The sequence below is a fragment of the Cajanus cajan genome, chromosome 3, assembly GCF_000230855.2.
Source record: "Cajanus cajan strain Asha chromosome 3, NIPB_CcT2T_4, whole genome shotgun sequence".
Lineage (NCBI taxonomy): Eukaryota > Viridiplantae > Streptophyta > Magnoliopsida > Fabales > Fabaceae > Cajanus > Cajanus cajan.
The window spans coordinates 18,737,945-18,790,772 of record NC_138519.1 but is presented as its reverse complement, the minus strand read 5'-3'; the positions used below and the strand labels follow the sequence as shown (position 1 = coordinate 18,790,772).

General features: G+C 31.5%; 1 protein-coding gene across 1 annotated transcript; it reads left to right on the top strand.

Annotated features, from left to right (window-relative positions):
- The first annotated feature begins 14,606 nt into the window (after positions 1-14,606).
- On the top strand, positions 14,607-17,395 carry LOC109788859 (squamosa promoter-binding-like protein 8). The gene is given in 5 exon segments (XM_020347696.2): positions 14,607-15,018; positions 15,149-15,448; positions 15,450-15,875; positions 16,528-16,667; positions 17,044-17,395. Coding segments are annotated over 4 exon segments (999 nt in total). The 5' UTR covers positions 14,607-15,018; positions 15,149-15,155; the 3' UTR covers positions 17,184-17,395.
- Positions 17,396-52,828: the final 35,433 nt, after the last annotated feature.

The following is a 52,828-nucleotide window of genomic DNA, read 5'->3' as shown; positions in this document are numbered from 1 at the left end:
ATATGGCTGTTTTACTGAACAGGGGTCAAGCTGTTAGTATTGGTTGTAGCTGTTGCGGTTTTTAAATTTTTTTAAAACGTAGATGATGGATTTAGGGCTTGGTGTCTTTATGAGAGTTGTAGGAAATTTTCTTATCTTTCATATGAGATAAGGATGAGAATGATAGGAGTAGCATAACTTCATATATATTGTTTTATGTGAAGGCTGCCATTTCACAATAAGTGATTTAGTTGAGTTGAAAGTTGTTTTGAGTGCTTAGGTTGTTTTATGTTGTTTGTTTGTGTAAGTTGGCATGATATATGAGTTTTGAACATGTAGTGTGAGTTTTATTATGTGGTGAAAATGTTGTGTGTTGATAATTGTTGATAAAATAATGAATAATGATATGGTGGGTGATGATTTTGTGATGATGATGAGATGTAAATGAGATGCTTGAGTAGCTATGATGTGTTATGAATGTTGTAAGTAGTTAGATATGATTGCATAACATGGGTTGTTGTGTGTTGTGTTGAAAGATGATGTTGTGTAGTATGATGAGGATACTTAGTAGTGAGATGCGAGATGTATGTTGTAGTTGAGTTGTGAAGTTGTGTAGTTGTGTATAGGTGCTAAATGAGTTGAAGAGTTATACGTTGAGTGAGTGTTTGTGCTAAATAGAAATGTGTTGCATATGTGGTATGTTGTTAAAGTTGTTTTATGTTATGTTTGGACTATTTATTTGTTGTGAAATATGATGAGATGATATAGTTGAGAGTTTTGAAGTGCATGATGAAAGTGTTGTGAGTTGTGAGAAGCATGATGTGAAGTAGATGTGTTGAGATTTATACAAAAGTTATTAGTAGACTGTGTTGCTAAGTCACTAGATGAGAATTGTATGTTGTTATAAAGTTGTATGTTGTAATATGTGTTGAAAAGATATTACTTTACGATGATTGAGTTATAAATTATGAGTTAAGCTTTTAAGCTGTTGAGTTGACTGTGTTGTTTAAAGTTGAAATGAGTTGATAGTTGAGCTGATGAGATGATAACTGTGTTGTTTAAAGTTGAAATGAGTTGATAGTTAAGCTGATGAAATGATAATTGTGTTGTTGTGTTGTGATGATGAGTTGTTGATCACTAGGACTAGAGGAGATATTTTTGAAGTTACTCATCCCATTGTGTGGATTGAGATAGTTGTGGTGCTCTAAGAGCCCAATTTGTTGAAAAACCCTCCTTGGGAAGTTGTCCCTTGGAGTGGATGATGTGTTGTTCTCCTCTAAGAATTAGTTGATCCCGTGTATGGGCAAGGTCGAGGCACACGTGTATGAAGCGACCACGGTGTAGGGGCCAGGTTGAGCTATACCGATTACAAGCGGCCAATTTGAGTAAAGTACGAAGTTAGGAACTTAGTTCCTAATTGAGTATCGGAAGGTTGTAGTATTTGGAGGATAGTCAGTAGGCTAATCCCATATGTGACTTAGTTGAGCTAGCTAATGCCATGGTAGGCCTAAACCTAGCTGTCCTATCTTGACATAGTACTATACTTCCTTGTTTAAGTGGCAAAGTTTGAGAAATCGTTATCGTGTTGTGGATTTTTATCCAAATTTGTTGTTTACCTAGCAAGCCCCAAAAAGGTTCTGTGTTGTCGGTTCGGTAGAACCTAGCCACTTAAGTTGCTCACCCTATGTTGTAGGAGATCTCTGAGTTGAAATGTGTGACGACGCATATATGTTGATGAGTTGATATTGTGATGATATAAGTTGTATGTGTTAATGTGTTGTGAGGGTGCTGTTGAGATGTATGTTGTCTTTGTGTTGTGTGTTGCATGATGAATAAGCTGTTATATTGTTGGTAGTGACGTTGTGTTGTAGGTTGCTTTTATATTCATATGTTATTTTAGTATTATGCGTTGTATGTTGAACAAGTATGATGATGATGATATCGTTGTTAGATTACCTATGTTGTAAGTTGCTTTAAATATGTGTTATTGAGAGACATGTAATACATGTGTTGTTCGTTGTTGTGTTGAATATGGTGATATTATGATGAGTTGTATAGTGGTTTGTGTTACATGTTTTAAACATATGTGTTGATAATGTGTTGATCAACGTTTAATGTGTTGGAATTAAGTTAAAATGATGTTGAGATGTGTGTTATATGTGTAGTTTGTTACTTGTGTTGGATGTGAAGATGATTATATAGTTATTGTGTTGTATATTTAATTATTATGAGTTGTTTATTTTCTCTAGCTTACCCTTGCATGTTTCCATGTGATTTGGACTGTGATGATCATACGATGTATGAGAGCAGAGCAAGAATAGGCTGAGAGATAACTGTTAAAGGCCACAAGAGGTCATGGAGTAGATATTTCTTTTGTGAGCTACCTTATAGTAGCATATTTGGTTATGTATAATTTTTTTTATTGTTGCTTGCTTAGCAACTTGTATTGTAAATATTTTTATTATATTATTTTAACATATATTTTAATAGTGGGTTGTGTTGTTTCGTAGTGTAACGGCCAGAGCGGATCGTTACAAATTAAGTAATAAAATTCATAAAATCATAAACATGAACAAAAGTTATAAAATTTCTAAAATATGAGAATTTTCTATACAATATAATAAGAAATGATGAAACACACACATACATACACATACACGCACGAGCACACATACACACACCCACACACACACACACATATATATATATATATATATATATATATATATATATATATATATATTTGTTTTGAAAGCTATCGAAACGTGATATTTTTGTTTTAGAAAATTTAATTTTCACATGTCAAAACGAGACACTGAGCAATAAAAAAATGTAACAAGAAGGGACACAAAAATAAAATAAAAAAAATTGTTAATAGCTTTATTTGTTTATGAAAAATGTTTTATCCTCCAAATGTTTACGTTGAATAATAAAAATTTGACAACTCAAATAATTTTAATGTGAAATATTGATTTAATTCAACATTTGTGAAGTTTATAAGTTAGAGAGTTATTAAACCGTTCCCTTTTGAAAGTCGAAGCATTTCTTTTTTGAAAGCTGCTATGGTACCTATAAAAATTGAAAGGTTTTAGTACATCAAATTATATGAATAAATAAATTTTAAAAAATAAATTTAAAATAACTTAAATTTTAGATTGAAAATTTGTATAAGATGAATCAATCAAAAAGACTAATTCAAAAAAAAAATAATCAAAAGGTTAATTTTTATAACAAATTTTATTTATATGTGACAAAATTAAAAAATTAAAAACAAAAATTATAATAATATTATAAAAACATTATAAAAAAAACAAATAATACAACTGAAAAATTAATTTATACTATAAATTCAAAAAAATTATCACCAAAGAAAAATTAAAACATATTAATAAAATATTAATATTAAGCTTTTTAATTATAATAGAGATTTTATACAGATAAATTATTAAAAATATTAAATTAAAATTAAAATAAAACAAGTAATTACAATAAAAAAAATAAAAATAAAATGGTTGTTTTAGTACCCCACAATTATAGTGAGTACCGTAGAATTTCTCTTAATTGAAAAACTAATTTATATTATAAATTCAAAAAAATTATCACCAAAGAAAAACTAAAATATATTAATAAAATATTAATATTAAACTTTTTAATTATAATAAATGCTATATTAAGATATAAATTTAAAAAAATATAAATAATATAAAGATATAAAAGATTTTATATAGATAAATTATTAAAAATATTAAATTAAAATAAAAAAAAAATAATTACAATAAAAAAATAAAAATAAAATAACTATTCCGATATCCCACAATTATAATAAATACAGTAGAATTTCTCTTCTTTTTATTAAAAATATTCATCCTCCGAACATTTACATCGAATAAATATTCAAATCAATGAAAAGATGACTTTTCTAATGATTTTATACAAAATATTAATTTAATCCAACATTTGTGAACATTTATAAGTTGGAGGATTATTGGACCGTTTGAAAAGCATTTCGATCTCTTTGTGGAAAATGCTTTATCCTCCTAATGCTTATCCCGAATAATCAATATTCCAATGAATGAAAATTTGACATTTAATATAATATTAATTTAATTGAACATTTGTGAGTTAATAATGTTGGTGCTACTAGTTGCAGTACATTGTCACATCTCTGAACAGGTTTGGCATTTAGCGTTGGGGTAACCAACTTGTCCCGCACTTTCATCAGCCACAAACTTTTCATCCTGCAGGCCAAGTTAAGGTTGCATATCCCTTCTTCTGTAGGCCACCAACCTTTAGCTTCATCATCAATATCTTATATTATAGCCCACATTCTATATATAATAATATTATATTTAAAGTTGTGTAACACAAATATATATATATATATATATTTTTTAATTTTTTTATCTATAAAAATTATAACCTTCATAATAATAATTTAAATCTAGCACTTCATACATATTATTTCAAATTTTCTTATTACTAGACTGATCTTATTATTAAGTTTTGTATTATATAAAATTATAATGGAAAATATTATTTTATCTTTAAAATAGATTAGTTCAGCAACTCTTTAATTATTGTTCTGATCTTACTATTAAGTTTTGTATTATATAAAATTATATTCGAAAATATTATTTTATCTTTAAAATAGATTAATTCAGCAACTCTTTTATTAGACTGATATATAATTATAATTGAAAGTATTAAAAAAAATTAGTTGAGTAATATAGGGTTGTATTGTATCTCTTAATTATACATGCTTAATTTTTACATTAATTTATCAATTTTTACACTTTATTGCTTTATTAGTGAGAACATATACTTTAATGTTTAAGAATATAACATCATCTGATTTTGATCATCTAAATTATTTTTTGTCACTACTTAGATTGTGTTTCTTTTATACCAGCATCTTATTTTTCGATTCATGTTCAAAAATACTTCTCTCATAATGAATTGATGTTTGAACATAGCTCGACGACTTTTCAAATAGCCTTGATATTAATGTAATATGTATTTAGTTGTCATATCATGTAATACCACATAATAGAAATTATTTTTTAAAAGAAATTATAAATGTAAAAATTGATGAAAATTTTTGAAAGACAAAAGCTAAATAAAGCTATATTTATAAAGATTAAAGCTATATTTATGTCTTTCTTCATCGAATATTTAAGTCTTTTTATAATACCTTCGTTTACTTGGTTAAATTTTAAATAAAGTAATAAAATATCTCACGTGTTTAAATTATAAGTTGAGAATTGTTACCCCGATAACGAGATTCTTAATTAGGGGATAGCTGATTTGTATATAATCTTAAAATGATCAAATTAATTAATATTAAATTATTTTAATTTAAACAATAATTTCAAATTTAAAGAGAGGGAATAATTATTCTAATTTAATTAATAATTTTAAATTAGATATGTAATTATGTTAGATATTTAAAATAGTGAATTTTATTATATATAATAGTCCTATAACAATATTACCACTCCTACGATGCATTAAAAAAAAGTAAAAAGCTTGAGTTCTTTACGTGTATTGATGAAAGTTCCATTTTTGACTGCTAGTAGGAAAAGTTATCGTAGACCATATATATTGATGGTTTTCAAATCTGTAATTAATTACATTGTTGTAAAAATTATGATTGAAGATGGCTAGGGGTGGATAGGCTACACTTGTAACTTTTAACATACTTATATAGGGACAGATCAATTAGATGTTCAGTTTTTCATCCTTATGAAGTGGATTCGGATTCAGAAAAAAGAAAAGAACCACTCCATTTAGAAGCCTACTTCCAACTCTAAATGACCTAATTATATAGACCATCTAATTAAGTTTGATAATTTCATGAATTTTATTCATTAACTTTTAAAGTTGTATATTTTTCTACTCATCTTTTATTTATTTTTTACTCTTTTTTTTTTATAAATATTTTGTTATCTTATTAACTATTCATTTGTCTCCATCAGTTGACTGCTGATGTGAAACGTCGATAACATTTAACATATTATATTAATAATCTATTAACAAAGACAGAGGATAATTAATAAGATAAAAAAGAAATTAAAAGTTGAAGGAAAAAATTTATTATTTTAAAAATGAAATAAGAAAATTAAGGAATGAAAGAGTTTGGCAAAGAAATAAAATTGATGAGGTGAGGCATACTTTTCCCTAACATGAATATGATTACTGATTACCAGCCTTTTGTCAAGCTGTTACTTTCTTACCATAATACTGTCAATTAGGATGTCCAATGGCAGGACTGCACCAGTACTTGCACACATTTTCTTAGACATCATTTTCCCCTCTTCTCAAACTGATCAAACATTATTGTATGATCAATGTGATTCGGCCCACGGAAGGTTCCTTTTATAACTAGTTTCCACATAAGCCTATCAGTACCATTTAACTTTGCTTCAACCATTTTCACCAACACCCTCTCCCATTATTTTGGTGCATTATTTAACACAATTAACTCTCACACCTATTAGTTAACTACTAGCTAGCAGCCTAATGTTCCTACCTGAGTAAAAATCCAATGGTATATGTACCCATGATGAAAAACAATTTTATATTATTACCTAGTTACAAATCATTATACATAAATAATTTTCTTAAAAATCATATTAAATAATAATTTTATTAATTGACAATATAAAAACTTCTATACTAAAAATACATGATCATCAAACCCTAATCCAAATATATATATGCAAGTACTTGCACTGGCGTATAGATTTGTTCACCATACAAAACATGAAGATGAACAACCGGTATGTTATGAGATTGCTAGTACTAGGAAAGGAAGATACATCTTCATGGGAGATTATATAATTAACATTGACGTGAGATACATTGCAAGGGAAGTTGTGAAATATGGGATAGCTAGGGAACCCTACTTACCTGACCTCTTCCTTTTCTTTTGATTTGGCATTTAGTTTCTGCAATTAGGTCGTGACTTGTGGTTTGAAGTCGTAGTACTTAAATTTATTGCTGAGGCTTGCCCTATGCCATTTGCATGTTGTTATAATGTGTGATCCAAAGGACAAAAGAATACTTAATCTATAATTTACAAACTACGGAATACGGAAGAAAAAATAGATATAGATAGCTACGGGTTTATTACCAAGTGAGCAAGCTGTAGGGATATCTGCCATACTTATAATAACTTCATCCATAAAGACCTAACTTGTTTTACCATATTGTTGTACGACACTCAAGTGAAATACGTAATGGATTGTTTTTCTTTTTCTCTCTTTAAATTGGTGTCATTAGATACTTGGGTAATTAAAAACTCATTACAAAAAAATTGTCTTATAATGACATACACATTAGATAATAACATAATATTTGTCATTAAAAATTATTTTTACCTAAATTTATATCTTTCATAATTGTTAAAAATATAGGTATAAACTATAATGATATATACAATATATGTTTTTCAATTCTATGTAAAATTAACAAAAAAAATTATATATAAGTATATATCAAATAGATTTATATCTATATATATTGACCTATAATAATATTTTTTATATGTCACTATATGTAACATTTTTTTTATAATAATAAGAAAATCAACCTCATTTTTATCCATTTAGAGATAAAACAATATTTACACATGCAATTCCAAGTTTGATCAAATCTCAATTTTTTGTGTCAACGACTTTCTGTATTATTTTTTTTTTTTTTTGGAATGAAATGTTAGGGGGGAGAGAAATAGATAGATCATGAAATAAATAAAAGAAGAAAGAAAAATAATAGATTTAATAAATGATGAAATAATAAATGAAAAGAGAGTTGAAAAGAAAAAAAGAAGATAAAAATAGGTGAACTGGAAGAGAAAGTGTGTATGATAACAATAACTATAAAAATAAAAGCTTTCTTTTTTATTCAAGTTAAATTTCAACAAATAATGTCTATCTTTTTCCCTTGCCTTATTTCAAAAGTTAAGAGAAAGTTACCACTGTCAATAAAGAAATAACATGTACATACCAAAGGGGAAAAAGTGTCAATAATAAACATTAATCATGTCTATTAATATGAATTTCGTCTAAAACGATTTAACTATTCAATTAAATATATATTTTTTAAATTATATGTACCATCTACATGAAATACATTTTTTAAATTAATCATGTCTATTAATATGAATTTCGTCTAAAACAATTTAACTATTCAATTAAATATAATTTTTTAAATTATATATACCTTCTACATGAGATAATCTATTGAAGAGTCTCAAAAGTTAAGTATCACATTAAATTTTATTTTCTATTCAATGAAAAATTCTTAACATTATTTTAGACCACAAATTTCTCTTTATATATCTAGATATATAACATAATATAATTCAAACTCAAAGCTACTCTCATATGTATATATACACTACAAATTGTATTATTATGATATCTCAAAAATTATATCAATAAGTGGTTAATATAATATACCTTTTTATTTTTTTTAATTATCAATAAATAATTTATTGAATAGCCTTAAGATACTTATTCAATTTTGCCATAAAAACTAGTTATTACTTTCAATTAATATATACGCCATACGAGTTTATATAAAAGTATATAAATGCATTAACACAAGTGTATTAATCAAGTGAATGGTAAAAAGAATTTGCAGCAACTAATTATCTGGGTCTCATTCTCATGACATGTAAAGAGCTAGGCCACGTGATGATTTCTGAAATTGCAGCTGATGGGTTCGCATGGTGTTTTTTGGGCCATAGAAGGTCCCAACATTTGACTCTTTTTGGAGTCTTGAATTGACACTCTTCCCTTCTTAATGTGGAAGCATGATCACCACAAAATGCAAAACCACGTCCACACCATTTAATGACACTAATATATTAATGTTTGACACATTCAACAACAACAACGTTTAATTGATTTCTCTCTCACTCACACTCACCACATATATATGTTATACATGGTTTCATTTCTCACGCCTGGTTCAGGCTTCGAAAATGAGTAGTGCATGTAGTACTCATGAAATGAAGAGGTGGCTATGCATCTAGGTTTCTGAGCGAGTGAGAGAGAATAATATATATTTTGGTGCATGTTTTGTATAGTACTATTGAATTCCAATGTTGACATGATATGATACCATGCATTTTGTTTGTTGCTGGAGTTAAGGTAGCTTGATCTGCATGACCTTGTATGGAGCTTTGTCAACTGAATAGTACTGAATTTGTGTTTTGTACAAAATGAATTGTGCACAAACATATATATACATAGATACATAATTACATAATTACCAAGGTAGTAAACTGTAAGTCAACCACTACACACATTGTGTTCCCATGCCTTTTTCTCATTGGAGTGTGTGCATAGAAAAAGAAGGGCTTTAGAGAATATTTCAGATTCAAGTTTGATTATCAGTATTTATGGATTTTTGAAGCTGAGTTATATATTATTTATATTTGGTTGTAGAAAATTAAGATTATTTTCCAAGATGGTTGATTTTTTTTAAAAAAATATTTTAGCATGTCCGTTACATACGATTTATTTTTTATACAATTATAATTTTTAAAACTAATATATTTATAGTAAATTTGGATTTATGATAAAAATAATGAAAAATGTAAAATTATTGTGAAATCAACTAAAAAAACTATTTATTATTTAAAATTTATGATAAGTTTAATTTTCTGTTATCAAAGATGTACTTAATAAAATCATTAGGATCGACATAATAATAAGAGTTGAATAACAAATACGCACTTTTAAGTTTAAAATCGATATACTATCAGGTAATTTTAATTAATAAAAGAATACATGTATTAAGTAAAAATTAAAATAGGTGTGAGAATTTTTTTCACTAATTAAATAAGTATAATGTGTGAAATGTTGTTTCAAATTATAGAAAAGAAAATACTGAGAATGTCTAGCCGAAAAATTGAGATCCCACTCTGCAAATTTTGTATACTAATTTGAAATGTGAGAATAGGTAAGGTAGATGTTCTTTTATTTATTTATTTTCTTAAATTATTAAGAAAGAAGCTCATCGAAGTTTAAATTGTGAGGCACATTATTTGAATTTGAAAAGGCGTGGGAAAAAATTAAATTTCTTCTTTTCTGTTTATATATTTATTACGTTAAAAGGGCAATTAATTAAAAGTATGGTTTGGCTGATTTTGTAAACAAGTCGGTTGTGTTAATGGTGATTTTGAAATACACGAGTCAGTTCTTGCAGTAATATTATTGTAAAATAAAGAATAGGCTTTTATGTTTCACAGTATGTATATATATAATCTATAAAGCTGTTCATATTTAAGAAGTCAAGTAAGATCAGATTTATGCAGTGACAGCTTTTCCTTTTTTGTTTTCACTGATCCTCTTAAAATTCTTTGCCAGTGTACCCAAATCGATTAAAACTTTCTTTACTTAAACTTTTATAAAAATACTTTCAGGCATGAATTAAATTTAACTTATATATGAATTAATGTGTAGAAGCCTTCTCCTCTTAATATTTCTGAAATTTTATTTTATTTTAAAAAAATGTTTATAGAAAAGTATATTCAAACACATCATAATTAAGGCCACTTGAATTGAATTAAATAGTGCTAAATTCAGAACCCCAACAAGGACAAAAACTAAACACACAGTTTAGGACTTGTAAACTTTGCTTAATTAGAACATGATGAGTAACACTGTTTTCTTAATTAAGTAGTATAGAAATGATATGGGTGAAGCTAATTAAAGTTTGTTAATTAAGAAGGAGAATCACATGGGGGGTATTTGCTTTAATGTAAAACATGATGGGATTTACACTGAAATAATGAAACAGAAGCAGTTGCACTTGTTCTAAAGAGTCCCTTTCAAGTGTTAAAAAGAAGGAGGGTGCGTTTGGAAAAGCAAGAAAGCGAAAATTGAATTAAGCATAGCATAAAATGGAGCTGGGTGTGTATGAATTAATCATGACGATATATCGATCATCTATGGCCACCACTCATCAAACGGACCAAACTCAAATCAGATCGTGGGTCCGAAAATTTAATGTCACCCTCTTCAGATTATAATTATTAACTCTTCCTGCCAAAAACACACACACATATATATATATATATATATATATATATATATATATATAAAATAATTCTCAGTTATTAAAGAATAGATTCATATTTAAAAAAAAAAGAAATTTGAATTCATTTTTTTTAACATGAGAATTTTATTGATGAATAATATGTATTTTTATAAGAATTTATAGAGTCTTTAGACATGTTATGATATGGATGAAATTATTCTGGGATTGAATTCATTTAAATTTTTTGTTATATATATATATATATATATATATATATATATATATATATATATATATTAAAATAATAAAAGCCTCTCTCTCTCTCTAGCTTCTCTTTTTGTTGAGTTCAGATTCGAGTTAATTGGCTTTTTGTTTTATTAGTTTGTCTACTTCTCACATTGCTAATTAATTACTGCTGCCCATGCTGCTTCTTCTTCTAACTTATTTCAGGGGGATTAATTGGACCTGTGGGAAAATATCTTCACCTTCAATCTCTCCGTACATGCATCTTCATCCCATTGATAAGAAAAAGGATGGTTGCATGTCAATTTCTTACAATAGTTTTAAATTTATAGGTTAAATTGTATTTTTTTTTTTTATTTTTAATAATATAAATTTATAATTTTTGTTTTTTAAAATTTTTAATTTTAATTTCTTAATTTTATATATTTTATAATTTTTATTTTTTGTTAAATATTCACTATAACAAAATTTGTTATTAACGACAATTATTTAATAGTAATAGTTTAATTATCGCTATTTAATTATATAATAAAAATATTAATAGCTAATATATAATAGTCACTTAAAATGTATTTATATTACACTAAAGTTTACTATTAACGACAATTATTTATTAAAAAAAGCTAGCCTCACATTGATTAGAGATAAGATAATTAAATAGTATATAAGTGAGTAATAACTATCACCTGATAAATTGATTTTATAGGGTTGAGTTAGACTCTTAATTCACTATAATAAATTAGTATCAAATCACCCACTATTACCAAGTTTAATAGAGCTATAAAACAATTAGAGAACAACTTTCACACCTTATAAATCTCACATCTCTTAAGAGATAAGACAATTAAAAAAATAAATTAAAATATATATAAATAGAAGACAACCCTCATCTTATAAATCTCACATCGACTAGAGATAAAAAAAAATATATAAGTTATGAATTTAGGAAAGAAAATTATGGGAATAAATTATTTAAAGTTTTACTAGCAAAAGATAAAAGTCACTAAATGGATAGAAAGGAAACAATTGAAAAAATAATTTTTAATAGCCTTTAAAATGGTTACTAGAATTGTCACTAAAAAAAATAAGTTTTCCCGACAATTTAGTAGGTCTTTACCAGCATTTTATATAAATGCCGCTAATAGTATTAGCGACACTGGATACACCATCCATTATTTAAATTTTGGTAAAAAAAATAATGGCTATTTATATGGCCGCTAAAGAATAAATTAATTGCCACAAAAACCTAATTTTGATGTAGTGATTTATTTATTAATCGTTAAAATTATAAGTTAATAATTATTTAATATTAAATAAATAATATGATAATTAATATTTAATAATATTAAAACTAAATTTTATATTTTATATTTATTTATTTTTTTATATAATATTAGGTCACAATGAACATTATAATTTTAATGATAAATAAACATTTTAAAAAGAGATTAAAATTATAAATTTTATAAAATTAAAGAATTAAAATTGTAAATTTTAAAATAAAAGACTAAAATTTTATATTTAATATTATAAAAGTATTAAAAATATATTTTAATCAAATTATATTACCAAATTTCATTGATATAAGTAGCTGTGTATTTTAACTAATAAATAGAATTCGATCTTTGTGTTGAATATGAATTTTTGATAAGAAACATTATTTTATTTTTATAGGAGCTCATCAAAATAATGATTTCATTTTATTAAAAAAAATACATTTTAAAATATCTTCTTTTTCTTAAATAAGACTCTGTTACAATTTATCCTTCTTAGGTAAATTAAACAACCTTAAATTTCCGTATTGTATAAATTTTTTATTAAATTCATAACCCTTTTTATGCTTCTTTTTATTATATTATTATATTACCATCGTTTAAAGGTAAACAAGTCATTGAATTAGTAACGTATTTATTCAAAATTCAGTGATTTAACAGTAGTTAAATTAATATTAATAAAATAATAAAAATTAAATAGTATATAAAGTAATATTAAAACACATAATATCATAACTTTATTATAAATATAACATTAAAAACTAAAAATGAAACATAATTTTATACGTTTTTAATATTTAACGTTTATAAAAAAATTCAAATAAAGTATGTCGTAATTCCAATTGTTATGTCTAAATTTTAATAACACACATTAATATTTATTAATAATAACAACTTTACATTTAGAGAATAATTTTATTTTATTTTATTTTTTAAGGAAAAAAACAAAAATGATGTTTTGAATTAAAAAATTCATTAATTCACTTTAAATCGAGTGCTTGCTAGTTTTTGACTAATATAATTCCTTGAGTAATTTTTCTCCTGACTGGTTTTATGATTTATTTGAACCTATTAGATCATCAAGTCATATTTTTTTTCCAATCCAACTAATCGATTCTATTCGATTTTTTAAAACAGGCATTACAAATTGTATATAGTATATTATTAGTTTCTCAATTCTCATTAAGAATTTAAGAAATAAAACTCATGACATAAAAATGATTAACTTTATATGCAATATATTTATTATTAAATTTTAATTCCATTACAATAAAATTGTCGTATAGTAACACACACCTTATAGTAATACAATATGTATGATTAAAAATTATTCATTTATATAATAAATATAATATATGTTGATATATTATTAAAAAATATGAATATAAACTATAATGACACACAAAATATGTTGTTAAATCTCATTCAAAATCAACATTAAAATTATATATAACTATATGTCAAATAGATATAGTGACACTTTTTGTATGCAACTATATATAACATTTCTTGTAAGGTTAAAATCAAAACTTCATCTTCATTATTTATCTACTAATTAAAAATTATCAATAAAATTAGATAACTTATAACTTAAATGAAAAATAATATAAAATATTATAATTACGTATTAATGGCGTAAAATTTTAAACATTTAACTAATTACAAATTATAGTATATGAGACTTAATATATTTTATAAAATTCAATAAGTTCACCTATATAACAATTGGATGATTTATTACATAGATTCTTTTTTGTTGTTGAGAAAAGTCTCATTCTCACCGAGTCTATCTCTACAGTACTAAAAGTGATATATATTTTTAATTATAATTCTATTTAAATTGAAAATCTAAATTTGATTGTTAATTAAATAACCCATGTATCTAACTACATGTGTTAACATCCTTATGTTAAAAATATGTGTAATATAATAGGAAAGTTTTGTTTATATTTTTTTACAAATGTGAAATAATGAATTTTGATGGATGAAATGGTAATTTCCTTCAAGTTGTAACATATGAGAGTACATATCACCCACCAATTACCCACTGTCTGCAGAAGCCGCCTCATAAACTGAGTTTCCCTCAAACTCTCACACACACTCTCACTCACTCACAGTCACACAACACACACTCTTACTCACCAATTGAGAGGGAATTAAGTAACTTTTATTGGTAGAGAGAGAGAGAGGGAGAAGGGGACAAAAGGGTTCAGCTTTTTGAGGGTGAAAGTGAGATCTTTTAAGCGCACATCCGTTTAGCAAGAGGTAAACACTTAAACCACAGACCCAGATAGGGAAAACCAACACACCCCAACATCACAAAAAAGAAAGAAAAAAAAAACTTAATGTGCACGCCATTGGGGTGAGATGAGATAGGAGAAAGAAGAAAAGAAAACAACTTCTCCAAATTAGGGCTTTTATTCTTTCCCATCAATTCCACTCCTTTGTTTCACTCTCAAAACTCCCACCACAGGTAACACCCCCCTTCATAAACCCTTCGTGATAATCCTTAAAAAACACAAAACCCATGTTTTTTTTTTTTCTCTTTTGCTTTTGTTGGTGTTCTTACACTCACCAATTATTGCTTTTTGTTTTGTTTTCAGTAGAGACATGTTGGACTACGAATGGGGGAACCCCTCTCCGATAATGCTCACCGGAAACGAGGACAACGCCGCCGCGGCCTCCGACCAAGCCCCCCGCCAAATCTTCGACCACTACGCCTCCCACACGCTCATCCCCGACCACTTCCTCCACGCGCCAACGCACTCCTCCGCCACCACCGCCGCCGCCGCCACCGTGGATTTCACCCACCACCACCACCACTTCAACCCCCAGCCCCATCACAACCACATGAACAACCACCACCACGCCTTCTTCGACCCACGCGCCTTCCACAGCGCGTCCCCCGCCTCCTACCCCCCCACCCCCCTCCATGCTCTCCCTTGACCCGCTCCCCCACGTCAACTGCGGGCCTGGGCCGGGTCACGGACCTGGCCCAGGCCCCGGCCTCCTCCTCGTCCCAAAGTCCGAGGATATCAACCGTCCTATGGACTTTGTCGGCTCACGAATTGGACTCAATCTCGGAGGGCGCACTTATTTCTCGTCCTCCGAGGATGACTTCGTGAACCGACTTTACCGTCGGTCTCGCCCCGCAGAGCAGGGTTCGACGGCCTCGTCGAACTCGCCGCGTTGCCAGGCCGAGGGATGCAATGCTGATCTGTCCCAGGCCAAGCACTACCACCGCCGCCACAAGGTGTGCGAGTTTCACTCCAAAGCTGCCACGGTCATCGCCGCCGGGTTGACTCAGCGATTCTGCCAGCAATGCAGCAGGTTGCGGTCGTTCTCAGTTCCCACCGTCGGAAATTCGTCAATCATTGAGTTCCACTTCCCCAGGGGCATTTCCGTCTTTCCCCACACCTACCTTTGCTTCTTGCAGTAGCGCAATTTTATTTCCCCTTTGAACGCATAAAATGCTACGCTGACTAACCGGTTAAATTTAGTTTAAATTTAATGTTCATTAAATTGACCGGATTTCGAAATGACCGAAACGTCCTTCGTTTTGATGTCTATTTTTGGCTGAATTATGAACACAACCTTAACTTGTTTTCTCCACGAAAAATGTTGCGAATTTTCACGCACCATGTTTATAATTGAATTTTTTTTAATTAATAATATTAAATCCACTTGTTTGTTCTTTCATGAAGTGAAATGGTTGGGGGAAAAGACGAAAGTGCCCTTGGGGGGAGTGTTGATAATGATTGAGTTTGCCGTACGTGGGGAAATCCCGAGGGCATTTGCGTCCCTAACATGTTTCTTGTTTGCTCTTACTCTACTTTCAGTTTTGCAACCTACGTACTGCATCGTTTTGCTCCTTTTAGTTAGTACCACTAAAAACAGCTGCATAGTGCATTGCATCAAGAAACTATATATTATTTTTTATGGGTACTTGTTTACTTAATTATTCTTTGATTTTGACGTGCAGGTTCCATCTTCTTTCTGAGTTTGATAACGGAAAACGTAGCTGCAGGAAGAGGTTGGCAGATCATAATCGCCGCAGAAGAAAAACTCAGCAGCCAACTCAAGAAATCCAGAAATCTCAGCCATCTTTGGATAATGTTGCAAGTACGTACGACCCTCTTATTTCTTAAATTCTTTCATCTTCGTCTAACTCTCACTGTGTTAAATTATCACTAATTGGTAATGATTAAGTACTAATTAACCACTAATTATGAGCCAAATTATCTTGTTGTGCAAAAGCAAAAATAATTTTTACTATTCCTTTTCATCTTAATATGGTGCAAATAATGTTAAACTATTCTAATCTAGCTCAATTTTAATGCCTCAATTTTTGAGTGGTCAAGGAGTTATTACTTATCACAAACATGCACGATTATATATCATTCTTTTTTGAAAATTATTTTATGGAGAATGAGGGTTTTTTCTTTCATTATTTTTTTTTTGTTTTTGTTACAATTTTGCATTTTTATTTTGTGAGTAGGATCTCCACCGGACTCCGGAGCTCAGTCTTCCTCGTCGGTGACAGTGGCGGTGTCGCCGCCGGATTATTTCCGGCAGAGGCCATACCAAAGTGCAAACCCTTCAACGACTTCAAGCTCACTGTTTTTCTCAAGCGGGTAGTGCATGTTGATTTGCATGGCTAATTAATATTTGCAAGGAAGAATTAACGGAGGAGCGTCATCATCAACAAATAATATATAGTGAACTACTACTTCCACTTGTAACTTAATTTCTCCTGATTTAATTTCCAACCTTTTTAATCTTCTGTTATTAATTTGTACGAATTGTGATTTAAATCATCTATGTTAATTATCACCACCCTTAATTTTCTATATCTGTTGTATATTTAATTTTCAGTAGTGTTAATCAATTATTGACCCTTTGGGGTGCTGCTATATACTCATGATCATGATCACTAGCTAGCTATAGCAAATAGAATTCTGCTCAATACCCCCTACTTTATGATCGGTTCAGCTTTCACTGCTGTAAAATTTAGTTATGGTAAACCGTAGAAGGGAAATTTGGACCCCTCTATTTGGATTTTCCCGGAAATAGGACCTGTTTGGTTCTGAGATTATTGTAGCAGCTGAGCACGGGTGTTCAGGCCTATACACATTCATTTTGGAGCATTGAATTATTTTCCTTTTGTCTGGCCCTGGAATTTTTCCGGAAAAATGAAGGGATCATGTAAATTATGAGTTTGCATAACCTACCGTGTATTATAAAAATAAATAAATAAAAATATAAAAATATAAAAATAGACTTGAATCTTAATTTGTAGCTAGGAACATTTATTGGAATCCCTAGCCGTCAAGCTGTCTCCTCTATGGAAGCTATATAGCTGTACTAAACCCAGTTATTGTTTCCAATATCAACCTGCAGATGCCCTTTTCTTTTTCTCCCTTTCTCTCTCTCTCTCTTACAATTTCATCATACATGTGTGGCTATTCCTTGTTAAGTACCTACCGGTTGGGTCTACCCAAAAACCAAAACCAAAGTAGAGGGAGGATAATTCTCACACTTAAAGGTAATATGATTAAAGTATATAAACAAAAAATTGTTAGCATAAAATTTGATCTTCTAATTAATCATAAGTATACGATTGAAGATATAATTTTATTTTTAAATGGGTTGATATATCTCTTTATTATAAAAAATATAATATATATGAAATATATACATTAATTTTATAAAACTGAAATAAGTCAAAGTTTATATTTTAAAATGGTATCTAAATTTATATTTTAAAATGGTATCAAATATTTCTCTACAATCCTGAAAAACTTTATGTTTTGTATATGGGTTCGAGTACCTCTTCACCTGTTACATATTAATTTTTCTGTTTTCAAAAAAAATCTAAATTTATTTTAACGACTATTTATTTTTTATTATTAAAAATATTTAATAATTTATTGAGTGAAAGACTAATTATGTTTGTAATAATGTGTTTGTGATTGACCTTGAATATATTGATGAGTTCATGTAGATAACATAAATTGAGCACGAATTGTTAACTAAATACAATTATATTGAGGCATATATGTAGCTAAAGAGGACTGTAATAATTAGAATCATGTAATAATTTGTTGTGTGTGTGTGTGTGTGGGGGATGTGTTTGGTGGCAACATGGTGACTCGTGACCATGAGTGGCAGGTGGTGTGCCTAAAGATGTGTAACGCGTTTAAGGTCACCCACCCATGTGGCGCATGTTTTTAATGGATAGTGCAAACAATAAAAACGGGAAGGGACACGTAGCTATATCGAGCTCTGAGTTACATCAAATTATCATTAATAGGGGCCTGCAATTTCAAGTTTTGTGAGAGGGAATTTCTTCATCGCTTTCGAGTAGTGTTAGTACCCTCATCAAATTAGGCAATGTGTTGTGTTGTGTGAGAGGACCTAGACAGCTTTTGTCGCAATTATAGCCAACAAATTATGCATCCTCTCTTTCACTCATAACACTTAGGGTAATAATATAAAAATATCTACCAAATTAATCACCTAAATCACTCTCTAATTTCCATCTAATTATGGCATCTCGTCACAAAGCTTAGCCTAATTAGCTACATCATTCACACACATTCACTTCCATGTTGCGTGCCCATAATATTTGTATTGCCTAGACTTTTTGTTCACTAAAAAATATATATTTTGTCCATATTGCATTGATTCTTTTGTTCCTAAAACTTATTCATGCGTGCCTTTTTGGCAAGTTAATTTGAATTATTGCTACCATTTCCTACTCGTTTTGTTTAAGGAAAGTAATTGGTGCCATTAGGAAGAAAATAATTAAACTACTTTCGGTAGCGACCTATTCTAACATATATATAGTTGTCAGTGTGTTTGAAACATATTTCAGTAATATTTGTTCCCATGGCTTGGTGCCTAAAATAGAAAACCAACTATACTTGGTTTCATCTTCTGCTAATTCTCTTTTTAAGTTGCTTGGAAAAAGTTTCTAAATATATAGATATTTAGTGGTTTCAGAAATTATTGGATAAAGGGACGTTCGTATACTTTCAACAAAATTGGAATATATCCTCTCAAATATCAAAATCATTGGTGGATTGCTCGAACAATCATGTATTATAAATTTATATTAAGTTTCAATGGTATGATACTCCTAATTAGCTTATGATAACACTATTATTGATACATGACATTTAGTAGATCTTAATTAATTAAGAACGAAACGTACATATGTGTCATACCAAAGTTTGTGTAAAATAAACTACTTAAAAACTAATGTGTTAATAAATTAGATTTAGTTTAAATTTAGTAGCTACTTTTGAAAAGAAAAATTGTATTCCTACGTTAGAATATATTTACCATGACTCATGAGAAATACAGAACGGAATTTATATACATTTTTTTTTGGCCTCTTTTGAAGACAGGCAATTATTTTGGGGTTTATATAGCATTAATTCTTTAATCATAATTAAAATTTCATCACAATAACTTATGTTGATAACCTTTATTACATGAATTATTAGTGAAACTTCCATTCTAGTTAAAGAAAAGAATACTAAAAATGTTCTTAAAAATTGCACAGAATTTTCCTCCAATTTCCTTTTTTATATAAGTTAAAATTTATTAAAATAGCTAGAAATACATATAAGAGTTAGTAGATCCTTAAACATTGTTTGATGCATTCAAGGAGACACATTACTTGTTATATTTTAAATTGACTTTTTTTTTAATGCATTTTCAGTTTTTGGTGAGTTGTTCTTAAATTATAAGGCCATATGTTCTTGAGTTATTGTACTTTATATTATAGAATAACATGCGTGATCCTTCTTTCAATTGTGCCGTAATTAGTTATTTTCTTAAATAAAAAATAACACGTGATATTGCCAATTTCTATTTGGTTCTACGGTATAAAAAAATAAAAATGTTATCAAGAAGCTATATAACAGTTTTTGTGTGTGTAGGTTTTAATTGTTACAAAGAAATGATAACATGTTTCTTTATTATTATTATTTTTTGCATTATTTAAACTTTATTATTATTTTATTAATATCAGTTTAACCAAAATTTCAACCATTTGAATCTCAAACTACTTCCTTGACTGGTTACATGATTGGATCGTTTATTTTTTTAAAAAAGTTTTAAATGTTTTTTGTTTCTTCAAAGTGTGACTTTTGTTTTAGTCTCATCATTTTTTTTATTCATTTTCAAATCCATATTTTAACAAAAATAATGACATTTTAGTTTCTTAACTAGTAACTTAAAATAAAAGATTTAATTTTTTAAGAATTAAAATGAACAAAGTTTAAAATTATAAATTAAAATCGTATTGTTTTTTTTTTTAAAATTAAGGAACTAAAAAAATAAAACTTTCATAAAGTCTATAGTATTTTTTTAAATACGAGTTAAAATATGTTAATTTATTCTTAATTTTATCTTAAATAATTATTTTTGAAATTTTATATACATTCACTATGTAAATTCGAAAAAAAATTAAACCTTAAGTAAATTTGTACTATATACTTGATAAAGAATCACTGAGTATAATTTTTGGAGTCCAAGACTAATTACCACGATATCATATTAGGTATTCAATCAATCAATTTATATGGAGTCAAATAAGATGAGTCTGAGTAACGAAGTTCACCCTTTAAGTTTTTGATATAAGTAGGAACTCAAACTTGACATCTTTCTGATAATGTTAATGTATAGACTTAACCCCTCCCCTACACGTGGATTCACCTCCTTTTCATTTTTGTTTGTTATTAGCTTCACAGTTTAATTATCATGTACGTAGCTTAGGAAATTCGCAAAATATGCATGAAAAAACAAGGAAAAGAAAGGGGTTAATTTCCCCATGCACACGCTGCAATAACTGGGTACATAATACACGTTTTCTAACAAGGTCGTTGCATTGCATGCATGAAAAAAAAAAAAAAACTATTATTCCTAATGTATGTTAAATATCGACAAGCAAACATTATTATTTTTTACTTTGACATACAAGACACTAATTCCTTTGAAATCTCGTACCAAACGATGTAATGGTTTCGTAAGCTCAATTCTTTAGCCTTTTTATCTTATCTTGCCATGTTGTTTCCTTTGTTGTTATTCTTGAAAGGTATTCGATCGTGGATGTGGCTTTCTTTGTTTCGGGGCCTTCCCATGAACCTTCCAAGAAAACTGTGGTGGGGCCATGCACCAAGCACTTTCATTGGGTCTCTTAATTTACTTTACTTCCTCCAACTCTTTGCTATTTCACTTTACAAGAATGGAAGCACGTTATTATTTTATATAGTGCTATAAGCTTGTTGCATACCAACAACATATATAAATGTGAAATATCACCATCAAACCTTGCTTGTGCTTAAGATTTGGTGTCGTGACAAAAGTTTAAAGCAGTAATCAAACTCGACAGCAAAATTTTCATTGGTCATGTAAGATGCGTCTTGTCCACGAAGCTTCGTACGAAATTAGCCTAATCTTGTATTAATCTAAATGGCCAAAAACGTTTTCTATTGTCTCACGACAAAACACCGATAAAAGTAAGCTCTATTAAGTCACTTTATAAATCTAATCATTTTTCCTTCTCTTGATATGCAATCACAGAAAATATCAAGTTCAGATACTGTGAATAAAAAATACATGATTAGGAAAAAAGATTTTGCTAAAAATGATCAATATCAATAAAATTTATAGATATTTTGTACTAATAATATAATTAAAAAATTAAGATACACAACTTAAAAAGAAAAAAGAAAAAAGTTTAAGATCTATTTACTTGTATTTTTTATTTTCTGTTTTCAATTTTTAATTACAAATTTCAATTTTATTTTCTATATTTCCTGTTCAAATCACTGAAAACAGATAATATACAGATTGAAAATAAATGGTAGTTTTGTAATTAAGAAAATAAAAGAAGAAAATGAAAAATACAAATATAGGGGCTTAACATTTTCCTCACATAATCTTTTAATTTTTATTAAAATAAGTTGTTAACGAATTGTATTGCCTAGTACAAATTATGTATGTCGCACGTTATATCAAAGTTTAAGACATGCATGTTAGATGATAAATACCTTTTGACAAGAAATTTTTAAGTGTACGTGTTATGAACTTATGACTTATGAGTACACAAATTAACTGTTATAAATAGACAGCGAACCGTTGATGATGTTGATTTTTGCAGAAGGAAGTATAACCTCTGGATTCTAGCTAGAGTAAAAAATTAACAAAATCACTGTTCATAGAAAAAACTATCATATATAATAATATAAAGCTTTTATTAGCAGAAACAAACAAAATTGAATCAGTTTATCCAGCAAACGTCTCTAAAAAAAAAAAAAAGTTAATGACCAAATTTAATGATAAAAATTGTTTTTTTAATCCCTCATAATAATTTTGGACTCACAAAAGCTGTAGTGATGATTATCTTTTATAAGTTTCAAATATTTTTCCTTTAATTTTAATTTTTCTTCTATTGCGTTTTTTTTGTGAGATGAAGAATCTACTATAATATGAATAAAAAAAATATACTATAATGAATTTTAGCTTCTGCGTTGCATCCAAAAATTTGTAATATATTTTTATCATTAATTAACTTCATCCAAACATGAATGACATGATTCAAAATCAATTTTACAAAAATAATTTCATTCAAAATCAAGTTTTTCAACGTCCATCAATCGATACACTAAGATTACTATGTGAATAGTTATTTTGTTAATTATTTACTGTGCATAAAATTTAGATATACTAAATGTAATCATTGGTGTTGCTTATGCGTGAATAGGGTTTTAACTTGAAATCATTAATTAAATAAAAATCGATCAAATTTAAAAGCATTCATATGTAAGAATTAACTATTTAAAATTATGAAAGTTGTATAACACTATAATTTAATTCATTGAAATTAGTTAATTAATATAATTCATTAAATAAATAATTTTATTTAATTTATATTATTAATGTTATAATTCTTAATATATATAATACAACACTATAATTTAATGCATTAAAATTATTTAATATAATTCATTTAAATAAATAATTATATTCAATTTATATTATCAATGTTATAATTTTTAATATATAATAAATTATTCACACATAATTATAAAAAAAAATTACTAAATATATAATTAAATAGAACGAAAAATTGAATATTATAATATTTTGAATAATAACAGCTAACGAAAATAATTACTTTAGTAATTTATTTTAAAACTGTAAGTAATAAATAAAAAGTTGTTAAATAAATAATTAAATAAATTTTTAAGACTTAATTAAGTTTTAATACTCTTTTTTATCACTATAATTTCATTAACTTTACCCTGATTTTTGTAATTAAGAAATTTCATTTTAATTCTTATATATTTTACTTTTCTTCCTTTTAGTTAATGTCATCTATTATTACGAGAACTCAAAGGTAATGATACAGAAACTATAAGAACTAAAGAGAGAAAACGTATTAATAAAAATTCAAATGAAATATTGTTAATTAAAAATACTAAAAATTAAAATTCATAAAATTATAGGAATTTAAAATATAGTTAAACTTAATATATATATATATATATATATATATATATATATATTTGATACGTTTTTAGAAGTATAAAATTATTATTAAATAATTTTTTCGATCATGTTACTATGAATGAATGATTTAGTTTTTAGTTAGTCAAATAAATTTATTTTCTTTAACTTTTTTCTCATTACGAAATAGTATATATTCCGAAAAATTATTTAAATAAGTGGTGACGTATGATGATTAATTATTAGCATGTATTCCTAGTAGATATCAAACTTTTCATATATACTGTTAGCAGAAACAAACAAAATTGAGTCAATTTATCCACCAAACATGTGAATTTAAGGTGAAGAATGTACTATCTATTCCTTTGCTAGATCAAATATTCTTTTTTCCTAAAATAGAGTTTTATTATAAACAATCACTATTTTTTTTCAGGTAAGTGATATAATTTGTTTTTTCGTTAATTTTTTTCATTAAAAACCTTTAATTAATCAAATGTCAATTTTACTTTATTTAATTAGATAAAGCTTAGGCCATTTTTTTTTCTTTTATATAAAAACTACAAAATTTATTATTTTTCATGGCATCCTAATCAGATTTGTCAAAAATAAAAATCATAATCAGATCATGAGTACCAGAAATCAATTGGATTTTTGTCACAATTGATCTATAATGTGGTTAGTAAGTTAATCTACACAACTATATAAAGAAAATATTCCTTTCTAAGTAATATATTGTTGTTGATTTTTATTTTTATGACTTTTTTTCTTTATTCATTTTCTTTCACATTATTGTCTTTTAGTTTTATTCACTTTTTACTTTACAATTTTATTTTACTCTAAAACTACTTATAAGTAATTACTTATAAAATAATTATTAAATTTTCTTTTTCTAAAGCATGCACAAAATGTCGTATAATTATATCTTTTAATTTCTTTTTTATATTTTTATAATCTAGCTCTTAAGGTTAAACATTTACTTACAATTTATGAAATTTCACAAATTATTTTTAATATATATGAATGAGGATACAAAATACTAATCTAGTATTGTTATTTAAGTACATGGATACAATATTTTGTGGCATATCATAGATTGTAAATGAATTTTTAACCACAAGAACTAAATTGCAAAATTGTAAAAAGATGAAAGGACCTAACCACAAAATATTTTAGTTAATTTAGAGACCAAATAATGTATTAAACTTGTAAAAAAAACAGAATATAACAATCAGAACATGAATAATGATTTGTCAAAAAATTATTAGGGATTAAATATTGCTTTTCTTAAAAATAGGTTACTTTATGTTATTATCATTTTTTCTCTCTAAAGAAACATACACATTAAAGTCAAAAAGTCAGCATTAGCTACGACATTGACAATCAAACAAGAAGTTGTGATGAAGATAAAGTCAAAAACCTATTGAGCCTTGGTGAAGAAAAAATCATTAGTCATGTGTGACACTCTATCTCACATACATCACATTAATAATTGTAATAATAATTTTCTAAAATAATCTTACTAAATGAATTAAAACCTCAAGGTAGAAGTATTACATTAAACTAAACTCGACAATAACAAAATCAAATTTGAAATTGATTACAGGGAAAACAAACTTAATACTAAAAACAATTTTGACTAATAGAATCTAGGTTCCTAATTCAAATATTAATAGAAAACAATTTCCTATCCATTGTTGTGATGTCACATCTTATTAGAGCATTTTCAGTACAAGGTTTAAACCTCTCCTCCAACATTATCTGTAAGACCCGTAACACATCCTTCCCTATTCTTCTCATTTTCCTTTTTTCTTCACTTGCATTTGCTCTTGGTTCCCTAAGGCTCAGATTCTTTCTCTTAGGCTGAGGTGTTGAGCATCAAAGGGATCCATCTCTCCCAACTCACGGACATTCGAAGCTAGCTATGGGCACGGAGCTTTCTTTTCCTCTCTTTTTCCATTCTTCTCTTCCCGGAGCTCGGAATCTTCTCCATCGAGGTAAGGGAAAAAGCTGGAGTTGGTGGAGAAGTTCAGAGATTTGAATCTCTGTGCGGAGTTAGCTCAGGATCACATTAGTTGTGGGATGATTACCATAACTAGTGAGTTCTTGAGGCAGGTTGGACAGAAGCAGTTGCAGGATGTTGAGCTGGTGAAACTTCTTGGTTTGCTAGGAACTGAGAAGGCTGTTGGTTTTGAGCTGGGAGGAGGTCCTACCGCTGGTTGAGTTCACGTAGAATAATAGCTTTCATGCTAGTATTGGGTCGGGACCGTTTGGAGCCTTGTATGGCAGGAGATGTAGGACTCCTCTGTGCTGGTATCGAGTTGGTGAGTTAGTGGTTGTGGGACAGGAGCTAATCCTACAGACTACTGAGGAGGTGAAGCTGATTCAAGAGAGGATGAAGACTGCTCGGAGTAGGCAGAAATCATATGCTGATAAAAGGTGTAAGCCTTTGGAGTTGCGGAAGGGGAACATGTATTTCATGTGTCCCTGCTGAGGAGGTATGTTCATGACCCTGGTCATGTGGTGGAGCTGGATGATGTTTGGGTGAAAGAGAATCTGACGTTTGAGAAGTTGCCAATAGCTGTGGTGGATCATAAGTTGAAGGAGTTGAGGGGCAAGTCCATTGCCCTAGCAAAGGTGTTGTGGGATGCAGCTACTGGTGAGGCTACTTGGGAGGTTGAGCAGTAGTGTAGAGAGCGGTATCTGTTTCTATTCCCAAGTAAGACTATTTTCGGGGACGAAAATTCTTGTTGTTGGGGAAATTGTAAGACCCGTAACACATCCTTCCCTATTCTTCTCATTTTCCTTTTTTCTTCACTTGCATTTGCTTTTGGTTCCCTAAGGCTCAGATTCTTTCTCTTAGGCTGAGGAGTTGAGCATCAAAAGGATCCATCTCTCCCAACTCACGGACGTTCAAAGCTAGCTATGGGCACAGAGCTTTCTTTTCCTCTCTTTTTCCATTCTTCTCTTCCCGGAGCTCGGAATCTTCTCCATCGAGGTAAGGGAAGTTAGTTTTGGTTGTGATTGATTGTTGGGAATGAGCTAGAAACTCACATGATGGATGATTGTTGCGGACTGATGGCTGAGATTGATGAAAATGGATTTTTCCGGGGTTTCGGGGTTTTGATGAAAATTCGGGGATTTTCTTTGTTTGATGTTGCATGTGTAAAAAGCTAGGATTTTTGAGCTGTTGGATAAAAATGTGGAGTTTTGAACAGATTGCATGTGTTTGGATGACTTGATTTGTGCAGGTTTGATGAAATTTTCGAAGTAGGTAAGGGTTCCTGTTTGAATTTGCGTCGGGCGTAGTTCTTCACGCTGGGCGTGATTTGAAATGGGAAATCCCTGGGTGAATCGAGCCAGGCGTGGGGAGAACCACGCCGGGCGCAATAGACCTTTGTAGGTCTCTGGTTGAGAATTGCGCCGGGCTCGATGCGCCGGGCGTGAATTTGATTTTTAGAATTTGATTTTATAGTCTTCATGAAAGTTGTAGCCTTGGATGTTAGTTTTCCAATGGCTCTGAAATCACCCAAAAAGGAGTTTTATAACTCTAGATATGGCTGTTTTAGTGAAGAGGGGTCGAGCTGCTAGCTGTGTTTATAGCTGTTGCAGTTTTTATCATTTTTAACAAGGTAGATGAAAGAATTTGGACTTGGTGTCTTCATGAGAGTTGTAGGAAATCTTCTTATCTTTCTTATGAGATAAGGATGAGCATGGTAGGAGTAGTATAACTCCTGATGCGCTGTTTTCTGTGAAGGTTTCCATTTCGCTTTTAGTGATTTGGTTAAGTTGAAAGTTGTTATAGGTGCTTAGGCTGATTGGTGTTGTGTGGGTGGGTAAATTGACAAGATATATGAGTTTTAAACAAGATGGTTGGGTCATATTATGTGTTGATCATGCTGTTTTAAGCTGATATTGATGTGTTGCGCTGAGCGCGGCCCTTGTCGCGCTGGGCGTGAGACTCCTTGAGAGTCTCTGCCTCGAGGGCGCTGGGCACAATTTGGTTTGCGCTGGGCGCGAGACCAAGGCAGGTCTCTGCCTTACCTGCGCCTGGGCGCGAGTTGGGGCACGCCGGGCGTGTGAGACTCCTTGGAGTCTCTGCCTGGCCTGCGCTGGGCGCAATTGGGTATTGCGCCAAGCGCGAGAGAGTTTTGGACTCTCTGGCTAAGTCTCACCGGGCGCAGGCACGCTTGCACCGGGCGCGTTGGCCCCTAGAGCCCTCTGGTTGTGCCACGCCGGGTGCGACCGTGAGTGCGCCGGGCGCGTATGAGGATGTGAAGTTATATGCTGAATTTGATGATAATATTGTTTTATGCTGAACTAAACCGAAATTGATGAATATGATGTGATGACTAGCTAAAATTGCTGTTTGATGATGTTGAGCTGTGTTAGGTGTATATTGCTGTAAGATGCTTAGATGTGCTGTAAGACGATAGGCTGTTATTGATGATTTTAAATGCTGATTTATAATATGGCTGTGCTTTAGAATGATGAGCTGAGTTGTGAGTAGTAAACTGTGTTGAATACTACTTAGCTGTGCTGTATGCTGATTTTGTTGTGCTGTGCTGTGAGTTGTTTTGCTGTGCTGTTTATTGCTGAGCTGTATGTTGTGTTTAGCCACTATTGTGGTGCTGTTATAGCCGCTATGTCGGTGCTGTTAGCCACTATTGTCGTGCTGTTATAGCTGTTATGTCGGTGCTGTTAGCCACTATTGTGGTGCTGTTATAGCCGCTATGTCGGTGCTGTTAGCCACTATTGTAGTGCTGTTATAGCCGCTATGTCGGTGCTGTTAGCCACTATTATGGTGCTGTTATAGCCGCTATGTCGGTGCTGTTAGCCACTATTGTGGTGCTGTTATAGCTGCTGAGCGATGCTGATATTGCTGAATTTGCTGTGGTGTAGTATAAGCTGTATGGGTGTGCTGATAGCTGTAGATGCTTTTATTTTCATATTTATGTATGTATGTCGATTTCTTTACAGTAGCTTACCCTTTGTTGTCTCCATGATGTTTGGACTGCAATGACCATACTATGTATGGGAGCAGAGCAGGGTTAGGTTGGTGCTGTTGAGGAGAGTCAGTAGCTGGTAGATGAAGTTTATTTCTGTTGATGTATTTAGCTACTTGGTTAGCAATTGATGGATGTATTTTGTTTTGTACACTCTAACTCTAGTCAGATTGGGGACCTTGTATATATATATATATATTCTAGATCCTATATTTATATACTCGTTCTCTTCTGCCTGGTGTTTCCGGTGTGCTGTGTTGTGCGTGTAGTGACCAGCCGGGTCGTTACATTATCATAATCATATTCACCTACAACCATACATCGAAATAAACCACAAAAGAAACGAGAGTAAGTAACATCTCACTTTGGCTATCTGTGCAAGCTATGCTCAGGTAGCCACACACATACCAACAATAAATAACATTAGTAACTATTCCATACATTCAACATCATTCACATTTATAATTCACAATAAACAAGACATAGCTAAACAATATACATTAATCACATGATATAACAAAGTATATACTACACATCTCCACATTCATCAAGTTCATAACTTAAAAGCAGGAAGGATGTTATGGTCATGCAATGGAAGAGACTCTCTAAGCTATATGTGTGTGACGTCAGTAAAATCAGTTATCCCAACCTAAAGGCATGAGTAGGTTAGGAAACCATGTCGAGCCTGTGACACCCTCTACCCTATATACATATTACACAATAAATAAAGATAAATAAAATTCTTCATAAATAAAATCCAAGTCTCTAACCACATAAGGGTAAAGAGCTCACATTCATAAATCATAAATCATAGTTTAATGCAAAAATTACAAAAGAATGAAATCAAGGTTTTCTAAGAAATTTAACAAGAGTAACATTCTAAATTAATCCTAATTAAGTCTCGATGTCACATGTTCTATCATAGCATACCCCATAACCAGACTTAAACCTCATCATCAACATCCTTATGTTGATGATCACTTGCAACACAATAAAAATACACATAAAACAACAAGGGAGTGAGAAACATCTCACTCGAGTTCAGATTAGAAATATATGTTAGGCAACATATAAACAATCATAACAAATACCATGCAAGTTACACATAACCAAGCACATCTCTCAAGTTACAAATGCATTAGAACACATGCACATTCACTTATCATACAATGATGTCATGGACTCAACTTATAAATGCATGCATGTGGTGCCATACGGAAGTTGCACATTTCTCATGATTGGCATGGTGCTGCAACAACATACTTGGGGGCACATTTATTCATAAATACATTATTGGTGACCCAAGGTACACCTAGAATAGCTCATTACATCACTGGCAAGCGACCTAAGCAACACACCTGGAATAACTCAATAAATCATTGGCATGCAGCCTAAGCGGCATACCTAGAGTCATATATGCACATGATGCATGTCAAGCATTCACAGTGTCATAGACTTTTCGTCTCACTTGGCATATCATGTCTCATGGCACTTGTTCATATTTCACATTTTCAAAACCATCCTATAAGGGCACACACATAAAGGTTCTCATCATTGAAATGTTCATAGAAAAGCATAATCCACAAGGAATCAGTAATAAGGCAATTTACATTCATTTCACACCTTTAAACGCACATTTAAACATGTAAATATCAACAAGGGTCACGCTCGGAGCGCCTCAACTAACGCCTAACGAATTAAATGCCGCACCAAAAGTAGAGCAGTACGCTCGACACACCCCTAAGTGCGCTCGATGAATTTAAGGTCACGCCTAAAGTGGAGAAAAATGCTCGATACAACTTCACATGCGCCCAACAAGAATTGATGCACCTGACGCAACTTTCCTACGCCCAACACATTTTTTTTGAGCCTGACTCAATTTTCTTGGGAACCTATTAATTTGCACTCGACACGAAGAACCGTGCCCGACACCCTCAACGCGAACCTACACTTTGCAATCACACGATTTTCACATTAAAACATATATTTATGCAATCCAATCGGTATAATAACTTCTATAACACTAATTCATACTTAATTTCACATTAAACACTTCAATTCTTGTGAAATTATCATATCCCTAATTGTTCCTTATAGGGTTTTCCATAAGAACCCACAGAGCATTCTAATCCATGCGCAACATCCAACAAGGAACACATCAGAAACATCAAACACCAAATAGAAAACATTTAGAATTCGCCTGTTCCTATGAGCATGCATCATGCAAGGGATTGGGGGCAAATCCTATTACCCAACAGATATTCCCACACTCTCGAGCTAGGTTTCTCACTCCCCTTTACCTTGATGACCAGAAGTCGAAGCACGACGAAATCTAGTTGTTCTTCTTCTCTGGGTTCTCCTTGTTCTTCATAAGCATAAGAGAGAAAATGAAGTCAGAAGAGTGGTTACGTAAAAATGACTCCAATTCCTAGGAACTTCCCTTAACCCCTTTTCTCAATTAATAAGTTAAAAAATAAAAGTATAATTTAGCAAATGTCCAAAGTGTCCTCCATTCCCTCTCATAAACAATTAAAAATAATCAAATACACTTCTTCTTTTTTAATTAAAATAACATATATTTAACTTTAATAAAATACATTTCATAAAAACCTGTCTCATATCAAATAATCAAATATTAATTAAAAATAATGCTTTATATTAAAATAGAGCTTTCATAAAATAGATAAATAATATAAAATATACTTCTCCCTTTTAGTAAAAATAACATATGCTTTATATAAAAATAAAGCTCATACCAAATAACTAAATAATATTAAAAATCCTTCTAATAAGCACATTAAAATATTAAAATAAATACTAACATATTATTAATATAATTTATAAAAATAGGGGTGTTACAGAGTCACAACCATCACAATACTCTACACTAAGAGGATATACAGTAGTGGCGCGTCAAGATAGCTATGTTGTGCAAATTTCATCCAATGCACACAAAAGGAGAGGTTTCAACTTCCAAACGTAGTTATCCCCAAGATCATGAATCTCTAAGCTTTTATACAAGGGGGACATTCCCTGACATCGTATTACGCATCATACCCATCACAAAACACATTATGCACATGATACATGTCAGACAAGACCAATGCATATTCATATCACTTATAGTCATATTTCTCAATTCACAATAATCACATTTCTGCTTGAAAATTCACCAAACTTCCACATTGCTAAGTTACACTTAGACTTAGTCACATGATCTATCACATGTTTCTCACATAGAACATATATCAAAATATCAAGAATAACTTTAGCAAAATCATATATATTCCATCAGAGACTCAACAAAACACTCTTAATTACACATAATTCATTCAATATAGCCAATTAGTTCATATAGTTCATATATCCCACAATTATTCCAATTGATTAATCAATTACACGTAACTCAGACACAAGAATAGGGTGACACTTGGGATAGGGTGCCTCGTGGTTGATGCAATTGAGGCTGAGAGCACTCTTTTCTCAATAAGAGGATCACGCCTATCGTAACCCTCCTAGGCTCGATGAATTTCACCAAGGGAATCCTTGGAACTCCTATGCCCGGCGTGAATATCCTTATACCTGGCGTCAAAACCACAAAGAGTATTCTATGTCTGACTAGGGTCAGGTAACACTAGGATGGGTGCACTAGTTAACATTTTCTTAAGTTCTTGGAAGCTCTTCTCACATCTAGAGTCTTAGACAAAAGGTTGGTTCTTCCTAGTCAACTTACTCAAAGGTAAAGCTAGTTAAGAAAAGTCTTATAGTTATCGACAAACCCCAAGAAACTCCTAATCTTAAAAATCAACCTTAGTTCTTTCTATAACACCTTACTCATAATTCTCAACTTAATTATTCAATATTTATTTCATAAATCAACCAAATTAATTATCTTCATTATATGATTCACTTTTCTGAAATAATGATTTTTTTTTGTTTTTTAAAAAAATAGTTAATATATAACAAGTTATTCGTCGAGCAATATTTATATTCCTATTTCAGAATTTGAAATTACTATACAAATTTTATTATAAAATTCTTATCATTTATAATTTAAATTTTGAAACATTAGCAGGTAAAGAAACCACACCATATCCATTGTTATGATGTCACATCCTATTAGAGCATTTCCAGTATAAGATTTAAACCACTCATCCAACATTATCATAATTATATTCACTTCTTGGGAAATTGTCTCATTTCTTGAGCAAGCAAGAAGTAGAACCGTATAGCCTTTTCAACAGCAGTGGCAGAATACATCTTAGATGCTGGGTGTTGCTCACAATTACTATGGATCAAGTATCAATTAGAAGACTACTCAAGTCTTGAATCTAATATACCTATATTTTGTGATAACACCAGTGCTATAAACTTATTCAAAAATCCGATTCAAGATTCTAAGACTAAACTTATTGAAATACGATATCACTTTATTCATGATTATGTTCAAAAAGGTATTATTGACATAAAATTTATTGATATTAATCATCAATGGGCTGATATCTTTACAAAGATTTTAGCTGAGGAACGATTTACCTTCATTAGAAATCACCTAGGATTAAAATCTATACTATAATAGTTTCTTCATGCATCATATTAATTTGTTTTCATTTATTCGTAGTGCATATTTCATTTGATTACTGTTATGTCTACCACACATCATCTTAGTAATCTAACGTGGTAACTTTATACAATTTATATGCACTAACGTCTTGTTTAAGTGTGTTGGGAGTATTGATATTCACAAGCATATTGTGTGGAACTCTCATAACTCCATAGACTTGTCATCTCAACATCAAATCTTCCCTTATACATCATATCATCATGCCAACTTGTGACTCATCATGACCTTCTGTACAATTTTATTTATTTATTATTTTCTTTCTTTCTTTCTTTTTCTTTTCGTGCTTATAAAACTAACTCATCTCATTTCCTCTTCTCACCAAATCCTTTTCAAACTCTAACATCTCTTTGAACGTGATCATCCTCCTTGAACCTATACTCTCTTCATATCTTTCCAATTGTTTCTTTTGATTAGGTTGACTGGGCACTCTAGCCTTCATTGGCATCCCCTCTACACATTGTTATAATGACAACTTCCAACTTCGGGCAACCTAGTCAAATGAATCTTTTCCTAAGTCATTTTTTCTCTACCCTCTTGTTCCCAAATTCCTCCACCACACCAGTTGCTCCACCTTCTTTTCTTAGGATCCTTCGTTTGCTCCATCTTCTTCCACCACACTAGACCTAGCCTAGCTTTTGTTAGTGACAAAAGGTGGTTAAGAATAACCAATGTTTTCAAACAAGGAAAAAAGAAGAAACAACACTTTTTATTTTTTATTTTTTTTGTTTTATTTCTCTTCTTCTATTTCTCAAATATGTTTTGGTGTGCTACTTAAATAAAAATATATTTCTATGTTGCTTCATTACCTGTGTTATTAATGATCTGATTTATTTTAATCATGCATCTTTTCAGAGGGAGTTCTTTATGCCTTGACTTTAGTCTAGAAATTCTGTATAATTTCTTTTGTTTTGATCAAGAAAATGTTTGGACCTAAACTGATATGCTTTGGTATCTTAGTCTGTCAAATTCTGTATCGTTTAACTGACAAGACTAAGAAAATATGATGAACTAAATGTCATAAAAAAATATTAGATCTTAATTAAATATGCTCATATAATTCCTCTTATCTTGGTTGTATATAATTCACATCGGTTTGATAATCGTTTAACTGAGTCTATCTTATAAACCCCTTTTCGAAATATGAACACTCATTTCGTCTTCTCAAAAAGAAAATCTCTTTCAATAAAACAAAGAATAATTTTTTAAGGATGTTTGTCACCATCAAAAAGGGGAAAATTATTAAATTAAAAATATTTTGTCAAGATAGAAGACAATTCCTTAAGTTCTAATGATGACAAATAAAAAAATTTCTTTAAAGATGGTCAACATTCTTCAAAGAGAAATCAAATCAGAAAAAATGTGGAATATATATATATATATATATATAGAGGAGGGTTCAAACGACACTGGTGTAACTTTTACTAAGTGTTACACCACTTAATAACTTTATATTAAATGTAAATTTTATAAATCCAACCGTTATATTGAAAGTTCATATCTCTTAGATCATATATACAAAATTTTATATTAATCCAAGATGATTTGATACTTCATTCTCATAAAACAAAATTGATGTAATATATTCATTTCAAAATACACTAAAATATGAATACTTTGATTACCTTCAAGTTGTTGTTCAAATTTAACAAAATTTGATATATATGATCTAAGAGATATGAACTTTCAATCTAACGGTTGGATTTTCAAAATTCAAAATTAATATAAAGTTATTGAGTGGTGTAACACTTAGTAAAAGTTACACCGATGTCGTTTGAACCCTCCTCATATATATATATATATATCATTTGTAAGATGAAGGAAGTCAGACGAAGCATACAATCTATCTGATGACATTAAATGAATACTCTTGAGTGAGACCAATATTAAATTTCACTTAATGTGTTATTCCTTAACAGATTAGACAAGAAAAAAGCTTCGAAACTCTCGAAGTTTATTTAAGAGAATAAAGACAAAATATTCTTAAGAAGAAATAAGAATAATCTCGGATATCATGAAAAGGTGTTGCAACAAACTTCTCTATGCCAATTTCAACTGCTCTGTACTGACATTACTTTTCCCATGCTTTTTTTTAGAAGGAAATAATTATAAGTAGTCTGCAAGATCAAATAAGAGATGCATATCTTACTGAAAGGCATTTAATGTTTGTATTAAATGCATCAACAGTAATCTTTAGGATCAACAATGCAAACAAACGAAGCAACTCATAAAGAAAATTGAAAGTTATACTCAAAGTTGTTGTAACAATCATCTTCTTTGAAACTACTATATAAGGATCAAGCCTTCAAATAAAAAAGAAGAAGAAACACTAAAAATAAAAAGATCAAAACTTACTAATAAGTTCACATTGAGAAATATACTGAGACATACAAAGTTGAAGTACTTTAAAGAAGCATTTCATTGAAAATCTTGTGCATAGTTCTTTGCAGAATATTTTGTGCTTAATTTTTGTAGCATCATGTCTAAAAGAGATGAAGCTATCTTTGTAGAATACTTGGTGTTGAGTCTGGAGAGGCTTCTTGAAAAGAATACTTGGTGTTGAGCTTGAAGAGGCTTGTTCAAAAGAATACTTGGTTTTGAGCTTGGAACCATGAAAGCTCTTATAAGAGCTTGCTAAGCCATGAAAACTCCTAATGTCTCCTACAATCTTAGGGGTGGGTCAATCTTGGATAGCCTTAACTTTTTCAAATTTAACCTTAACTCATTCCTTACCAACTATAAATCCCAAAAAGTTTATATTTTCTAGACAAAAATTATATTTTTCTAAGTTGGCGTAGAGATCGTTGTCCCTAAGAATGATTAAAACTTTTTTAAAATGACCTATTTTTTCATTAAGGCTCTTACTATAAATATGGATATCATCAAAATATACTACTATATACTTACCTATACAATCCCTAAGAACACGGTTTATTAACCTCATGAAAGTGCTAAGAGCGTTGGTCATGCCAAAAGGCATGACTAACCATTCATATAATCCAAACTTGGTCTTAAAAGCGGTTTTTCATTCATCATCTTCTTTGATTTTTATTTTGTGGTAACCACTTTTAAAATTAATATTAGAAAATATGAGTGCTCCATGCAACTCATCTAACATATAATCTAACCTAGGAATTGGATGCCTATACATAATAGTTATATTATTAACAACTCTACAATCTGTGCACATTTAACTAAAGTTAGTTAGCTTAAGTACAAGACAACTAACCATGGTTATATTTAACCATGGTTAGTCTAGCTTGCACGTAAGTTAACTAAACTCTATATATTGTAGTTTTGATCCATTTTGTAGGGATTTTTGCACATATATTTGAGTTTGGCTAAGTTTTCTCTCTCAAATTGTGTCTCTCAAAAGCTTAAATTCTCTTTTTTATTTACATCCAATTCTTATCCTTTTCCTAAAAGTGTGGTGAGATTTGAATGGTTTATATACTTCCTTGAAGTGACATCACTTGAAGAGAGTTCTTCACCATTGAAGGTGAGTCTAAAGGTTTCCTTTTTTCATTGGAGACTTTGAAGAAGCTTAAGAAGTGTCAAGAAGTAAAAAATCCAGGAAAAAACTTGAAGGAGAAGCATCATCAATCAAGCATCTCCTTAAGGTTTCCATTATTTGGTATCAGAGCAATGTATTCTTGGTAAACACTTTCTTACAATTTTGTTCGATCAAAACATGTTCTTTAGTGTTTTAATTCATTCTATGTGTTTTCTCCTTGATTGTATATTTATTTGTATGGATAAAATGTTTTCTTTTTTCACAACTATAAATCTATAGAACAATTCACTTTGTCTTGAATTTTTTTAATTCATACATCAATCTATATGGATCAATCTTATCGTGTGCCTTTAGGTTAATCTTGTTGCTACATTTTAATGTTTTATGATTTCTGATATCTTGTTTGAAACCCCAAAATATCCGGTCAAAACAAAACCCCAAAGAAAAACAAGTAGCGTATGCATTTTTCCTTTCTTAATCTCCTAGTTTTGTTTTAAAAGTCTTGTGTAGTTGCTTTACTTGTCATTACTTCTCTTATGTGCCTTTTTATTTTAGAATCTATAAAAATTAGTCTTTGTTTTGTTTTGGTTATGTTGCTGGATGCACATATTAGTATTCTTAGAAGTGCTCGTTGAATGATTCTTATGCATGCTATTAGATCTAACATGTTCTACTGTCATATTTTGTGAACGTCACTTTCTAACTCTTACTTAGCAATTTAAGCCCAAAAATTCCTTGAGTCTTTTATGCTTAGTTTAAGATATAAAATTAGAATATTAAGTGTAAAACAAAAATTAAAGAAAGTGTACAAAAAAGAGAACAATGTAGAAGTGAAACTAGTTACTAGTAACATAGAAAATTTGTCTAGTACACTTATACTTGCTATACCTCTTTTCCACCACTTGTAAATATTTTTAATTCATTTTTAGGCCTCTATTTAGTGCTCATATTCAGTGTATAAAAAAAAGATCCAAGAAGGCAACAAAATAAAAAGAAAACAAAAGCGAAAGCAAAATCTAGAAAAAAATAAAAGTGTAAAATAAAGAAAGTTTAGACCACTTGGCCTTGTGATTTTTTGCGTATGTTTCCTCTGGTTTACTCTCTGTCCAGTGGCTAGAAACATATTAAAATCTCTCAAAATTTTAGCTTAAATTTTTGTTTCATTTTGTAATCAACTCTAGTGCCATTTCTAGGATTATTCCTTTGAAAGCTAATGTTGAAATTGTACTTTAATTTCTTGTTTTGTGTCTTTTAATATTCTTTGAGTTGGTCACATTTATTCCTACTTGATTTTAGCATCTTATAATTTTGCCTTTTAGTCTTGATTTTATTAGCTTCCACTCTCTATTTTTGGTTGTGAATTCTTGGTGGTGATAGGTTCATTTTCCAAGTTCTCACACTCGGAAAGAAGTTGATAATTGAGACATATTAGAACCACTTTAAAAAGGGCTGCAACTTTTTGGGAGATTAAGGTACCTAAAATCTTGAGTGGAACACTTTGGTAAGCCTAATCCGTCACAAAATCTGTCTCAAATTTGTCACTAAATTTGTTTCTAAATTGTTTGAATTATATTTCAGTTGTGTTTCATTTGTATTCTCTTGTTGCTTAACTCTTTTATATTCGTTGCTCCTATTCTATTTGTATTTGACCTTCTAGGAGTGTCTTGGAAAATCTTTGGCGTTCTCCAATTTCTCCTAAGTTTTATTAGTGAAACTTAGTATCTGTTAATACATATGGAAGTGTTCTAAGGGGATCCATGTGTCACTTAGGCTTCCACTAGGGACACACCTAATTTACTTGCCTTTTAGAAATGTTTAGTACTTGTGGAAGTGTTCTAGGGGACTCTAAGTGTCACTTAGACTTTCACCCTAAATCCTAAACTTACAAATCTTGTGAAAACCTTTATCAATAAAAAATGATTGATCATTCTCATCATAGTAGTGTGCATGGTCAAAACTACCATAATAGTAGGAAGAATACTAAAGAAGAACTTAGGGACCTAAAGAAATATATTAGGAGAAAATAAGAGGAAAATGAAAAAGGAATGAAACAATTAGAGAGTTGTTGGCTAAACTAATGGCGAGGGGTGAAACTAGTAAGCCCAAAGTCCATGATGACAATGAGCCTTCAAAGCCTGAAAGACAAGATGGTGAAGGGCCTTCCAAGCCTTCTAGAGCCAAACATGTTGAAGGAACATCAAGGCCCAAAAGACAACATACACACACCTATATCACTTCAAGTGAAGGGTTTTATAGTAGTCACCATGATGATTATTATTATTAAAGACCCCCTAGGAAATATAGGCCTAGGAAAGAGCAACACTCTCATAGAGAACCTAGAGTAGACCTTCCTCCCTTCCATGGTAAAGATAATGTAGAAGATTTTTTAGATTGGGAGATGAAGGTGGAACAACCTTTCACTTGCCACAATGTGAGTTAAGAGAAAATAGTACCCTTGGGCACCTAAGCCTTTCAAGGGAGTGTCATGCAATGGTGGACTTCTTTAGTGAGAGAAATGTTGAGATTGTTGAAGTTATGGTAATTGCTGAGTTGATTATTGAGTTAATTACCGAGTCAATTACTGAAGCCACTCTTGAAGAACTTTATGAAGATTGAAGATGTTTTAGTTTTGATGATGTTAGCATTAGATTTGTATAGTATTGTTTAGTTTGCTTCATTCATTTTTGTATTTCATGGCTTATGTTGAAAAGGATAATGTATTGCTTGTTATTAGACTTAGGCTTGGATGTGTTTGCTTATTATAATGAATTAATTTCAAAATTACATCTTGTTTTAGAAAGCATAAAACTCATATTTTGACTTAATGTTTCTCATTTCATATGAAAACATATTGTAAGAGATTACAATGTGTTTTGACATAAAATGGAACTTGGTTCATTCAAAAAAATTCATGATTTAGTCATGTAATAGATTACCATTTGAGGTAATAAATTATTGAAGCTTAGTTTTGAAGTGGAATTCAAAATCCTCTTTTTGATAATCGATTACCTATTCATGTAGTGGATTACCATGGTGACTTTTGAGTGAAAACAAGCGAAACAAGTTGGAAAAGCATAGACATAATTGATTACCAACTTTAGTGATCAGTTATCTCTACTGAAAACTGAGTTCTATGGTTCCTGGAACACGAGATAATTGATTACTAGGATTAGTAATCGATTACCTCAGTTCTTGTTTCATCATATTTCAGTTTCATTAAAAGTTGGTAATAGATTACCTGATATTGGAAATAAATTAATGTTGTTACGAGTTTTTAATGTTGAAATCTTATTTTCTCTATAAATATAAATCTTTTCAAAAACTAAAAGATATGATATGAGATGAAATGAGAGAAGATTAAATGTGATTAAAAAGAATTTGAAAATCATTTTTTGAGTAAAGATCAAATATTTTTTAGAACAATAAAAGAGCAAAGAAAATTCAAGAAAGATGTTATCTTGAAAGAAGTTTAAGAACATCAAGATTGCTGAATAATTTTTTGTGGAAGATCAATCTGCACATTAGATGTATCAATTCTGATCTTTAAACTCTTGTTTGAATTGTTGGGTATGGTATGATATGTTACTCTTTGGAGATAAGGGTATCTCAAGAAAGAGTGAAAGAGGAATCTTGAGATAGGTTTTCTCAAATGGATTCTTGAGGTGCAAGAATTCTGGTGATTGTATAATCTTATGGGATCAAGATTAGGTGATTGTGTTTTCTAATTATAATATTTCTTGTACATGGTATTTGTAAAGAATATTATAGTAGAAAGACTGGATTTAGCGGGGAGCTAAGTTTGAAACTCGATGTAGGCTTTATGGCTGAACTAGTATAGATCACTTTGCAATTTCTCTCTTTACCTTCATATCTTGTTATATTTCTTGTTGAATTGATAAAAGGAAATTTCAAGAAAGTAAAAGAAAAGTTTTATTGAATACTAAAGATTGTTGTGCTGGGAAATCTGATATGATATATGCAATTTGGTAATAAAATGAAAGAAGGTAATTACTAAAGTCAATTTGGATTAAAACATCTATTTCGCTGTATAATAAATCTGATGTACTTTCTATCGTGTTTGGTTTGTAATCTGAATGTGATTAGTAAATTTGGTTTAAGAAAGATAGTAAAATAGTAAGAGAGCAAGATATATAAATAGGAGCCTTCCAAGCGACAATCTATTCAACCCTTCTTCTAGATTCATGTTCTATCTGGGACCAACAAGAAAAACAAATTATGAGAAATCCCTCCATTAGATGTTGGAATGAACTTATGAGTGTCTTAAGGAGAAGGCACATTCCTCCCTATTATGAGAGAAAGTTAATGGACAATCTCCAAAGACTCCAACAAAGAAATCAAAGTGTGGAGGAATATAGGTAACAAATGGAGTTATTTATGCTAAGGGTGGGAATTAGGGAAGAAGAAAAAACCACCATTGCAAGACTTCAAAGTGGCCTTAACATAGACATTAGGGACAATGTTGAGCTTTTGCCATATAAGGACCTTAATGAACTAGTTTAACTTTGTATAAAGGTAGAAAATCAATTAAGGAGAAAGCTTAACCTTAGAAAGGAGTCTACCTCTTACCCTTGGAAAAATTACAAGAAGGAGGAGTTTTCCTCCCAACCCAACATAGAAAGGTCACAAGAAAAGAATAAAGAGAAAGAAAAAGAAAAGCCTAAAAATAAATCTTTAATAGAATCTAGGACAAGTTCTATCAAATGCTTTAAATGTCTAGGGAAAAAACATATAACCTCCCAATTCCTAACTAAGAAAACAATGATTTTAAGTGCCAATGACATTTATAGTAGTGATAACACTACATCTTGTTCATCCTCTAGTGAAGAATACATCCAAGATTCTAGTGAAAAAGCTCCACCTTGTGATGGAGACCTTCTTGTTGCTCAAAGAGATAACCTACTTAGGTGACATAATTCCCATGGATGCAAGTCATGTATTACTTGAGAGGCCTTGGCAATTTGATAGGCAAGCCATCCATGATAGACTCACCAACAAGACATGTCTTACCCATCTAGGAAAAAGATATGTGTTGAATCCTCTATCACCTTCACAAGTTTTAGAGGATCAACCAAAAATGACAAAGAAAAAAGAAAAAGAAAAGAAGACACTACTCTTGGAGAAGAGTAAGGAGGATAGTGTCTCCTCCAAAAATCTTGTGATAAAGGAAAATAACTTTTCTATTAAAAATGATTGTAAAAATACTTTTCTCCTTCACAAAGATTGTATCTCTTCTTCTACCTTGCCATAAACTTAAAGCTTAAGATCCAAAACCAAAACATTTTTGAAAATAAAGAATCTCAAGTTCTTAGTCTAGTAATGAAAAAGTGGACTTTACTTAGTTCTACTTTTTATGCAACTACTTTGGTGGTGCCAAAAGTATACAACCATTTTCTATTTAGGACTCCTAATTTAGTTGTTCTAATAAGCACCCAACCTTTGATTTATACTGTTTATTAGATACATCTCATGGTGTCTTATTTTATATTTTTGATCTTAAGGGAAGTTCAAAATTCTATGATCAAGGGTTGTCTAGGTAGTTTCCTTGTTAAATTTACTTTGTTTTCTTGTAGACACCTAGGTTACTACATAGGGTACGTTAGGCAATATGCCTTAGTATGTATGAGTACTTCCTTAGTTTGCTATAGTTTTATTACCTTCATAATTTTAGGATTTAGTTTTACACGTAGACTACACTATAGTGAGGATCCTATCCTTATTCTTAGAGAGTCTATTTTTCCTAGTCTAGGGACTCTTGTTAGGTGATGCTATTTATGTCAAAGCACCACTTGATTTGAGGACTAATCCTTTTGAAAAGGGAAGGGATAATGGAAACCTACTTCCCAAGGATCCCTTTGGAAGAGATAAGACCAAGAAGGGTGAATGATGATAAAGTTGGTTTGAAGAATTGTAGGGCACTTACCCTTATTTTGTAGCATACCCTACCTTTTGGAGGCCTTTCCTACCTTAAATGACTCTTATTTTTGTTGTTCATTTTTCTTACTTATAATTCATTTTAGTAGTGATTGTATTAAGATATTTTTGGCCTTGTCTTTTGGGTCAGGTAGTGTAGGTAATTTTGTCCTTATATTACATGAGGGTATTATTAGCATATCAGGGGAGGTGTAACTAGTAAAGTCTTGTTAGACTTATTTGGGCTTGGATAAGTCAAATCTCTTTATGGCCCATAAGTTTGGACGTCCACTTGCTCATGCAGGTGATTTGGTCATCCAAACTATGCCAAGCTTGCCATCCAAGCTTCAAATTAAGTCACATGGATTTGATAGTGACATCTCAACAAACTTGTTAAAAGTAATTATTAGTCTAGTAGTTGTAATGATTAAGTTAGGTAGTTGGAGTTAACTTAAGCTAACCTAGGTTATTCTTAGACTAGGATTATCTTAGCTTGCTCCATAACCTTCTAGACAACTAACTAGACTTGTAGACATTTAACTAGAGTTAGTTAGGCCTTGGACGTGACTTGCTAAATGAAAATGTGTTGCTTATTTGACTAAGTGTCGAATAGGTGGTTTGTAGATTGAGTTACTCACATATTGCATGTTTGTAGACACCCAATTTCGTCCGGGGGCATACAATCAAGGAAATGGACTTCCATTATCAAAGAAAAGGAGCTCCCAAGTATAGAAACAACAGGAAATGATATCAGAAGGCTTAAAGCCCAAATAAGCTAGTTTTAGTATACTAGAACAGGTTGTTCCAAAATCGGAACGAGTTGTTCCCAACTTGGAATGGGCCATTCCTAAACTGGAACGACCCGTTCCAAGTTGGGAACGGCCCGTTCCAAGTTGGGAACAACCTGTTTCGATTGTAACATGCCGTTCTAAGTTTCTAAAAATGCCTAAAATCCTAGTTTGGAACAGCCCGTTCCAACATAGTTTGTTATGAGTTAAATTCCAATCCAGAATGGGCCGTTCTGCTTCCAGAATGGGTCGTTCTAGATTCAAAATTTACTCACAATAGACTAGTCCAGAACGGACCATTCCAAATCCGGAATGGGTGGCCGTTTTGGCCATTTTTGATGTCTATAAGTAGTAGACTCACACACTGTACTCAGGGCCAAAAAATTTTGTCCAAGACTTCTTAAAGCTCAAAATTTCTCTCTCTCTCCTCTATATTCCTTGAGATTTTGTGAGGAACATTGTAGTGTGTTAGGCCGCCAAAAATGTGCCTAATAGATCCCCATATTTGAAGATTCAGTAAAGCTCGTTTAAGAGGTATTTCAGTCAATTCTCTTCTCTTTTCTCTATTCCCTCATTTTAAATATCTTTATATTAAAAACAACCATGTAGACATTTTAGGATCAATCGTAATTTAAATTTCAAGCATGTAAATAACCATTAATAAAAAGGATTAAATATTTAACTGTTAATTCTTATTATGCTAACTTCATCATAAGGGTATCGATTAAGGGCGTTGTAGGGGTTCTTAATACCTTCCCTATACGTAACCGACCCCCGAACCAAATTTTGGTTATCAAGGCCATTATTGGACTTTTAAAAAACCATTTTTTTCCAATGTTTCAAGTAAAACATTGGTGGTGACTCCATGATCTCTTTTGTCAAAACCATTAATTAAGGATTAGTCTGGTCTCTCGGCATTCCTTAATTGATGATATTTTCAAAAGGATGTCTAAACCATAGGTCGCAAGATCAGAAATTTTTGGGTTGTGACAGATGGCGACTCCACTGGAGAAGTTTAAAGAGGGTTAGACCCATATAAATGATGAAATTAGCATAATAAAAATTATATTTTAAATATATTATCCCCTTCACTTGTTTGTTTTACTTGTATGACTTTAATATCTATTTGCCTATTTAAATTCCGCATTTGTTTGAATAAAAACATTGTACACAAATCTTTGCACACAACAATCCCCCTACACCTAGGGGCATGAAGGTATTAAACATATGGAGTGGTTGACGTACGACCGGCCCAAGTTTAGCCTTGGAGCCTGCAAGCCTTTTTGAAAATCACACTCAAGGTGATAATCAGTTACTCTAGCCCGAAATACTACGACAGACCTTAGAGTTTGCTAGATGACGGCTACAGAGATACTAAGTCCCTATAATGGGGACACCTTGGGGGCCTTAAGACTAGTGAGATTAGAACTTTCCTATACAACACACTTTTCTTACAGGGACCACACACCAAAGATTTGAACGTGACTGTCTGCGAGTGTACATTTGTTTGAGCATATGCGTGTTGCATTTGTTGTGTTCTCTTTTTGTTCATTTCAAATAGAAAATAATTATAGACAAACAAACAAATATCAATAAAAATAACTAACATTCTTCTGTATACCCTTGCTCTAAAGCATCATATAGGATAGTTTGTTTCGAAAAAAAAAACAAAAAAAATATATAGCAAAAATCATGCATCATAACCTTTAGTAAAAAAAATGATAAAATTTAGGCAAAAAACAAACATCATGCATCTCGTAGGATAGTACATTAGCATACATTCATTAGAAATGGGAGGCACGTATAATAGTATGCAAAGATGTTCTCTAAACAAGAATCAATGAGAATGATATTCGTTGAAATTCTTAAGTGTCTTTGCATCCTATTTTACGTTGCATATAGATAACACGCCTTTCTTGTAAATAATAAATAAGATTAAAAAGGGAAACCTAATATGTGGGTGTTAATCGGATAATGGAAATTACTGTAATCAAATGCGAACTCGACACATCAAATCGAGGAACACTTATCAGTAATTGGGGGCATCACATGCCCAAATCGACGATTCAAACACCGAGACTTTTCCATGCGGAAACGACAATTTCTGGGATAGAAGGAATGATCAAGAATGGACAAATCCTTGCTTCTAGGGAATTACAAGACAAAACCCAATTGAAGGATAAGGGCATTGCATGATGAGGACCCGCTAGGACGAAAACCTGCATGGGGTGTTCTAAGAAAAAATTAGGGCAAAGAAAAAAGAATCAAAATCCCGATAGGATACGTCCTATGCAAAGGTTAGGGATATATAAAAATAAAAAATGCTTGTCTGAGTTGAAAACCGAAAGACGGCTTGAGTATTCCCTTTAGAAAGCAAGAATTCATATAGGTTTCACTCCAAATTTAAAACACCGGCATTCAAGTAAGTGGGAATGTGTTCCTAAAGTAGTTCGACCAATCATCAACTATGACTCTCTAGGGGGCAACCTCCGTCGATCTCTATGTGTACGAATCACGAACTCGAGGCATGCCCGAGCCTTTGAGCTTTGCTAAAGGGGCATGTGTAAATTGAAAGTACTGTTTTAAATGCCATAACACTCTTTCATTTCTCTTCTCCTTTTAAATATTCACTCTGGGCCTCATCCATCCACACTTAATAAACAAAATGTATTTACGACAAAGAGGTTACTCGATAATAGCATGGAAAGGATAACAAAGGAACAATCAGGAATCCAAACATGACTAGGGTTTAATAAAAATAGGGCGTCCCACACAAACGTTGCAAAAATGAAAGCCTGGAAGAAACCCACTAAGGGGGCTGCGCAAAATTAGGGCAAGATCCGTTAGGGGACCCACAATCAAAAAGGGTAACCTAGGAAAATGTAAGGATCAAAAGAAAAATGTATGCTAGAGAACACATCCCAAGTGACCTAGGCAAAAGTTAGGATGTTAAAGCAACAACCTGAGTTGAAAATTGAAAGGCGGCTTAGGGGAATCATCTAATCAAAGCACGATCCCAAGTCATCACTCCACTTTCCAAAAAGGCTAAAATACAATGATAGCTTCCTTGCAGCAATTACGAGCCCTAAACACCAAAGCCTACCTCAACCAGCCCTTCTTCTAAAAACCATTTTTGAAAAAAATCCCTTCTAATAAACCTTTTGCAAAAAAAAATATATATATCCCTTTCTTTTCTTTCTCTTTACCTATATGGAATTAAAATGGTACTAAAAAAATACATGAAAAATGCACAGTGAATACTCATAGAGGGAAAGCAGAGATGTCCCCGAATAGAGTTTGGAGATGTTTGACTACACATTGATAATTAAAGACCATTGAAACCTTGAGTTCAAAAGAACATATCTCAGCAATGATCACAAACGGCATGGATAAAAAGGAATCGTCAACATTAACCTTAACGTGTACAGGTTAATTTCCTGACATTAAAAAAATTGAATTGCATGTTTAGGAATAAATATACGAGCATAAATTGCATCGCATGCATATGAGGTAGGGGCATATGGAAAGGTCTTACACAAAAAAGGGAATAAATAATAAAAATCATTCCTATCTTGCATTTTCATGTGCATCCATGCATCCATGCATTATACTTGCCATGGGTCAGAGGGAGTCGTTAGGACAAAGCACTCGTAAAAGCTCAACGACCAAACAAACAAGCATATAAGCATGAAGAGGCCATCACACCTTACTTCTTCACCAAATGAAGGATAATCCAAGAGAATGCCAAGACCAGGAATGGTTTCCTCACTAAAGCCAGGAGTAGCTTCCAAAATAATACTCATCAATAAAGATTCAGCAAATAACATCATAGGAATAGATCCCTCCACCAATGATGACAATAAAGAGCAAAAGCAACAACATGAGAAAAAGGTAAGCTTTGTAAATATTGAAAAAGCCGAAGCATTTTGAAAAATAGCAGAAAAAGGCAAGCTTCAAACATGAAAGAGTCGAAGCTAAACAAAAATGAAATTTAGAAAAAACCCTACCACAAACAACGCCTGGAGAGGCATCACAATACTCATATGGCAAGGGCAGCACCAAAATCCCTATCACTCATCTACTCCTTTTCCCACCAGCACAAGGGGACAACCTACTAGCAATCCTCGTCTTTATTAGACGTCCTCGCCAAAGAAAAGGGGCAATCAAATCACAATATCAGCAGCCAGCCTAGAGAGGTCGGCATAATAATACTCACCATCAACAGCTAGCCTGGAGAAGCTGGCATAATAATACTCACCATCAGCAGCCAGCCTAGAGAGGCCGGCATAATAATACTCACCATCAATAACCATCCTGGAGAGCCCGACATAACAATAATCACCATCAACAGCCAGCCTAGAGAGGTAGGCATAACAATACTCACCATTTGCAGCCAGCCTAGAGAGGCCGGCATAATAATACTCACCATCAAGAGCTAGCTTGGAGAGGCTGACATAATAATACTCACCATCAGTAGCCAGCCTGGAGAGGCCGCATTAATAATACTCAACATTAGCAGGCAGCCTGGAGAGGCCAACCACAATAATACTCAGCATCAACAAGAAGCCTGGAGAGGCTAGCCATAATAATACTCAGCATCAACAGGAAACCTAGAGAGGCCATCCATAACAATACTCAGCATCAAGATGGGAAAGGGTTGCTAGACCCCAAAACTAGCATTGGGGTGGCTGAAACCCTAAATGTCAGTCTAGCCTAGAGAGGTTGAGCTACGAAAATACTCCTTCTTCAACAAGCTATGAATAAAAGAACGTACTATCACAAGAGAAACAATGGAGCATCTACTTGAAGATTGAAGATCAGGTGTATAGTTTGTCAGCCTTGTTACCCTATAGAGTACGCAACCAACAGTCAATTGCTCTAAAGGGCGAGGATACGAGCAAATACACCTATCCAAGAAAAACAACGCAGAAGCGCCAACACCAAAGAGACGAGGAGAAGTCCCAGATGAAATGTCTTTGTCTTTACTTGCCTTTAGAAAAGCAACACATAGCTATTCGAAAGGACAAGTAAAGAGGGGCATTTGTAAACACCCAATTTCGTCCAGGGGCATACAAACAAGGAAATGGACTTCTATTATCAAAGAAAAGGAACTCCCGAGTATAGAAACAATAGGACATGACATTAGAAGGCCTAAAGCCCAAACAAGCTAGTTTTAGTAGCCCAGAATGGGCTGTTCCAAAATTGGAACGGGTCGTTCCCAACTTGGAATGGGTCGTTCCTAAACTGGAATGGGTCGTTCCAAGTTCCTAAAAAGGCCTAAAATCATAGTTTAGAATTGGTCGTTCCAACATAGTTTGTCATGAGTTAAATTCGAATCCAGAACGAGTCGTTCTGCTTCCAGAACGGGCCGTTCGAGATTCAAAATTTACTCTCAATAGACTAGTCCAAAACGAGCCGTTCCGAATCCGAAACGGGCCGCTCTGGCCATTTTTTATGTCTATAAATAGTAGACTCAGACACTATACTCAGGGCCAGAAAATTTCGTCCAAGACTCCTTAGAGCTCGAAATTTCTCTTTCTCTCTCCTCTGTACTCCTTGAGATTTTGTGAGGAACATTGTAGTGTGTTAGGCTGCCAAAAAACACCTAATAGATCCCCATATTTGAAGATTCAATAAAGCTCATTTAAGAGGTATTTCAGTCAATTCTCTTCTCTTTTATCTATTCCCTCATTTTAAATATCTTTATAATAAAAGCATCCATGTAGACATTTTAGGATCAATCGTAATTTAAATTTCAAGCATGTAAATAATCATTAATAAAAGGGATTAAATATTTAACTATTAATTCTTATTATGCTAACTTCATCATAAGGGTACCAATTAAGGGAGTTGTAAGGGTGCTTAATACCTTTCCTACACGTAACCGACCCCCGAACCCAATTCTAGTTATCAAGGCCATTATTGGACTTTTAAAAAACCTTTTCTTTTTCCAATGTTTTGAGTAAAACATTGGTGGCGACTCTATGAACTCTTTTCTCAAAACAATTAATTAAAGATTAGTTTGGTCTCCGAGCATTCCTTAATTGATGAGATTTTCAAAAAGATGTTTAAACCATAGGTCGCAAGATCAGAAATTTCTAGGTTGCGAAAATGTTGTTATATGATTTTAGTTCATTATATATTGATCTAGGATGATGGTATTTGATATTTAAGTTACTTAAAGTTTCAGGTTGGTGAGAGTTGAATTATAGTGAAGTTGTATGTTGTGTAGTGTGGACAGTAGCTATTTTGAGAATGCTTAAAGCATGAAGTTGAGTTGTTTTGATTGACTTAGGATTAAAGGAGAAACTTTGTTTAAAATATGAATATCCCATTGTGAGGATATTGTGTTGTGGTGCTCTGCGAGCCCAATTATTGAAAACCCTTCTTTAGAAAATGGCTTTTGAAGTAGAGTGTTAAGTCTCCTCTAGGTCCTTAGTTGATGTAGTATAAGGGTTAGTTTGAGCCACACTTACTATAAGTGACCAAATGTAGATTTGTATGGGGGCAAGGTCGAGCCATTCGTATAAAAAATGGCCAAACTAAATAAGGTATAAGGTCGAGGGCCAAATCTCTAATTAAGTATTGGAAGGGGCGCAATATTAGGAGGGTAGTTGGCAGGTTAATTCCACAATAGACTTAGTTATCCATGTTAAGGCCATAGTAAGCTTACACCCAAGCTATCCTAGCCTTAACATGAATACTAGTGATGGAAAATCCTTTGGAAAGACTAGATTGATGTAGTTCCTCCTCCAAGTTCCTTTGCACAGATCTTTTCCATGGCCTCCTCCTAGATTTTTCAAAGGCTTGCAATGGTGTTAGAAGCCTTCTTCAAACACACATGAAAGGGTAGAGAACCCCCTTGATGATGCCACACTCAAAGAGTAATAAGTCACTCCAAATCTTGCCACACTCAAGAGATTATAAGAGAAATGGAACAAGTTCAAGGAGAGAAACAAGCTTTGAAAGAGATAATTAGGAAAATTCATCTAATTCACATAAAACTCAAATTAAATTCAGCCATCACAAGGAAATCCTATATATAGGAGTTTGGTTGGCTTATGGTCCAAGCTAGACTAATCATGGTTAAGTGTAATCATGGTTAGATATCTTGTACTTAAGCTAACCAATCCTAGTTAACTTTCTACAAGTCTAGTTAGTTGTCTAGAAGCTTATGGAGCAAGCTAAGCTAATCCTAGTTTAAGAATAAACTAAGTTAGCTTAAGGTAACTCCAACAACCTAACCTAATTATTACAACTACTAGACTAATTATTACTTTGACTAATTTGTTGAGATGTCACTATCAAGGTCATGTGACTTATTTAACAAGCTTGGATGGCTTGTTCATTAAGCATGGACATCCAAACTACTTGCTTAGGCAAGTGGACGTCCAACCTTAATGGGCTAGAAAAATGTTTGGGCCATCCAAGCCCAAATAAGTTTATGGCTCTAATTTGCTGCAGTTTCGTGCTCTAATTTGTTGTGGACAAAAATAGCACCAAAAATGGAGACAAAATACCTACCTGCAATGGTTAGCGACCAAAAACAGGCTAACATAGAGACCGAAAAAAAAATTTCACTACAAGAAATGTTACATGTAGTGACATACAAAAAGTGTCACTATAGGTACAATATATGTAGGTATATGTCTATTTGACATATAGTTACACAAAATTTTAGTGTTGATTTTAAATGAGATTTAACAACATATTTTGTGTGTCACTATAGTCAATACCCACACTTTTTAATAATATACCAACATATATTGTAGTTATTGTGTGGGTAAAAGTAATTTTTAGTAACATGTATAGTGTCACTATAGGGTGTGTGTCACTATATGACAATTTTGTTGTAGTGTTTATCTATTATTTGAAACAGAATTAGAGATGAATCTACAGTGGGTTGGTGACTAAAACAAAAAAAAAAGGAATAAGAAATATACCTATACTACAAACCTAAAGACAAATTATAAAAGCAACAAAATACACTATATTATTTAGAGACAAAAAAACAAAGACATTTATACAAACACTTGGTATACAATACTAAAAAATTTAATCAAACAATTAGTAGACATGATAAAAATCAAAACAAAATGACTTGTGTCCCTAGCAACACCATTTTGATAGCATTGTCGAGTCATTATCAAACAAAACTAAGTTTCTCAAAAAATATTATAATATAGAGAACTAACGTAAGTCATCTCTCAAGGACACAAGTTCATTCTATATCTAATTTTTTTTTTATCATGCAATTGAGTTAGGTTTTGGGGGGATTTTACTTCGAAAAGATTGTAAACAATAATATAGAAAAGAGAAGACAAAATCCCAACATAGAATTTCAATATGAATTCCTACAGTATAATTTTCATTGTTCACAACAAATATGAATTCTCAACCAACCTAATTCAATTCAAAATTAATCAATACAGAGATCTAAATCTAGATTATGAATTTCATTAAAATAAGAACTGCAATCGCAAACTCAAGGTTCCAACAAAATTCAAGAATGGTAATCAAATTGAATTAGGTTTATTTAGGTTATTTCAAATTTGAAATTACATCTTCTCATTTCTGTTTATGATTCAAAATAAAAATTCAATATCATGAAAAACAAAATTATCATAAATAGAAACGAGAAGAGGAAGAGAGAATTCGTTTGGTAAAAATTAGGAACTCAAATTTACCGTAGTTCTTGAAACCCTAAATTGATTGATGGATTAGCCTCGCCTCATGATCATGTTACTTCAGCCAATTCCAATAGAGAAGAGAGAAATTTCGTGAAGGAGGGAGAGATTTCATGAGAGGAAGAGAGAAGAGAAGAGAGAATTTGAGAGAAACTTCTTGAGCAAGAACTCCCAAATCTAAAAAATGAGAGTACAAAATTTATGCCAAGAGTCATT